We start from the raw sequence: 72,089 nt of genomic DNA on the forward strand, positions 1-72,089 counted from the left end.
TTGGCAAAACTAAAGCACCTTATGATGTTATACGGCATGAGGCAATTTGAAAAGGCTCATTAATCTCCAGGGAAAGAAAGGAAGGAATCTGAAAACACAAGATCCCAGTGAGATCCAAGGACTAAGTCTAAAATTATTCAGAATAGGCACCAGGTCAGCTTCCAGCAGAATGAATTTTCACTGAGTCCAGCCACCAAATGACATGGAATCAGGGAAATTGAAGCTGAAGCAGCTGTGTGGCAGGAGAAAATGTTCTTTTAGATCTGGATAGGCTGAGCCACTCAAAGGAGCCTCAAGGAAAACACTGCACAGGAACAACTGACGCACAGCAGGAGCTGACTGAAAGTGGTCCCCCTTTGCCTGCTGTGAGGGAATCATCCAGGGAGAAGAAGATGGGAATGAAACTGACTTGGGAAAAGTGTGAATGGGGGCCTGAGGATAAGAAAAATAGCTTAGAAGTATGTTAATAGGGAAACCTGAAGTTTGATTGTTCTGGTTTGGTTTCCATATATGTCCATACTGGAGGTTATTCAAGAGAAGCTTCAAAGACCGGTCTCAGGTTCACTGCTGAGAATAAAGCCACTGAGGAGTGATAATGCTCTTACAACAAAAGAGTTTAAAAAAAATAGGAACTTTTTTATCATGATTGTGCTGTCCAGATTCTCTATAGCTCTCCTAGCGCAGGGCAGTGGAGTTACTGCTCATTTATTTATGCTCTCATTCAGTTTAGAATTGGGGTTCTCTTCTTGAAAGCTTAAAAAGACATAGTTCAGCAAGTTTCCTTCTGTGGAGAACTTAGGACCACTGTTTGAGAGAAAAGCACTTGAGGTTGATGCATGTCAGTTGGAGTTCTTCTGTACTGAATTTGCACATTAAGTACTATACCTTGCTCTTGCCTGCTAAAACATGCCTTGTTTAAGAATTCTTCTGTGCATAAATAACAGAGTGGGATACAGTCCCCAGATTTATGCTGTGAGCAGGCCCTTCAGGCAGCTTGGGGAGCCAAGAATTGCTGGAGTGTGGATCTGCAAGCCACATCATCCTTTTCCAGTGGTATGTTCCTGCAGCAGTGGTTGGAAAGGTAGTCCCATGCCACTAGAAAATTCACCAAGCCAAATTTCCCACAGCTGGATTTTTCTAGTTTAAGCTTACTTTGGGTCCAGGGCTAATGTAAAGCAGATTAACATATGTAAGATATAAGCCCATAGGTCCTTCAGTAATCCTAAATCTCTCTACAAGAGCATTCTATTCCAAATGGTGAAATATTATTAATAATGAGGGGACAGATTTATGCTGCTTATTCATGTTAATGAAGTATTGCCCAAGAGTATGATCCTCACAAAGGTAAGGATGCATAATTGGACTTTAGATTGATAAATAACACTAATGATTGAACATTCAGTCTATGTCTATAGAATCTTAATCAGATATCCTGCATACAATCACTTCAATCTTTACTGACAGTTTTCAGGCAACTGTCTGCAGGTTTGTGGAGGTATCAATGAGATCAGACTTTGTCCACTTACATTTTTATACTCTGCTTGGCTGCATATAGCCAAGAAGGCTGACACCTACTAATGGAAAAGCCTTTGACAATGGTATGTCTCTTTTCACAAGAATATGAATAGCAGTCACAGATCAGGAACCCCGTTTTGATTCTCACTGTATATTTTTCTTTTCTCCTCAGTTCAGCCATACTCATTTCATTAGGTTGGGTCAGTTAGGTCAGGCAGCCTTATAATTATCTGCCAGAACCAAAGCTCTTGCTGAACTTTTAGTTCAGAATATTGTATCTTTGCCTGGACCTGGTGGGGTTATCCTCCATTTCACTTCAAAATTATGAGGACCAATTCTTATATGCTTGTGTATACTTTGTATACCTGCCAAGTCCTCTCCTTCCATTCCTTCAGGTAGTCTCAGAAGTGACTGATTATAAATGCTGATCTGACTCTCTAAGCTTTCAGCAGCACACCTGAGGTTCCCATTTTCTTTCATGGTGAACAGTTTTTCTTTCTTTCTTTGACTTTTTTGAGGAACTGATTCCAAAGATTTTATTCACAGTAGTTAACAGGTGTGAATTGGTGTTTGCTAGCATAAGTGTCGTGCTGGGTAGCCCTTTGTTCACTTCCTGCTGCTTCCCTGCTCTATTATGGCAAAACTTACTTTAATAGAAGTTTTTTTTTTAAATGGTTTGTACAGTGTGTATTTTTAAAGCATATTATGGAATAAAAGTGAATACCTATCAGAACAATGTGTTCCTATGAACCTCTAACAATTGGGCAGATCCCTTGATTTCAATGGACCTACTCCAGAACAAGGGACTTGTACCACCTGAGCAGGAGTGCTAGAATCTGGCCCTCAACAGATGCAGTTTTGTTTCCACCAGCATGTGCCAATTAAAATGATTCTGCTGTAATAAAATATCAGGAGACAGAAAAGAAACCACCGTGAACTAAGGCAATACTGAAGAGTTAAGCATCTTTTCAGCAGACACAGATCCCCTGCTCCACTGGTGATCAAGGGTAATAATGACATCCACTTTCCAAGGTAGTGCTGGGCTGCTGAGGGCTGATTCTGATGCCGGTGGATGGTGTGAGTTGTTGAGGGATATTCAAAGACCATGTTGGATGGGCGGCAGGAAGATCTGAAGCCACAGGAGATGTGGAGCAGAAATAATAGGAGGAGTGGTAAGAATGACACCGTTTCCAGAATGTCTGAATTAAGAAGGAAGGTAAGAGAGGTTGGGCTGCGTTTGAAATGTTTTGTCTGCTCAGTACAAAGTATTTGTACAGCGTTTCTGCTACTAGTGCCTGGAAAATGAAAGTGAACAACTGAAAAATTTAGTTCTATGATTCTTTAGGAGAATTGTTTTAGATAGCAAACAAACAAACAAACAAACAAATCTTTCCTCTGATTATTTTGCTTTTAAACAGGCATTTATAAACTGCTGAGTTAAGTCTCAATCTCTTTATACCTGTTTCATGCCTTTGTTACCTGACCAGTCAGGGACACTTCTGATTTCCATAATTTGAGCAGAGACTGAAACCTGTGGTCATACTTTAGGAAACTTCTTACCTAAGAAAACTTAGAGATAAGAATGTTTCTGCAGTTGGTTCGTATTTTGCCTGGTTCTCTTTACTGTGGCTAATGTTGCTTGTATAAATAAGAACAGCAATGCTTGCACTTGCTGACTCTGAATAATTACAATTCAATTTCTATAATGGTAACTGTGACACAATTTCAAGCCGGTTTTAGTGTTCTAGAATTTACAAGATATACTACTTTAATTATGACATTTGCCCCTCACAGCTCAGTTTTGTTCTCTGTTTTCCTGCTTGAGAGTTGTATTCAAGCTTTGCACTTTTTCATTCATCTTGATTTAAAAAATGGTTGGGATGGGAGAAATGCAACACCAGACAGTATAAGAAAAAAATACAGCATAAGCAAAGAAAGCATAGAAAAAATGAGGAAAATATTTTCTTTGAGTCTGACTGGTGTGAAAGCAAAATAATTTAGGAAGAGAAAATATCAAATAATTTGTGCTAATTGTGGAAATGGCAAGTGGGTTGATGTCATATTATATGTAAGACGTTGCGTCAAAAAATGTATCACTTCTACTACTTTACCTTTAGCTATTTCAAATGTTAGCTGAAATACCTAGAGCTTCTGAAACATTCACTTTGCATCACCAATGCACCAGGATATAGCACACACCAACTTTATGAACTCCTATGCTCTTCAGCCATGTTTCCTTCTCTCTCCCAAATTTCCTCCTCTGCTAAAGAACTCTCAGGCTTCTTGTTCTCCCATAAACTTTGTAACAAACCTTTCAAAATACCTGGTGCTGGCAGAGACAGGAATGACACCTTGGTTAGGAAAGGGAAGGTTTCCCCTTTGAAGGAGAAAGATCTTCAAAACAGAAGCTCTTTGTGAACGTGCAGAGGCTCATTCCCAGTAAATGGGAATCAAATATATATGACCCATTTTGTAAAGTTAGGCCTAGGAAATAATATACCAATTTAGTCAGTGATCAGTGAGATGAAAAGCCTGACAGAAAAGAATTATAAGACATGGCACAGATAGACAAAAATAGAGAAATATTATAATACTGCTAGAAATGTTTTTAACAAGAAAACAGTCTTTTGTTGAAAGGGAAACATTTTGCAGCAGAATCTTCCTGTTTTTTAAAGTAAGGCTTGTTTTTTATAAGTCTCTGAAGTCCAGTATGGATGCTTTAATTGCTGAGAGAGAAATATGGTCTTGCATTCCCTCCCCATGTGCAAACTCACACTTGAACATCTAGAACCATTTTGACTGGAAATAGATCTTTTGATACAAACCATTTTCTCAAAAATAGTCATATGATTGTTTTCAAATAGTTGGAAGAAAAATCAACATTTTGAAAGCTGATGCAAAGTAACTTGTGTCCTCCAGATAGCTCTATTCATGTATTCTTTAGCTGTCAGAAGCAGAGCGCAGTTCAGCAATTACCTACATTACATTCACATCTTCCTTTCTCTGTTAAATCATGCACACACATTTTCAATTTATTAGCACTGGATAAGCGGCCAACTATCTCTAGAAGCCTTGTAATGTGTAAATTACCCTAGCCAGTTCGAAGGTGGGCTGTGTGTCCATGAAAGTGAATTACTCACAGATCACAAAAGAAACCACCTTTTCAAAATTATTTCAGATGGTCTAATTATCTGCAAAATGTAGGATTGGTTTCGTGCTGTTGAAATTTGTTAATATCCACCAAAAATGCTTTTGGCATTTTTTGTATGCACAGCAGGAAAATCAGTATGGAACTGGAAATTGTTGTTAATAAAACTTGAAAAGAACAGCTTAAGGTCTTTGCTGAACTATAAATGGTTTAGGCCTCTCAAGCCTACATACCGTCTTAGGATGAGAGCATATGGAAAGGACACATGAAAAGGCAATTAAAGAAAAATTTGGGTTTAGGGTATTGATATTATTAATTAGAGGTGAATCTTGCTGATTAGAAAACTTGACACTCCAGAAATGGCAAAGCAAAGCAATCACTAACATGTCTGGAATTCATATTACCTGTCCAGGCAATTTTCTTTCTCCTTCTATAAGTGAACAGTATTGTTCATTTCAATAAGATATTAGATACAGACACTAGACACTCAATTCCCCCTTCTTCAGACAACTGGGATTTAAATATCCGTTCAGTGCAGTAAATGATACATCTATCATGAAACTCCTTTTTAACTCTATACCTACAGTTGCAGAGACATGGTTAATATATAATTAATAGGCATCTTACATTTTTATGAAGAGCAGAAATGTGTGCAGTTTTTTCCTTTTTTTAATTTGTGATACAGGCAATGGATGACTGGCATTGAATATATATGAAAATGATGGTGCTACATAAGAAAAAGAAAGCAAAAAATTTTACAGAGGGTTAGATCAAGGATGTTAAGGTTGGTGAAATACTGAAAATTAATATCTATTTCTGTCTTATATTAAGACTCAGTAGGTTTCTGTATCAACAAACAATGTTTACATGTTAGCCCCATATCTGTTTTTACTTATTTTTTTCTTGGATTGTATTTAGTACCACTGGTAGGTGTACGCTGGGAGTGGTTTGTGAAGAAGCGAGATCGGTTTGGGGGATTGTGACTTGAGTCTTGTGGGTTGGGACTGTGGTATTGAGTAGGTGTGCTAAGCCTAGCTTATGCTCTATTCCTCTTCAGAATCAGTACCAGGGGCGCAGCGGAGTCTGCTGGAGTTCCTGAAGGCATTTCCCAGAGCTCAATGTGGAAAGTATAAATGGAGCATTTAAGTAATGTAAGGTCTCAATAGGAAAGTGAAATTAAACATTTGAGTCTGCATCTAGTACTAAAGATATCAGGAGATTCTTCCCTTCCAGATTCACTTTTACAGAACTCAAATATGAGAAACTATTTTGGGCTGAAGTGTCGATAGAAGAGATTTTTGAACAAATATGATAAAATCAACAGGATCGAGCTGTCAGGGTCAGATGGTATTTTTCTAGGTGGAATTCAAACATGAAATTGTTAAAGTTTAGCTTTTATACCAGATGAGTTAATGAGAAGTATGAATACAATCTCTTTGAGAAGAAACAAAATTCTGTAGGAGTTTAATGAACAATGTGAATTAAGACTGGGTGACCAAGATACTATAGCTGGGTTTTCCAAAGGCCTTCCAGAGGGTCCCTCTCCCAAAAGGTCTTTAAGAAAATAAGTTCTTATGAAAAAAACAGAGAATGGTTTGGATTAATAACTGAATAAAAGATAGGCAAACGGCAGGAATAAAGTAACAATTTTCACAATGAAGGTAGATTGCTAATGGTATGACAGAGGTCTCTGTACTTGGACTTATGCAGTCTGTATATTCATAAATGACTTTTATTAAGGGAGTAGAATGATACAGAAGATGCCACTGCTTGCAACTGGTACAAAATTATTTGACCATCAGACTTATAGCTGATTGTGAAGGCTTGCAATAAGATTTCCAAGATGACTGAATGATAAAATGGTATAGGACATTCAGGGTGAGTTCCAGTTGCTGGAATATAGACCTGTATAATCCTTTTAGAGGCTCTAGGGTACTTGACACATCCACATGAGGCTGGCAGATCTGAGACAGGCAGACTGTCCTTGTCTATGAATTTAGATGCCTATGTTTGGGCAACTGAATCCCATCCTCAGTGTCTGCTAATGTACAGTAATATGCAAGGAGAAAAATAACCCTAAACCTATGCAAAGATGGCCTCCAAAATGTTCAGGTAAGAGGTCCTGGAGTCAGTGTGGATGAGTCTCTGTAACATCAGTAATGGTCAAAACTGCAAATCAATTGCTATTATAATTAGCAAAGGAATAGGAAAAAAGTCAGAATAATGACTATGCTCCTGTAGAAATCTGCTATAAGACCATGTCATGAATACTGTGTTTGGTTTTGATCACCCCACTTTCAAAAAAGGTGTAGGAGAACTAGGAAAGGATTATAGGAAAGACTGAAAAATGGAACTGCTTTTGTCTGAATTTAAGTAGATTAGGACTCTTCAGCCTGCAAAAGCCATGTCAGAAGGGAGATAAGACAGAAAACTGTAAAAACATGAGTAATATCAGAATGGTAACAGGGAATAATTATTCACTATTTCTCACAGTACAAGATGTAGGGCATCCAAAGAAAATGAATGTCTTTTAGGTTTAAAATGGAGAAAATGCTATCAGTTGTGGACCTCATTTCTACAGAAAGCTATGGAGACTAAAAGTATAAATGGGCTGAAAACGAGCAACAAGGCAGCGTCATGGAGTTTTGGTCCATCAGTGGTTCTTACACAAGATAACCTGGAGGCAATGCCCACTGCAGTTAGTTTCCAAGTCCGAGAACTGAAGGAAAAATCTTCATTCATGCAACTGTCTCTGCTTTTCTCTAGCCAGTCACCAATGCTGGAGCAAAGAAGCACAGTTTCAGAAAATTTAGTCTAACCATCATGACCAGTTCTGTGTTTCTATTATGAAATCCCTCACCTTGAACTTTAGTGCACTGGCTTCTCCATAGCTTAAGACTGTTGAATAAATATGCAGGGTCTCTTCTTCCACATATATGCAATTGAAATCTAAGAATAAATTTTAAAACATCAAAACTTGCTAAGAGAAACAAAAGAAACTCTCAGCAGACCCACAAAAAATTTATTGTCTCATATTTGCATGCTGAATCAACTTTGAATCAGAGCACATATTTAACATACCTTGTATTCATAGCTCTGACTGGAGAAACAGCCTGAAATCATCACTGAATTAGAGCTACTTCTGGAAGACAACAGCTTTTGAGCAGTGACAGAAACTTTACACAACCATTCAGGACGGCCGCTATGTGAGGGAAACTATGGCCGATGTAGGTGCACATACTGAATTCAAATACGCAGAAGGTAATCTAGACAGTAGGGATAACAGAAACACAGGGAAAATAATACTTCCCAAGACTAAAATCTTCATGGATTTTTATGGCCAGAGTTACTAGTGGTTTATTTTGTAACTCTTACTTTCACTTGGTGCCTGAAACCCTCTCACACAAAAACACGTGCCTTTCTGCTCTGCTCTGCAGCACTGTGCTTGCCCTGCTCAGAGGCCTCTGCAGCCTTTTTCATCCAGCCAAGGACAGCTGGAAGCTTGTTCTTACTCGCTAGAGGCTGCTCAAGGCAGTTGTCTTGAATTCAGCTACTTTCCAGGTCTCACTGGAGGAAGCATCTGTGCAATCTGGCTCATCGAGTGAGCTGTACAGGGCTCGTGTCAAGTCGAATGCCACTAGGAAGGCTTTATGAGAAATCATCTTTCTCTGACTCGTCTACTAGACGCTTCCTGCCATCTGAGATTGTTCTGAGCTTTTGCCTATCCAGGTAAATAGGTGACTGTTTGCAAAGGCGAGTGACATCAACTGACAGCCTTTAGTGCTGCAGATCTGGCTTAGTGTGCCACTGAGGACACACCGTACCAGTGTTCAAATTAAAAATCATGACAACTCGAGGTGATGTGACTGTTACAGCCAAAATCCTAATGTGAACCATAAGCAAGCAAGTAATAGAATAAAGTAGGCTCCTAATATTTGATATGACTATTTCCTAGGGCAATCTTGATTCATTTCTACTGTAAAAGCTGTTGATCTCTTTATTAATAAATGTCAGTGTTTTAAATTTGCAAACAATTGTGTGTGTGTGTGTGTGTATATATATGTATATATATACACACACACATATATATGTATACATATACATATGTATATATGTATATGTATATATTTATATGGACATGTAATTTTTTTCTTTATTTATTTTGCCTTGCCTGAGCTAGTGAAATATGAGTCAATGGTGTAATTGATGCACTTGTAATTGTATGTGAATCCCACAGCAATGAAACGGGATCTTCTTCCTTAATGAGAGCTTTGAGGGCACACTGGGAGGACTGCAGTGGCAGCCTTGCCTGCTGACAAGCCCTTTGCCATTTTTGACACTCAGTTTTGTTGGGTTTCTAGTTTTAAATCTCTATGAAAAGCTAGGAGCAAAGATAGACACAATATGGTAGCAATATGCAGCAATGGTGTCGTGAACGATAAATTAGTGATAGCTTAAAAAAAAAATGGTAATGTGGTAAACTGGTTTGGCATCACAAGGAGTGTGTAAGAGATTCTGCTGGGACAAGTGCTACAGAGCACCAAGGATGCACTTAGATAGGCAAAGCAGTCTTTGAGATACATGATAAAGTCTGTCTTTTTTTCAAATTTTTGCAGAAGACTTTTTTGCCCAGCCTAGACAACACTAAGCTGGGCACTAACAGGAAGGTCCAGGTATTTCTCAGTCCAGTAGTCAAGTGGTTTCTCTGTCAGGTGATTGCTAAACCAACAAGGTGACATGCCCCGAGCCAGGAGGGCTAACAGGCGGGACTCTCTGCCTTAGCAGATAAATTACTACCTTAGGCAGTATATAAGAAATAAGCAAAGCTTAACAAAGTATGGAGATAGGGGGAGGCCAGATTAGGAAAAAAAAAAGAAGACATATATCTTGGCATTCAGTAAGGATTGTGAAACACAGAATTGCCAAAAAAAAAAAAAAGTAAGAAAAAAGCAGGAGAATCACCGCACACTGAGGACAGAGTAGAAATTAAAGATAATCCAGGTATGACCCAAAAATAAAATGAAGACTTTGACTGTATTTTGAAGTCAGAAAAAAAATCAAAATGGGAAAATAGGATTAAGTGAAGCGTGGGTTTATCAAAAAAAAAAAAAATCATGCAGATAAACTTGCTATCTCATCCCCTTTATTTTAATGTCAACTCGATTTCTGAGGTAAAACAAATGCAGTAGATTCAACCTATCTGGTCTTCAGTAAAGCATTTGAATACATTACTACATGGGGAATTATTAGTTAAATTGGAAAAGATAAGGACAAGTATCAGCACTGTAAGATAAGTAAAGAACTGACTGAAAATGAGACAGGAGTGGGTTATGTTGAAAGGATTTGTCTCTCTCCCTGGAGGAAAGTTACAAGCAGAGTTCCTTTAGGATTGGTCTGGGGATTAATTTTATTTAATATTTTCCTTAATGACCTAGGCAGAAAAAGTAGGAGTGTACTAATTAATTTGCTGATGATACAAAACTGGGAGATGTCATGAATACAGAGGAGGATTGGAATATTATACAGGAAGAATTAAATGACCTTGAAGACTGGGTAATAGAAATGGGATGGAATTTAAGGTCATGCGCTGCAAGGTCACACGCTTAAGGACTAATGAAAAGTATCTGCTATGAACTGTAGGCTCTTCAGTGGGAAATGTCAGAGAGGAAAACCACCTAGTTGTAATGGTTGATCACGGAATTACTATGAAATACCAGTTCGCTTAGACCATGAAAAAGGAAAATGAAGTCTGAAGATATATTGGGTAAGACATTTTTAATGGAGCAAGGAAAGTAAGTATTTGTGCTATTAAATAAGGTGCTTGTCAGACATGACCTGAAATACCACAGCCAATTCTAAATCCCTGTGGTTGGGGTGCAAATGCTTTTTTTTTTTTTTTTTACACAGGTCCAAAGAGTGATTAGTGTGGTGACTAGGGGAGAGGATGGCCTGTCTGAAAAGAAGCTCAGCCCAGCAAAACAGAGGTTGTGAGGGGATGCGATTACTGTCCATAGATACACAAGGAGGTAAACCCCAGGGAGAAAAATAAAAAGCTCTTGAAATTAAGTAAGTGATAATTTTGACATGAGAACAAACAGGCATAAATTGGCTATGAATACATTTGGACCAGAAACTGGAAGAAGGTTTCTAAACACCAAAGCCATAAGAACAGGAGTGTGGGAGAAAACACAGAGCTAGACAGATTTTTTAAGTGGATTTCTGTGATGCGATTCATGTGGTGGCAGATGTTTGAACTTGATGACTCCTGGTCCCTTCCAGTTCTGTGCCCTATTTTTCAGGGAGTCTTGCTTCACCTTCCCTTTGCTTGGCTTATTGTATTTTCTTGTACATTGTTGGTTGTAACTGTAGATATTTTACATGAAAACCTCCTTGATATAGTACAGATATTACATAATATCTTTCTGTATATTACCTACTCCCTTTTCTCAGAGGCAAACAGCAACAACAACTAGATCTTGCAATGACCAGGATGATGGAATGAAACAGAAATGAAAGTGCTATATTTCTCTGCAGCAAATTTGTTATACTGCAGCAAAAAAAACTAAAGTCAGAATGTAGTGGAGAAAACAAATATTTTGAGTCACATTCAGTGCAAAAGCACATTCAGAAGTAAAAACAAGTTCACTGAAAGCTTTTGTTTCCTTTCTGCATACTTGTACAAATTGTACAATCCTTCAAATTTTTGGAAAAGCCTCCAGTACTTTCCAGATTTTAAACTTTTCACAGCACAGAGATGAAACAATTTTCATGATGACCCATTATGTTTATTATTATGTTCTTATATTCGTGTAGTTCCTTCTCAGACAAAAATTATACTTTCAGTAGCATTAGGGATTTTTTCCGTGAGGACTACAGATGCTAATCTTTAATTAAAAGCTAGTTAGTTTCTTAAAATATAAATATTCTCTTTTCTTAACAGGACCACAATTGTTAGGTTATAATTTCTCAGTTTTATGGCATTGCTATCAAGAAGAGCAATAATTGTCAGGGGGAGCGGGCCAAGGAAGTGCCCTGCTCTTTCTCTCTCTCTGTCTCTGTTGAATGGCATGGCTTAATCATAATGAATGGAAATAGTCCCAAGGATATGTACAGTATTTGTGCTGTAAAATCAAAACAGTCATATTGTGCCTTTAATGCTGTCTCAAATGGATACTCTCATTATTGCATTCTGAGAAATTCTCTGCCCTAGTATGTCTCAAATCTCATTCTAATCATTATAAATTCGCAATGTAGAGGTTGATAACCAGCAGCAGTGTACTCTGATATGAAGTAAATAACGACAACCCTGTGTTTCCCAGGAGAGGGACTGTCCTTTATGATACGCCAGTAATTTGAACAGAGTTCTTGCTATCTGATTGAGGAGTTATAACTATTTAAAGTTTGAGATTATTTCCAATGTCTACTGCATCTGACAAATATTGAATTACAATACTTACTCTGTGTAACCAACGGCTTATTCGTTTTTGTCATGTGCTGTTGTGTTGTGTTTCATCAACTTCAGAGACAATGATGCAAAATAATGCAATGTGACACCATGAAATACAATAAGATGTGACATAACACATTAGAAATTTAAAGAATGAAAAGCTTCAGTCAATTCAGGAAATAGGAACCCTGTCCAAATTTATTGTGACAAGTAAGAACAGTGCAAACACTAAACACTGTTTTCAAACCAGAGGGCACCATTGTTTTCTGACCACCCAAATTGCTTGCAGATACTGCCGTCATCTTTATTTTTAGTTTAATTTAGTAGGCACAGAGCTGGGAGCTTTTTCAGTTTGGGCTGTGTTTTTGTTGTTTTGGGGTTTTCCTCTCTCCTTTCCCCAGCCTGGCATTAGTATTTAAATATCTAAATTGGCATCTGAATGACTTGGAGTGATTGTCGGCAACTTTCCATTCCAAACAAACCCGTTCCTTGACATTTCAAAAAGAGGCATTGCTAACATGCTTCCAAGGATTTTGTAAAAATCCAATTCTGTGAACACAGGCTCAAAATGGATGAACAAAAAAGCATCTGTGTTAGCAGAAAAGAAGCATTTTCAGTTCATATCTAGGGTATGCTAATTGAAAATCTAGAATCAGGCTGCTTTCCTGTAGAGTACTAAAATGAATTGGAATATGAAACAACTCTCTTAAATCTGACTACTCCAGACTTTTCTTCCTCACATTTTCACTGTCATCTATTCATATCTGTCTGGTGATATTTAGGTCTGCATTAATGGATTAAAGTCCACATTGATCTCAGTTGGAAAATATGAGTTGCTGTTGCTGATCACCCTATGCTATTGCCAAAGCCTTCTCCTTTGCTAGTAAAGTCAGATTCTATTGAAGTCTATCCCAAATAGTCATCTGTATAAACAATGATATGTGATTCTAAACTTCAAGCACATTTTCTGACCAGCTGTACTAACCATTTTTATGTAAGTTTTATTTAAGGGCAGCACTACCATGCCGTGAAGTCAGACAATGAAGAGATTAAAACTATTTTTTTAAAGCCATTTTAGGGCCTGGATGGCTCATTTGATCGGACACTGGCCTTTCATCACAGGGAAAAGCAGCTCATATCTAGCCTCAACCATTGTGTTCAGAAGTAATCTTTATGGGATGCTTATAAAATGTTTATAATGAAATGAGTACAGGGATTCTCAGTTTATTTATCAGTACAGTGAAGAAGAACAGGGAGCTGTCAACTAGCATACATGCAGGTGAAAATTAAATCTTCTAAAAAGGATTTTAAAAAGTGCAAAGCTCATACAAGCATCTAGCTAAATGAATAATAGACAGGTGACTGCTAAAAACACATTTTCCCTTGCAAATCAAACATTAAATAGTACAGAAAATCCTTTTAAATCAGTAAGTGCTATAAAAATCTCTGTAGAGATTTTTTTTGGTGCACTAAAGGATAAAATCCTTTATTGAGATACATGGGGAAATAAAGGAATTAAATATATGTATTTATGTGCTCTTCCTGCCAGTTTAAAAAATAATAATGATTCTGGACCAGATCCGTAGCTGAATGACACATCTGATTAGCTCCAATAGGTGGTTTTTGTGATAAATAAAATAGCAATATATACTCTTGTTTTACAGAGCTGTCTAAATCTGTCATTAATTGCGTTCCATTTATTACATCAGCTGAGAGTATGGCTCAAAAAAAGATTTGCCTGATTTTTAACATGAATTGGGATCTAGATGGGTTCAGTCACAACAGAAGTAAAGTTCTGAAATGAACGTAAGGCTGTCTGAGCAGATTTCTAGACATCATTGCCCTCAGGTAGAATAAAACCTGATCCTGATGTGATTTAAAGCCAGCGTTTAAAGTATTTGGATAACCAGCCACAGTTCATTTAAAATCTGGCCTCTAAAAGTGTTACTGTCTGTTTAAAGAATTGCTCACAATCATATGATCACATGATACTGAGTTTTCAGTACAGCCAGGAAAACAATTCAGAGGAAAGCAGCCTTCCAAGTTTCCATATTTATGACTGTAGTCAAAGAACAAATTAATTTGTGTCTGGTTAGAATTCAGACAAGTTGGGGTTTTTTTTCCCTCTTTGTAGGTTCGATGAATATTAGGAAATTTGTGAGTTATTAACTCAGGATCAAAAACTGATAGGCTTTTCATGAATTATTTATAAGTTGACATATTAATAGGCTCCTTCAAAAAAAATGCAAGCAACACCTTGGTTTCATGTTTTATGTAACAGCCAAATTATCATCAGCCAATGAGATTCTGCATTTAGGGCTTTCCATCAGGTTTCAGAAAGGAGTGAAGAAGGCACATTATTGGCTTCCTGAATGGGAGCAGTGCAAAAGTCTAGAGCAAAAGCTAGAGCATTTGGATTTTAAGGATTTAACCTGTATCTGCTACACCTACTCTACTAGACACTCAAGCATAAGCTTGAGACTTCGAATTTTTACAATCTAACCTACTGTATGCCAACACAACAGGCAAAAAAGACAATCAGCAGGGTTTTGTGAATCATATGCAACTCAGTGAACATATATAATGCAGGTACATTACATAGAGAACATTTTTAACATAGGTACAGTTTGGGGTGGTAATGGAAGAAGGCTCCTATAGATTTCTGGGGCTGTGCGTGTCTCCCCACCGTATGACTCCGAGGCCTGCCGAGAAACGCCCCTTATGCCCATGCTCTGCTTGTTCTGCACAGTCCAGACCCAGGGAGGGACCCCGGGGTGGGTATTAGTAGAAGAGCCACGCACTTAATCACTACCCAGTGGCTTCAGAGCTGATACTTGCATTTACAGATGTCCTGGTAGCACTTCTCTTCTGCACAGGGCCTTGAAGCCCCATGTCCGGAGCCCGGTGAGGCAGCAGGGCTCTTTCCTCCCTAGCAATGGTTTGGCTTCAGACTGTGCCTTCCAAAGGGCAACTTGCAACTGGCATTGCCAACTGCTTATATTGTAAATAATGAGCTTGATACTGAGTAAAATTGTGGCATATTCTTTATTCTTGCAATTTCCAAGTGCAAGTTCCTCTGAAACGGCCTGCCAGTTGAATGAAAGTAAATGTTTTGGTGTCAGGGGGGCTATGCCCATTTATTCCTTGGTTTCTCTGCTACAGCTGCCAAGAAGAGAACAAATTGTAGTGGTGTGTTTTGTGATGTGGACATCTGCCCACTAAATCTGGATGAGCCCACCAACATGTTTCATGTAGGTCACCAGTCAGCCATCAGATGGTAATGACTTTCAGTCACTAAGGACCTGTCCAGATTTGAACCTGTGACCTAGAGGTGAAAGGTTCTGTATAACTCAGCTCTCCCCTGAGCCACCCAGTACCTCACCGGTTCACACTTTGATGAATTGAGTCAGAAAAGAAAAAAAACACACTGCAGACAATACAGATTTTATGAACCAGACTCTGGAGTCAATTTTTCCACTATGTTTTCTGCAGCTTCAGTGCCATCAGCACAAATATAAAGTCATGTATAACCAGTACAAAAATTATCTACTCCAACTTTGGGTAGAAGCCACTGAATTTTTTTTAAAATGTGTACCTCCTCACTGCTGGATTTTGGGGAAAAGCTGCCTTTCAATTTAAAAAGGGTAATGAGATGATATAGAGATAGCTGTTGCGTGGCAGGGAGGATCAGTTTCTTAACATTTGCCTGTGCTGGAATCAGAACCAGAGCGAAAAAGGTTTGTATGAAGAATTGTATGGCATTTTGAAACAAATAGTAAACTGAATGGCAAATGTTATTTTCACATACATCAATATAATTATGGATCAGTTAGTCTTTGAAAGTAGTGGAAATACTAGTGAAATAGCAGAAGATGATCCATTAGTATAAGCACTTTGTGTATGGGAGTTACTGCTATGCATTTTTAGTATCAGTTTCAACACATATAGTGGTTATAAAATAAGTTGCTAACATTTAAGGCAGCACTAATATTGCTAGTATTTAGAAATATGTTTTAAATTCAAATTCAAATGATGGCATAGGTTATTTTTTTCCATCCTTTCGTGAATTAAAGATTCCAAATATGGAATCAGATGTTAAGAAATAGAACTTCTTCCCTCTCAACTTGAACAGCTAGGAATTCTTAAAAAGCAATATGCAGCCACTCATTCTTTCGAGGTATCTGTGGTGTGTATAGCTTCAGGTCCCACACAGGCAAACAGCCTCTTGAACTCACACCTTCATTGACTGGAAAAAGGTTATATGCTTCTAAGGCTATAGTTTGCCATATCACAGATCAGTATGTGCAGTATGCCAGTTAAAGATATGTCTATTCAGCAGAAAAAAAGAAAAAAAAGAGAAATCCTAAATTCTAAAATGTGAAACCACCCACCCTCTTGCTTACTATTTTAAAATTCTCACTTATGGCTTAGTGTTGGGAACTGAAAGGCTGAACAGAAATATTTTTCAATCCATGTTGTGCTATTTCATGTAAAATAGCAAAGAGATTATTTTTTTTAAGTGATTAAGCTTTTTGCATTTCTATGTGGGTACTGTTCCTCGGAATACAAATGAAGGAAAAATAAAAATTGTATAATAACTGATCTTTGCCGTGGTGTCCAGATTAGAACCATGCTCTGCGCAGAAGTGATGGGCATGTAAGCCTTTTGTATCAGGAGATCTGTCTGGCACTCATCAGGCAGTGTTACTTGATCACAGCTGGATAAAAATGCACACCCAGGGCAAATCTGTAAACACCAGCTTAATCTGCATGGGAAAAGTTACTGTCATCTCCTCCGACAGAAAAAGCCTCCAGGACACATTCCAGCAGTAACAGTCACTTCAGTTTGTTACAAATGTTGTCAGATTTAGACACAAAACCATTATAGATGTCAAAAAGCTACAACTGAAAAAAATGTATTGCTTTTTAGGTATTTTATTTTAGGAAAACTAGAAAAGTCAGTAGTTTTATCACTATGACCAAAGGAGTGTGCATGTGTCCGGGGGGGGAAATCTCTATCATACACCACTAGCTAGCAAGCTATATTTTAGCCTGTACTTCACAATGCTCTAACATTGCTTCTTTTTTATCTCAGGACACCTTAAAGAGTTTTTTTTTTTTCTTTTGGGGAGGGGGCTGTCATTTGGCTAATATTTTGCAGAAATCTTCTTTGTGCATAAATTTAAAACAACTCTGTCTTTAGGACGTTCCAAAACCTACTTTTGGCTTCTTATACCTCTGTCAATGGCTGTATTTGCAATTGCAAGACTGGAATCCATTATGCTTGTAATAAGTCCTGGAAAACACCCTGGATCACTTCATCATCAGAATAGCTATAAACTAATGAAAAGAAAAGGGCTTTAATCAACTCTAGACAGTTTATCTAAAATAATGTGGTTACAGATTCATATCTTTCTTGTCCTTTTTAAGCAGATATTCACATTTCCTTCAGTGAGATTATGCATATGTGCAAAGAGAGCAGGGCTTGGGATTTGAGTCAGCTACCCAGGACTAGCAATGGGAAACTTTCGTTTAAATTTAATGTGAGCTGGACCAGACCCTTGAGTCTCCAAAGTGAGAATCCTAATGCCACAAATTCCCTCTCCAGCCTCATATCTACCCTTCTAACCTCCCATGCTCACACTCATGCATAACGGAGCTGCAGAATGGCTGGTTTTCTGCAATGTGTTAAATAGGAGGAAAGGGAACATTCAGAAGAAAACTAGGTATTTGGGGCTTTCTTCAACCCAAGATTAATGTCAAGAGATTTTTCTTAGCATTAGTGTCAGTGCTAGCCAGGAAAAATGATCCCATTAAAGGGCTCCTCATGAATAATTCATAAGGCCCAATTTAGTGTTAGTACTAAGGGTGAGAGATAAACAGGTGATAGAGTTTGTAGGGAAACCATTGTACTTGGCATGGTATTTTGGTGTTATTAATACTATTTTTTTAACGTCTGTATATGTGTGGGGAGGAAAAATAATATATTTTTTTAAAGTAATGTTACTATTCAACTTTGACGTGAGGATCCATGTGATCCTGTATCTCCAAATCATTAGTGATGAGCTATTCCCCCTTAAGCGCTTTAAAGTATAAAGCTCCATAGACATGCCAGAAATTTAGGGGCCATGTTTGGCAACAGGATTCCTTGCTTCTTTGCTGTTCTCTTCTCAGTCCATTGTGAGTATGGAAGAACAGTTACCGAATGTAGCAATTAAGATTTTTTTTCCCCTTCAAATTAAAAGTTACATTTTTGCAATAATTGCAGTAGTTGAATAATTTATGTCCATTTAAATGGAATAACAGCACTGATGTTTACTGAAAAACCTTTTGTGTTTAGTGTAAAAAGGTGAAAAAACACAGTGGTCTAGGAGAGGTGCGGGGAGGCCTGTGAGTACATGAATATTATTGAGCCTGTGACAATTGTCAGACTTCAAAAATACCATTGACTTCTTTAAATTATAGCATTAGTAGGTATATTCCAGCCAAACAGACTTTACAGGTGATGGAGAAAGGGCTGGCTGAGCCATATCAGCTGATCACACACGAAGCCCCTAATAAGGCTGTAAGGATCCTTTAATTTAGGCAATATGTCCTGCTGGTGATCATGCATTTAAAAAGATTTTAAAAAAAAAAAGAGAAGAGAAGAGATAGATACACCATAGCTAAAGGTGCCTGTAGAAGGCGACTGGGAGTCGTGCCTTTTCCCTGCTGCCCATCGTAAGGCCAGGCACAAGTCAAATCTGAGTGTATCCATGTTCTGCCACTGCTCTGCAAGCCTCTTTTTTTCTAATCATGGAGAAATGGCTACCAGCCACTCAGTGGTTTTGTTTTATACTGTATATTTTGCAGTTCTCACTTGTAGTTAGAAATACAAATAGAAAGAGAAGAATTTTAAATTCCTGGCAGCTCTGAACGTACAAAATGAGAGACAATTTACTACGGGTGTTTTTGCTGGGTCTGGCAATATGATCATTTCTATCTTATCATACCTATTTTTGCATCCAGCCGTAGGATATGATTCTGATTTGCACTAGTATAATTCCATTGCTACTTCCAAGTTGCAGGAAGGCTAGTGAGATCAGCACCAGGCCTCCTGCATTTATTCTGATAAATATTTACTGAAGATTGAATTCTACCAAAATGCCACCAAGATTTTACTCTAAACAAAAAATTATGTCTTTGGACTTGTGGCCTCTATTGCCAAGATCTGTGAGCTGTCACTCCCAGATGCTCATTCCCTTGCAGTGGCTACAGTCTGCATGGTTGAGCTGGTTTAATCCAAAACTAGGATATCTCCACCAGTGAGTGACTGGCCTAGAGGCATGAAGTGACAGGACAGTACTTCAAAATTAATTTACTTAAGTGGTGTTGCTGGTCTTTCTAGAGTGGTCACCTCTGTGGGACATTGGTTTTGTAAGCTAAATGCACATTTCTCAGTGTATAATAATCACTATTCCCTTAAGCCCCATAGGGCGACATAAATCCACTTTAAAAAAATTCTGTAGTGACATGTCTATGCATATGATAGTTCAAATTCCTATGGTAAAACATACCGTCAACTCCCCAAGTTTCTGTTCTTGAAAAAAAATACCAATATATCCAGGCTGTAATTAAAACGTTGTATTTTTATAGCTGTACTTCATGAATCTCTGCAGAAGTTAGGCAAGTAAAAAATATTCCCTGCTTTGAAATTTCTGTTTTATTCATAACTGTACAAAGTGCGTAAAATATGAGAGTGAAATGCAACCTAGTGATCCAGACATTGAGGAAAATAATGATACAATACACAGAGAATAGGTTTAAAGCATTAGGCTGAAAACGTATTAACATAATTTTACAATTTCACACCCCAATAAAGCAGTCTAAGGGGTTCAGCAGGCGATGACGTGCCTTTATTGCAACGCCAAGAGAAGGTTTTCTTTCCAGCTCCCCTCTTCAAGTCACCGGGGGATCCAGCTAACTGCTCCGCAGAAGTAAGGATAGAGATAAGGGATTCCTCCTTCTTCACTAGGCTTAAAAGATCAGATATCATTGGGGCCCAGACTTGGGTTTACTAATGGATCTGCTTTATGGATTTGTCGAGAAGCTAAAATTGTGCCAGCGACATGCAGTTATCCTTCTGCCTCAGGCTACTGTCAGTCCCTGCGGTGCTCCACCTTTGTCCTGGGGAAAGAGGGAGGAACAAGCATGGTCTGAAAGGCTGGTTGCTTCTTTCCTGCTGGTGAGAACAAGGTCTTGCAGGAAGGGAGTTGGGAAGACCCACTTTTGACCACCAGGATGGTCTAAGTGCCTCCCGCCTCCAAGGCATTGCAGGCTGCAGGAGAAACTATTTTCCTGCTTCTGTGGTGAAGCACTATCCCTGAGGGAGCAGAAGGGACGACATTCTGATGTACCAGCATTGGGGTATACCTTCCCCTCTGCTCAAAATACATGTGTGTAAAAATGCATTCACTTCTTTGGATAGTTGGTGGCTGTGTAAACTGTATCCTATATGTGTGTATATCCTCGTTTTTCAGGTATCAGGAACATACACTATTGCAAGTTTTCTGTGTTTTCTGTTGCATTTTTGAGGTGCTACATAAACACTATTCTACTGTAAAAATGCTTCTACCTTGGCTTATGCTTGGCACCAATTTGCATTGTAATATTACTGACACTGCCATTTAATTTGCCTAGTTGCCTATGGCCTAAGTGTAGGTAATTTACAAACCTTTAACAATGTTCAGCTTTCCTAAATGGTAGGGAGAACTGCAATTACACTTAAAATGCACTGGAGCTCTATGTGTCAGCAAAAAAGGACCTACAAAAGACATAATTACAATGTAATTGCTCACAAGTTCATGAAGTAAACATACATTATTAGAAGGCACTCATCTATTCAATTTAAGTGACATTACAGATATATTGCATAAATAGGAAGCCATTTTGTGACTAGTTAGTATAATAATAGGAGTTGAAATTAAAATGTGGTATATGTATTCCTAAGAGTACTTCAAGCCTTGGCATCAGCTATATAGTGACTTGCATTATACTCCATTTCCAGTTTTAAATGTTTGAATATTCTCTAAAGGTATATACCAATAAGTAATGGCATTATTAGGTACCCCCTAAAAAAAAAAAAAGTTCAAAATGTTTAGGCTGTTTAAGGCCATTTTTATATAAGGAAAATTACACAAGGAAGCAGGAAATGGTCAGAGAGAGTGGGGAAAATTTCCAGGATTTGCATTTGATAGGCAAAATTGTTCAAAACTTAGGCCAGATTCACTCTCTACTTCATTTGTGGTCATCTGAACATAACTATAACAAAAACAGTATTATTGCACTCCACACCCCATTCCCACCACCTGATAGAGTGTAATATCGCAGGGACACTGGACACCTGCTATTCAGGACTCGTATGTTCAGGTTGTGATCACCAAACAGCCAGCACCAGGGTCCTCCTGCTCCGCTTCGGTCAGCAGTCTTCCCACATGGCAGCAGTCACAGGCTCTGCGGTGTCTCTGAACTTCGGTCTTGCAGGACAAAATTGCATCCTGAACTGCTATCATATTTTAAAGATTCATGGTCATGTATCTTTTTAATAAATAGCGACTGAATAGGGGCATGTGGAATTAAATTTGGACACTTGAAATCGACAGTCTCTCTGGATCAAATTCTTTCCGAATCTACCTGCCCTGTGCCTGACAATTGATGGCAGGATAGGCTTTTGTGGGTATTTAAGGCAAATAATGAGCTTACACCCATGAAATCTCAGGAACACCAATACCTCACATGGATGACACCATATCCTCCCAAACCATGTGCGAATATGAGCATTTTCTCCTTTTTCCTGCTTTATAATGATGCATCTTCCCTATTCCCTGTCCCTAGATGAAATCGTTCAGTGCCTGAATAGCTGCTGGGCTCCCTTCCCTCACCAAGTGCCCCCCTGAGAGGAGTCAGGCTCCGTCTGCAAGGATGCAGAGCCAGAATGGTGAGTTTGGGGCCCATATCATTACTGAAAGCAAAGTTGCCCCCCTCAGATTAAGCTTGTGTTGTTAAGGTCCTAATTAGTGTAAAAAAACCCTTTATTTTTAAAGGTTTTTTTGCTTTATTCTTTACCTCTTGTTATGCTTTGTGCTTTCCCAGATAAAATCACAGTTCAGTTGGAAAGTCAGGCAAATATCTTAAGACTCCTGGAGCCAGCTATCTAATGCTTTACTTTTCTTGTATGACCTTACAAGCAGTCTGACATAGTGTAGGTCTAGAGTGGATTGTTTGCTTTTAATTTGCTCATAACAGCTTTCCCTGCCAACTTTCACAAACAATATGATATCATAGATTTTTACTTGGGATTCCACTCTGTTGAACACAGCTCGGATTTTTTTTCTTTTTTTAATCTCTTTTACTAGATAAATATGATAGTGGATTACAAACTTGTTAAGTATTTCCTTTTGGAGAACGTTGTCTGATACTCAATATTGTACCAGGGCTCAACCTAAATTGGTTTAATTGCTTGTATCTGCTGTGTAGTTAGATGAGATCAACTAGACAGACCTTTCCCATTGGTTAAAGGTCAAAAATAGCCTAAGGAAATGTTGTTTACAACGCATCATGTTGAGAAATATACTTTTCATAGAAGGTATGACCATATTTTCATTAGCAGTGATAAAAAGCTTAAACAGCTCTGCAGATATAATTACGGAGGATTATTTTTAATCACAAACCTGTTTTCAAGAAGCTGTAGAAGAATAAAATTCACCAGAGAATATATTCATTATTATTTTACAATAATTATAACTAGATTATATGAAGCATGGTTTTATTTCCCAGCATTTGAGTACATTTTAAAAACTCCAGTCACTTCAGAGTGAATAAGAGTCATATTCTGATGACATTTACATAGCTGTAAGCAACTTCGCTGGTGGCTGGCCCTATGTAAAATTTTAACGGAGTCCCTGATGGCTGAAATTATGACTAACATCATTGTTTTTTTCTCACTTTAATTATTGTTAGATGACAAGATGGAAACTAATCTGTTTATTTATACTTTTCAAATTATTTAATCCTTGCAAAAAGAATGAAATTATTAATAGATTTTTAAATGTTTTGTAATGCAGTTGTCTTCGTTTTGCAGAACTGAATAGCAAACAAAGGTTACACTCATCTTTACAATGAGTATGAGTCTATAAAAAGCTCAAGTTAAATAAAAAAAAAAATGTTTAAGAAATATAGAGTCTGTTCCAAACTAGAATAAACTGCTGTCCATTTTTTTGATGAAGGCTTGAATTTTATACTGATCTATAGTGATTCTATAGTGAATTTTATACTGATCTATAATAGATGCAGTGGTCACTGAAATGTTGATATCATCATATCTTCAGATATTGATTCAGACTGTTTACATATTTTAGAAAAAATTCTCAATGTTTCCTGCTAACTAATGTAAACTTATAAAGAATGCACAGGAGGCACTTTAGCATTAGCTTTTGTATTTTGTATGTATAGTTTCCTAGGAAAGATTTGTTTCCAAGATATTTTCTCCAGAAGAAATACACTACAGGGTTTTCACCTTTCTTTTATATTGGTGCTCTAAAGCTTGCTTGAAAGATGTTTACATGGACCTACCAAAACAATTAGTCATTCTCTTGAACCATTTAAGCTGGAAAAATGGCTTTTTCATTAAGCTTAAATGTTTCATGTTGACATTTTTAAAACAAAACAGTAATATTTTTTATTTCAGAAATCCTGTTCTTTAATAAGTGATTGCTTCATTAAGTTGATCTTATAGGAGAGTGAAAAAAAGCCTTGAGTGTCAAGTGTAACCATTATTTCTTTAAACTTAGGTGTTGTGTAAGCCAAAATTTTAAATCGTGTGTGTACATTAAGTGGAATTTATGGAAATGATGGAGGCTATTCACATGCTGTGATTCAGAGGACCGAGAATTAGAAGTTTTTGTTCCTTCCATAGTTGGGAGAAGAGACAGGCTTCTCCAGAGGGGGATTCAGCAAAGTTAAAGAGTTATAGGATTTCTCTACAGGAGAAAGACTGCTAGAATGGACCATGATATTTTTCAAACAGTATATGACCAGTAGAGTGAGAGTTATGTTTATAAAATATGGAAGAGATCAAGGTTTTTCTGCTAGCTATTAGTTATATGGTAGGTAGTATTAAACAAATGATAAAAGGTTGATAGATAATAACCTGTAAAGTCCAAATGCAAGTTCTGAAGTAAAAATAGATGCAAATTTTCCAAAACTATAGACATTGTTCCATGGTGTTACCATCCTCCCAACAGTCACATCTGTTCACACAAGTCATATCTGAGTAGAAGGAATAACATTTTCAGTTTTATACAGCTTGACATCTTCAGAAGACTAGACAGGGGAAGATCTGGTAATTTGGTAATTTACAGCATTAGATAATTAAAGCACTAAAGAGGAGGAAAAAAAACAACAAAATGATGATGAAGAGTGACTTTCAGACATTTGTGATGACACATTTGCCTCTTATGTGAAATTCCCTGAATTTTCATAAAAGATATGCACTGCAGCCTTGAAAACCTGATTTTATTACAGATCATTAGCATTACATCTGAGCTGTTCTTAGGAGAGCTCTCAACTCCAATGATCTCCAGCCAGCTACTTGACAAAATATCCTGACATGTTGACTTTTGAGGTTCTTTGGCAAATCGTGATTAACTAATTTTTGGATGCCTGTCCTGGTACTGGAAACTACCAATGTCCTGAGATGTAAAATCAAGGTTAATGGTAATACCAGGTAGCATACAATATTTGAATGTTTGGGATGATACCTTAAATTTACTATTTTGCTTAATCATTCTTTTTAAACCTTTTTAAATGACTAACTAACAAAAAATGTGCTGCATATTTTAAACAGCACTTAAATGGAATGAGTGAATCTTAAACGTTCAGCAGGTGGAGAGTATATGGCTAATATGGACAGCAGAGTCCATGTTTGTATTTTATATGACAAGAAGCAGTAACTTGGTAATTAAGTAAATATTGCAATAAGTATGGCTCTGACATCCACTTGAAGCTTATAACTCCCCAGGGAACAGATGCTTAATTTGTGGCCATGATAATAACAACCTAATGAACCTCCCATCTTACTGGATAGCTTAATAAACTTCAAAGAAAACAAAACAAGAATCTATGAGTAAAAGTACATCCTTAGCTTTTCATTAAACAAAATGAGCATGAGTCAAGGCCCAGCATGGCTTCCAAAGTTAAAGCTACCAACTACAAAGCAAATGTATGCAGAGAAATGTACAACAAAAGACATAGCTTTTAAACCTCCAGTTGAGTTTCCATAAATGTTGCTTACAAAAGCTACCATTCTCTATGTTAACAAAAAGTTGTGGATATGTTCTTCACTAAATCCTCTTTCCCCATATAATCCACCTTGTGCACTTTATCTCAAGTGTGTTTTATCTGATCTAATCCTGGGCTCATTCATTCTCAGATAGAAGCAACAGGATTATTTCACACTTAAACTAGGCCCAATCTTTCTGTGGGTCCGTAAGAGGACACCTGGGTAATGAGAAATTATCTATGGAACAAAAGATTAAGCAGGTGCTAAGAAAAAATAATTATTTCAAATACAGCATTTTTTTATGGAAAAGATAAAACATTTTTATTCAGAAAAATGTTCATAGGAGGCACTACATTTTAAAAGATGTGAGCTCATACAATATTTAGTATCAATATTACTTGGCACAAGTTACATCAGAGGAGACCAAATTCTGTTTTAGTCACACTAAGCAACATTGATTTCCTTGGAATTAATCGGGATTTTAATGGGTGTAAAGTGTGCAGTATGCAGGGTATATCAGAGCAGTGATTTTAACCAGCTGAAAGAAAACAGTTCATACCCTTTTTTCCCTGCTCTACCAGCCGTTAGCTTAGTATACCTTGAGTAAGGCGGAAAAGGGGAGGGAGGCTTTGTGGCTCAGTAAATTAGTTTCAATTTTTTTTTCTTCATTTGCAGTAGCTGGCAAGACAACTTGGTTAGAAATAAAATCAAAGCCACCATCCCCTGAAGTTGTGAGACATGGATTAGTATGAACCAACTTCAGTTTCCTTTTCTTGATTAGGCATAAATTAAAAAATTGTATATGTGTGCCTATGTCTACATCTATACCCATATCATCTACCTATGTATCTTCTTTGGCTCTTGCCTGGCTCAACATGAGACCTCAGGATCACCTCAGATATTGTCTCCTCTCCATTTCTAGGGTCCACCAGAATCTTGATGCTGGGTATGAAGGCAAAGCAGAGGATGCGCCCTTTTTTCTTTAATGAGGTTACCTTAGTGAAGGAGAATGAGTGTCAGGCACATCTATGGAAAAAAGAGGCATATCTCCCAGCAAGCAGGGTCACTGTGTAGACGTTTTTGCCTCTGTGTTCCTTTGATTCAATAGGCTAACAGGAAGAAAAGATATTTCACATGACTTAGTCTATATAACACATCCTCAGCTCAGTATTAGCTAGAAATTAAAGAGCCAAATATTTACAATTATAAAACCATGGATCATTTCCTGAGGGGAGATAAACTGGTTTAGCACGCCATTATTTTCTAATCATTGCCTCCTTCCTTTTTGCCATCAGCCTCCTTACAGACCAGCGTACAACAGCAGAGAATTTGTCCCTTAATTCCACGGATGCAGTGGGACCATGGACCGATGTCTTGACTGAGTGGTCATCCTCTGAGTTTTGTTCTCTCCAAAGAAATACTACAAAAGTGCAACATGTAAATAGTTTCACAGGACTCAAATGAATTTATTAATGAATTATTACACTAGAGATTGAAAACATTTACATATTAGAAGGAAAAAAAGAGCAGATGTGATCTAAATCCTCAAGCCTAGAGATATAGACTGATCTACTGCTTAACTGGCTAATGGGGAAGAAAGGTCCAGTAGGTTTTACAGCTGCACAGTATTGCAGGTTTTGTTCCTTTTTCCTTTGAAATCTCTCATGGTCCATATCTTGTTCTGGCATAAAGATGGATATGGAGTTTACATTGGGCTTTCATTTTAGGAAGAGAAGGGAAGTTCCCGGTTCCTTGAGTTTTCACAGTTTCACTGGATGTATGCAGGGAGGTGAGAGTGCTCAGCACCTTGTAAGCATCTATGGCCCAATAACAGAAAGCAAAACTACTAGATTCAGGAGTGTATTTATTTAAAGCGCTAGGAAAAGGTACTTCAGCTTTAATATTTTTAAATTCTTACCTAAGACATGATGCATGCTTTGCAGAAGCAATCACGCCTTAGCAATATGAAGCTTCAGTTTAGAATTGTATTATCAAGGATAAAATGTCTGGATACTGAGAACTGAAGTTAAAAGGTGTAAATCCCTTCTTTTTTGAATCATAGGCAAATACAACCATATTCAGTCTTAGGGCTTGTAAGTCACTTTTCAAATTGTCTCCTAAGTCAATCTGTATGAATAACTGTTATTTTAAATATATTTTCAGAGAGATCCAAAAGATTTAAACTAATTAATATATTAATAAGTAGATGGAAAAGATATATTGTGACTTAAAAGTTTGCTTGAGCCAGATCAAAATTTTGATCCTTTAAATACTTAAAAAACTTGAAATGAAGTAAATTCATAATATTTTTGTGCAAATAGTGAAAAGCTTCAGTTGGAAAGTGCTTTTTCTCCTGAACTTGTAGAGACATTTTTCTAAGTGAAATAATTCCAAAATTAATGAGTATTTTATAGAACAGGGTTTTTTTTTCAAGAAATCAAAATTTAAGCTAAAAAATCATTCTTTAGTCAATTTTAAAAAATTGCCAATAACATGTCCTAAGTCTACACATGTATAACTGAGAATGGTTGCCAATTTTTTTTTTTCTTCTGTGTGGAGCAGCAAATTTATGCACTATTTTATCTAACAAATGAATGGAGCATGTTTTCTCCCAGATATGCCTCTGGTAAGATCCTGTAGACTTAGAGAAAGACTAATACAAACATGTAGAAAGGCAAAATTAGAATCATGCTAACATTGTTGAATGGCAATATTAAACTAAGACTAATTTTTCCCCATTAGTATTTGGCAATGTAGAAACACTTCTTTTTTCTTTCAATAAGGCAAGCTTTGCTCATCATCTTGATCTTCCCCAGCTCCTCCCTGTCGGTGTGACAATTCCAACACATTGACCAAAAGGGTGAGGGGTGGGAAAACAGAGTAAATATGTAAACTTCCGAAGCTCCATAAAGTACTATTAATACCTTTTTTAGAAATGACTGAACATGGAGCAGCAATTCTCTGTCACCTGCAGGAATTCCTCTAACCAAAGATTCGTGCACATAGATTTAGTGAATTATCCCTCTCAATAGTGGGAGCAGTAATTTAGTACCTGCTGTTTACAGTCATTTAACCCAAGAGGTATTATCCAGGACATATACAGAAAAAAAGATCATTACACTTTTTTGAGTTGTCATCCAACAGCAATTAACAGAAATGCAAACAAAGTTAGGGCTGTCAAACAGGTAAGATGATATTTTTAATTCTTTTCAAGTATACCATTTTACTTTCGTTTCCAAATTTAAAACAGTATGCTGTTACTAAAAAATTAAATATCAGTAGACTTTGAAGACCTCAAAGTTTTCAGAAATATATTTTAAAGACAATTTTTTCCTTTACCAATCTCATGGTAAAACATATTTGTCAATATTAAGGATATGTATTAACCCTACTTATGGGGGAAGTCCTATTTGTTTATGATAAATTGTTACGTCAGATAAAGCTATTCTCTTGAATATATATTTATTATAATATATTATTATTATATTATTATAAACTGTTATATATTAATTTTATATACAAGATATGTGACTCTAAGGCTTTATGTACAAAAATAAACACTGAAATGACATAAAATTCAGGCAAAGTGGTTAACATTCTTGGTTTCTTTCATAGAGTTCCAAAAAATATAGTAATTGAGAAGGGAAAATTAGAAAACATTTTGCAGGAAAAAAGAAATCACCCTTAAGTACTCAAGCGTCAATATAAAAACCTGTTTGTCTGAGGGTAACAATTTGTGTATCAGTTGCTGTACTCTGATAACTGAATAACGCAGTAAAACAATGGGTGCTTCTCTTAGAACAATGCAACTATTTTAAAGCTGATAATCGTTTATAGTGTGGTTGGAAAAAGTGATTCAGAACCTTCATGACAAAAGATACTGCACTGATGTTGTCAGACTTAATTTTTGACCAGTTAAAAATGATTTGCACTTTCCTCTGCATAATGCCTCTCCGCCCACCCAAGCAGCCCTGCTTATTATTTGGGTTTGAAGTTTAAGAAATAAAAAAATAGCATGCAAATTGTCAAATGGGTAAATAAGACAGAATATGTGTGTGTGTGTGTGTATATATATGTATACACACACACACACACACATATACATATATGTGTATATATATGCATATGTGCTCTACCCCATGTATCTATATACCGTGCTGTTTGCTCTCCTGACCAACAGATAGTGGCAATTATCTCTATATATGTACATGTATGAGAAAGAGGGAACAGATGTCCACGATTATGTAAGTTATGGTAATTAACAGTACATAAATGAAACAAGTTTGTTTTTGTTGATGTGTCACTTGCACACTGCTCCTCTTGAGCATTGGGTTACATCCTGTACACGATCGCCTTATTGTCTACTGTCATAAAAATTCCAGTTTTGTTTCTGAGCAGTCACAGAATGGGACTTGCCAGCTGTCATGGAAAATGTATTCAGTTTCATTTCCACTTAATTTATCTAATCTTAATTCTATTATTATTTTATTATAATTATTTAAATGCTTTGGGCAACAATCTAAAGTAAAAACAAATAAACAGTAGGAGTTCCAGATAATTTGTAAGTGATCTGAAAGGTCTAATGGAAACATCATCTTTATTGTAGCTTTATTTTTTGAAAGGTTAATATTATAGAAGCTTCATCGTTGCTGCTATAGTTAACAGTCTGTCAGCACTGACATGTTAAATTCCTGTTTCGTGAGATTAATGGCTAAACTATAAAAACTCACTCTGGACAGAAAAAAAAAAGTTATGCAATAGTGTTTAGATGTTCAAAACCTTGTAACTACAGGCCTGATACCACCCTCATTTTCAGCACTACAAACTTGAAACTCAGAAGAGTATCTGAGACCATGATTAAGTCCATTTCTCTTCAGCTCTACACTTGCATCCTAAGGCACATGCTAACTTCCCTGGCCTTCAATGCAATCTGAGTGCAGACTTAGAGATGAACCTGTTTAAGTGTCGCATCGAACTGAGACGGAGTCAAGGACCGTAGTCTTGGGACCTCAGCCTGGAAGCTGTTCATTTCTCTTGTGCTTCTTCAGCAAAGACAGTCAGTAACTGCATTCAAATCGGTGCACAGCAATAGTCTGTCTCACATTCAAAGCGTTTGTTGTTTTTTTATGCTTAATCATAACCTTCAGCTTCCATTTAATCTCTGAATTCAGTCACATTTGATCTCCCAAATTTGGTCCACCCTGTCTACAGAGTCTGGGTACCCTTAGAGTCCTCACTGCTGCTCATTTTACTTCTCTGTCACCTTTGTAGCCTTGTCTTGATCCTCCATATATCGGTTAGGGTGGCTTGCAGAGTAATTCGGATTCTTGCTCTCTTTCTCATGCAACAAGCTAGTTACTTTTGTAGCATCAATCTCATTTTATGATCTTTTTTCTCTTTTTCCTTCTTCTTTTCTAATTCAGCATTTAGATAGTGTGATTCAAATATATACAAAGATGTCTCACTGTTTTTATGTGATTAAACCATTGGCAAAAGCTACAATCAAAAGCTGCAAAAGAGCTAATAAAAATATACACAATCAGCTCATCCAAAATTAAGAAACAAAGCCAATCCACAATTTTAACCCCATTCTAGAAGTTTCAGATAAAAAAAATTAAACTATTAAATTCAAATATTCCATTCATCACATAATCACATAGTGTTTAACGTCATCTAGTGTGTGAGAAGACTTTGATTTGAGTAAGAAATTGCTGTAAAATATCCTGGGCCTCATCTAACTATCACTGAAGCTGATGCAAGGCTCTCTGTTGAGCATAATGAAAGCTGGATCAGTCCCCCATAATCACCATATACATAGGAATGAATTGTAGAATTTGGAGAAAAGAGAATTCAAAAGGAAGTTTCTGAGTTACATCTCAGCTTTTAACTTTTGAGAATTCAAACTGTATTCAAATCATTTTAAAAAATTTGGGATTTTTAACCAGAGAAAAACAGCTGCAGATTGTGTTACTTCTCTAACACGGGTTTTTTCACCATGTGAGACAAACAGTTACAAGTTAGGAAAGGAAGGCAAAATTCCAGAGTGATGATTCCAAAAGTGGTTTATTTAGAAACTGAAACTTGACTTTGTTTTCTCGCAGAAACCAAACGTGTTCATTTGGTATTGACAAAGGGTGGGTTGTTTTTTCTTTTTATCTAAGTCTGATTGTGGAGTTAGAGAAAAATAATCTGTACTGAGTGCAAACAATGATCCAAACCCGTTGTTTGCTTGAAATGGCTGACCTTGCTAGAAAGATGTGGCCGCACAGATGATCGTGCCTCTAGAAGCCGTCAGGAAATCCTGGCAAGTGGCTCTGCGTCTGTGTGAACAGATGCGAGCCGCTTTGTCGGCGCTCTGATCCAGAAGCCATATCACGGTGATAGGCTAACAGTGCGCCTGAGGAAGTCCACTCTGGAAAGCCCGGCCCACGCGTCCTCCTATTGAAATGCCTTTGAGGGGAACCTATATTCTCTCTCTCCAAAGGGAATAGGGAAAGGCACAACGGGACAAAATTGGTGCCCCCTGTAGCGGCTCAGCCTACTGCCACAGGAGTCGCATTGCTGCGTTAGAAACGGGGAAGTCTGGTCGAGCACACCGGTCGGTGTCAGAGCTGGGCTGCTCATCACCCTGTCGGTGGAGCTGGACCTTGCATCTCCGGTCCCGTTTTTCTCACGATGGACACAGCGGTTTCTCCTCGGGTTGGCATGAAAAAGCTGTGAGACTGTGATACAGAAACTGCCTTGTAGCTTGCTATTAAGAAAGTTTAGCAAATTGCTGCTAAAATAAGAGATATGAAAGTGCCATCTGCATTTCAGTCACACGGGGCAAATCTCACAGGCCTTCCATAGTCAGAACACCCATGGAGTAAGCACGGCAGGAGCTGACCCGCAGGATAATAGGGATGCATATTGTATGAATTGGAAGTAACACCTGGCCTTTGTCTGGAAAATTACCATTTTTTTAGGCCAATCTTCAAAGCTAAACATTTCTTTAGGACTCTGGAGGCATTGAGGAGGCAGACAAAAGGAAGAGAGTCATGGAGAGACATGTAAAAGCTGTAGACCCAGCAGAAAAGGCAGGAGGCTATAGAAGAAGACCGGAAGAACAGGAGTAAAAGCCTCAGTATAAAATTCCAGTTCTTCCTGTATGGATCAGTTTTTCCAAGGGTGAAAGGAAAATGAATTTCCCAATACACTTAGGTGATTTCATTACACAATTACATGCTTGCCTAAACTTTAGCCACATACTGTTACCCATCCTTGCAAGTAATCAGTTTTTGGTCTATGTTTTACAACATATACTTAGTTTAAATACAAGATACATTCATACGTGTGCATGCAAATATACATAATCATCAAAATCTTTGCAGTATTTCTCATTCTAGATGTAGAGAATGCAGCATTTCTGAATAAATATACATACCATAGCGAAAGAATGCTTTATCTTTAGAAACATCCAACATGCATTCAGTACATATGTGTAATTAAGAGAAAATGCTGCTCTTCTGCATCAGAACTCAGGCTTCCAAACAGATGCACAACCGGTTACACTCAGGTGCAAAGGAGACAATCGAACAGCTTAACTGAAGGAGTTGTATGCAGAATATTTGGCAGTTGCATTCTCACAGATATCTGGCTCTATTCTGAGACTGATCCAGCATAACATATGAGTAGGTTGAAGTCAACAGAACTACTCAAATGCTTAAAATTTCACACATTCTCAAATGCTTGGTTTTCTGGATCAGGGTTTTGTGAATGATCGGGCCCACAGTTTCTTGGATTTTTCTTTGGGTGATCGGGTCATAGAAATGAGAATGCCATCTAGGGACTTAGCAGTCACAAACTGCAAGCTGATCATCAGCCTAACTGCATGTCATCCTTTCCTAAATCAGATTAGTCACAAATAATTATCAATTGTAGTTCTAAAATTCTGACGTAGTTTGAAATTATAAGAGTTTTTACGAAGCTTATCTTGGAGACCCAATAAAAAAAGCAGACGTGACAGCTCTTAATATATCTGGTGACACTGCCTAACAGCTATGAGAAAACATTGGGGAGAATTATATAAAATAGCTAAGATCTTTTCAAGAACAAGTCAGCTAGCTGACCAACAGCAACTGGAATCTGCTGTAATTGCCAGCAGCCACCCTTGATATTTTTGCACTGTTTTGTCTTTGCTAGCTTGCAGCTCTGTGCCAGCTGTTAGTATTTTAAATAAATTATGCAGGTTTGATTTGTACAGGCAGCAAAAAATCCAGCTCATCTGCTGGTGGCACCAGGTTTACCCAGCCTGAGCTTTTCTGTGCAGCCTGGTGTGAGCTGTAGAGGTTGTCAGTCTCCAGGTTGAACTGTCAGTCTCCAGGTTGAACCATCAGCCTCAGAAAACCTCTACAACCATCTCATGGGCTACGGGGAGATCCTGTCCCAGGAGAACACTCTCGTGCACAGCTGTTTACTCAAACTGTGTACAAGCACCAGTATATAACCCTGAGATAATATTCTTAAATTTCTTAAGCAAAGCAAGGAGACAAAGCCATAATCTGTTAGCATCTCAGTGTCATACCACATTTAATTAGGTGTCTACCTTAGTGCTCTATGTGCAATGCTGTACACACAACTAACTGCATGTTATAACTTTGGAGAAAGACTTGAGACACCAGATATATTCCTAGTATGTAACAGGTTTAGGTGTACAATATGTCTTGCCTGAACAAATAAATTCTGGTTTAAGTTTCTGTTCATCTGTCTCTTCCACCATCAGAACTGATTTTTCCCCATACGAATCTCTTGGTCCAAAATTAAAGGAGCAGACCTTTCTATTTCCTTCTCAAGCACCTGTTTCCTGTTTTGCAATCTAGGGTAAGGGGTACTCTAGTGAAAGAGTATTTTTTTTTCCAAGGGGAAAATCCCTTACTCCTAGAGCACAAATAAGGTTGTTTGTATTTGCCTCAAGTGCCAGAACTTAACATACCCTTATGCTCCAGTTATCCAGCTGACATTCTTTATTTATTAGATTTTTAGTACAGTATGTGGCATTATAATCAATGCATTATTGACAAAAGCACTCGGATCACACACCATTTATTTAATTTACAATGCTGACTCTTATTTAGTAAAGTTAATGCATGCACTGTGTTTCCCTGGCACATTCAGATATATTACTCAGAAAGGGCACATGGATCGCACAACAAACCACTATAATGTCTAAGTTATGTCACAAGCATTTCTGTAAACTGTTGATCATTAACCTATTCTCTGCTGTAAACCTAGCTTGCTACACATGTATTGGGCAGTTATTTGGGAAGTTTGGCCATAGTTATACAGCATTTTTAATGTCTGCTAAAGTCATAACACAAGAAGCATTTTATTATAACCTGCAGGCATCATAAATACTAAATCTCCAACATTTTTATAACCAGTTATATCAAAGGCAATCTGATTGTCACTCTTTTGCACATAGGATTCTCCCATTAGTAAGCAGTCTTATATTACAGGCATAAAACATTGTTAAGCATTTTAGCTCTGCCAGACTAGCTGCAGCTGTGTCACATTTGTGTTTCCTTATTTTATGTGTGCCAGTTATCTAGATTAAAGTTGGAATAGCATAGCACTCCACTAGATGACAGGCTTGGTTTAAAGCCAGACCACTTAGTGATGCTTATCAAACAATTTTCAGCTACATACAGTAGCATAATTCAAAAACCTGAGAAGACTCTAAATTATCAGGCATGTCATGAGAGACCATTTCTTTTTTTGATAGAAAACAGAACATTAAAATGGTCCCCTCACAAATGCATGGAGTCTCCCAAGTCAGAGACATCAGTGAAATCATCTGATTTAAATTTTTCTACTCAGTTTTGAATGGGTGTGTTGCGCTCCATGGCTTTGAACATACACTTATCTAGTTATCACCAGCCCAAGATGGAAAAACAGTCAGATCAGTCACCCATGATGCTTTCAAAGTCCTGCTTTCAAAAATATATTTTTCTGTTTCTTGTTCTTACTCTCATTTATTCTCTGTTTGCTTGGTTGTGGTTTCTAAGCTAAAGCTATTAGCTACTGCTTCACCTCTGGTGATGTGCTGCCCCAAAGCAGCTGTGGGTTGACTTGCACCCCAGTAGATATAAATCTACCTTGAACTTCCCATCCATTAGGGTGGGACAACGTGTGCTCCTAGATCCTCACGTGTATTTGTGGGAAGTCTGTGATTCCTGGGTCTGACACATCCTTGCCCTTGGTGAGCAGGAGCAGGAGCCCTCCTGTACTCTGTTGAGTGTCTGGACTGGTATCATGCTTGACCTTTTGTGTAGGCTGTTACATGAAGGAAAACCCAGCTGCACCACCCAATGCCCATATTTTGCAACTTGTTTGCAACTGTTTTTTGCAGTAGAAAAGCAAGCAAACTAAATTGTGTGGAAGGTAGACTGGAACCAGGTTCTGATCTTAGAGGTTTATCCATTGCTGCTGTGGAAAAAAAAGAAGGAATTAGCCATTGCAACTGCTTTATATACAGAGAAACAGGCCAATACAACACTGCCACCTCTGTGAGAGCTTGGGATGTATGTAATGACCAAAGCTGTGCTTACGGCTGATTCCTTGCACATTAAGGAACGAGTGTGTTAACTTCAGAGAGAGAGAGACAAGGCTCATTGCCTGGGCCTACTGAGGGAGAGGAAGAGGAACAGGGCTTCTCGCTTGAATTCTCCAACATGATTGAAAACAGAGAGCTTTGCCTTAGCAGCTCCATACCTCTGCATGCCTTTTTTTGGATGGTTCCTGAAAGCATATGTAAACACAGGCCTATACTAATAACTTTGCAATCCATAAATCTGAGAATTAGAAATCTCAAAGATATGAAGCTCTGAAGCATTTCATGAGATTTATCAGTTAGGGCGAAGAGAAGAAAATAAACTGGCTCCCCCATGGTAAAAGAAAAAGGGAAGCTGTGACATGACCCCTTACTAACTCTGGGAAGTGGCAGCTCTCTAGATTACCGGCTTGGAGATGCTGGTGCCCGCTCGGCGTGCCTGCCTTACAGAGCACCTGCCCAGCTAAGCTGTGAGAGCCGACAGAGAGAGGAGGCCCATGGAGGGGAGGACACTATGGTGGGGAGCTGTTGGAGAAAACTAGAAACCTGTCAGTAGAAAACCCCGCGTGACTGGTTTTCTTGTTTATTATAAACTGTGCTGTAAACACAGAAACAAACTATCAACAATAGCAGAAACACCTAGCATTTAGCAAAGGTCCATAAATGAATGGAGTTAAGAAATGAGAGGTAACCTGAGCACTGGTAGCAATAACCTAACAGCTGTAACCTTCCTTTAAGAGGCAGAGAAACAAAATGCAGTCTGCTGCTCGGAAAAGATTAAAAAGAGCTCACAGTATGATCTTTGCAAAGTCTTATTCATTCATTAGTCTCCTGTCTGAAAACTAAGAGAATGTACCTTTCTATCCTTTACACTTTATGTTGTGTGCATTTACATTTTAATCACTGTAAAAAAAAGTCTTGCACATTTCCTTTAGCAATATCTGTCAGTGTTTTAACAATGCAGGGCCTGATTCTTCACCTGCTGGAATCAATGGAAGTTTTCCCACTGATATCAGTGACAGCAGGATCGGGCCCCTAATTTTTAGAGGATTGAAGCCGTCCTTAGAACAGCATATGCTCTGCTCTCCACTTTCTTTGATGACTTCTAACATTCTTTTGATGTGGACTCCAAAAAAGACATTTTCATCTTTAGATATATGTGTTTTAAAAGATGAAAAACACCGAATAGCAGAGTAAGAACATTTTGTGTTTCAGGCCACAATCCTATTTAAACCAAAACTTGCTAATAAGTGTTGGATGAAGGAGAATAAAAGTAGAAGAATAAAAATGTTGGGCAAACAAAATGAGTAACAACTAAATAGACACTCTCCAAACTCATGGAAATACCATACTGTTTGAATCATCAGCGTATGCACACATGACATGCACTGTCACTTACACCTCTGGTGACTGTCTATGATTATGAGCAGGATATGCAAGCAGAGGTTTCTTTGTGAGCACCCTGCTTCTGCTTCTCTGCACTCTGCAGAAAGAGGCATTCAGACTAAAGGATAGGAGGGTAAATGCCATTTAAAAATACAGAAGCTCAGTGCACTGGCAGGGTAAGGGTGGAGGAATGGGTAGAGGCATGCTAGTGTTAGATTCACTCGCTCAGCATTACGATGAGATTAAACACTGATGAAGTCTGGATGAAAAAATAATTCCAGTGGCTAGAGAACTGCAGAAGATACTTGGCACTCCTGCAAGGTGCTGAACAGTCACAGCTCTGAGCAACTTGATGCAATATATTTGATGATGAAACAGCTGATGGAATATAATCGCGTTGTTTAATGTAGTATGCTGGAAAGAAGCTCCAATATCACAATGATATGTGTGATATAAAATCCAGAATAGAATAGACTAGGATAGAGTAGAACAGAACAGAATAGAATAAAATTTCCTTTCAGAGGTTGGGACTTTGACCTCAGCTCTGAATTGACTTGTTTTTTTTTCTATTTTTTTTCTATCATCTTAATCATAATGATTAATTATTATCAAATATTCTTAAGAGCTGTGACATCTGTTAAACGTAATTACTTTTTCTTACATGTGTAAATCAAGGTCCTTCCAAAAGAAAAAAAAGAGGCAGTTTATACTTAAATTAACTACTTTTATCTGCAATTTGCAAGTTAAGGTGTATGTAAAGCCTGTGGCTATACTAAAGGCTCAGTTGTGCCTCCTAGGCACAGTGTTAATTAAAGGGTGATGTGGATTTGTACCACTCTGAGGGGAACTCTGGAAGGGATTATACCTTAGAGAGACACAATGCCTCCAGTGCACCACAGCATGTAAGTAAAACGCACACGCTGTGCACCACCCGCACTGATGTTGCTCAGCATCTCTGTGGGCCCATCTCCTTCCCAACCTCCTCATCCCCGTGGCTAGGGTTGCACCTAGGGGGCACTCAGAAGATGCCGTCCCGGCGTACTGCGTGCCCAGGGAGAGCTGGCGCTGACATCCTTACCATCTGGGGTAACTGTTCAGAGGCGGGATACAACCTGACCAAGGATAAACAGAAATTGCCCAGTGTCATTCCCTAGATATATTTTCTCTTTTTATTCAATAACAGGTCTTTAAAAGCCTGACAGTGTGTATGATGCTTGACAGCTTCTAACATCTTACCTGAGCCCATCCTACACACAGCTTATTTTGAATAAATCTACATCCAGGGGCTGATTTTGTTCTCCTTGATATATTTCATCAGAGATCATTTTTCCCTGGGGTAGCTCTTTTGACACCAATGACGTTACATATGATTTACCCCTGTGCAAATAAGATCAGCATCAAACCCATAGACCTTTGTTTTAAAATATTGACAGTATTCAAAGGACATATTCCAATCTCTATGTAAATAATGCCTGTGATTAATTTAATGCACATTTAAGGGTTTTTCAAGGCCATATTACTCACTGGATTAAATGTACATTTTGGTAATATATTATTGTTATTGTACATCCAATAGATCTAATTCAGCCCAGGGTGATTTTTTATGACCAAGTAATAGACCACTGAAAATAGGATTTATTATAGAAATGCCAAGACACCCTTATTTATAGTATAATAGTACAAATTGCCACTATAATAAATACTCTTCAGTTATCAAATCATTAGTCTTTCTATGGCAACATTGACAAATGATTCCATGGGCAGTATGATATTACTAATGAAATGTATTAACTTTCAATTTTAAATTGGTTATTGGATCTGAAACAACTGTACATTATATGATGCAGTTCAAGTAGAACTTGTGACCCATATCTTGCATATCTGTATAACAAAATGTGACTCCCCATAGTGCTTTAGAAGATCCACAAATGCAACACAAAAATGGTATATGTCTCAGCCTGTGATCAAACACAGATCAGCAGATTCCATCCACTTATAGGGAACTGTTAACAAGGAACGTCTAAATGGAAAATGTAAAAATCATGCTGAATCTTTTTGATAAGTTATGGTCTTTATTAATCCCAGGAGAAAGCTAGTCAGTTATTAAGTCATCAAATAAAGAGAATAGAAGAATAGAATTAAATAATTGTGAAAATTCAACTGTTGAGCATCCTTTCCTTACCAGTAGGTATTTATTTTCTAAGAATCTGTTCACTGTTACTATATAAGAAACAACATTTAATTATGTATATTTGGTCTGCAAAAAGTGCAGAACCAAGGTCCTTTGTAGAGGTTTTACATTTGTATAAAGTAAAATTAAAAATAAGCAGGCAGAATTAAGAGAATGTTATAAAAGTAAGCTTTGCAAGAAATATTTATTTGAACAATTAGATTGGCAAGCTTAATAATATAAGAAATATACCCTTAGCAACTTTTAATACCTTAGATCTGTAGTACTTGGCAGATACATTTTTTATCCTCAATACAGTCCAATATTTCAGTACTAGAAACCAAAAAAAATTTAAACAATCTAATATTAGATTCAGAATGAATCTGTTGTCCAGTATTATTTAATTTCATTAATTTCATGCTTCAAAATCACTAGCAATTAATTCCAGATTTTCAGGTCTGCTTGTAATACACCAAAGCTTGATCGGTAATACTTGAAAATGTTCTGTTTGTCTTTCAGGTCAGTTGGATGATGTTTATTTTATTTAAGAGAAATTTAGCATATCTTTTCCAACATCCAGTTAAGTGTGGTCATTGTTGGTGCCAACCCACTATGCAGATTTTAAAGGGAGCAAAGTAGTTTAAACAGTTAACTGGAAAAAATAGTAACCAAAATGGGATGTAGTGAGGATTTTTCTATTTCTTTTTCTGGTTACACCCTCTCTGTCAAGATATATGCGGTGCAAGAAGCTTGGTAGCCATGATGGAGAAAACTGGAGTTTCCAGCTCTTGGCCTGCTCTCACTGCAACCTAGTGCCTGGCCTTACGAGTCACCTAGAGCAGCTTCTGGCTGATTGAACTTGCAACAGCTGGCTATTGCCCCCAAACCATATTATAGCATGGAAAAAATCATGCCAGGTCTCAAGAAATTCTCTTCCCCTGCCTGCCTGTCCACTCTCATCCACACCAACCTGGGCTCTTCCTGCACTTGAAGACTCAGCTTTATCCCAGATGGAGATTCAAGTGCTTTGGCACTTCTCCACCTGAAAAACATTTAGATACTAAACTATATAGCCAAATACCTATTTCTGCAGCCAATTTCACACTCATTTGGCCATCAGAGTATCTGTAATTTTATTAATTTACACTGACTGTGTGACACAGCTCTAGCTTGGGGGTTAAATGTTCATAGCAAAGCATCAGTTGTACTAGTTCATAGGCAGTAAAAGATGTGTCCATCTGTCTCTCTTAATTTTTCCCCTACTAGAAAGCATCCCTGTTTTTCCCAGCTACCACTGCATTTATTTATCAATAATCATCCATCTCATCAGACTTCACTTTAACCAGACTACAACAACTTAGAGTTCAGATCAGCAATCCTTTTCTGGTCAAAACTTTTGCCTAAAGGAAATCTCAGGTGGTTGATGGACTAGCAGTTGCTATGAAAATTAATAATCTAGATTTGTCCAGCGCACCTATAAAAGCCTCAAATGACCCTTAAATCCCCCTCTCTGTTGTCTATATAATAGAATTTATCATGAAGGCTGTGTTTTGAGATGAAACTTTTGATCTAGGGACAAAAAATAATTCATCACTGATTTTCCACCTGCAGTTACTTTTGGAGATGCAATTATATCCACTATCGCAAAGCCAGAGGCCAAGTGGAAAATCATTCTAAGAATCAGATGCTAAAAGGATCGTGGTGATGTAAAGGCCTCAAACAGCTGCCCATGCTCAGTTCACGCTTAATCCCAAGCCCATTGAAGTCACTGTGAATCTTTTCTTTGACGTCAATGGGCTTCAGATCAGGTCCTGAGCAATTTTTTGAAAACCTCAGACAAATCAAAACCATTTCCTTTGGAATGAGACTGTTCACACCCCTTGGTGAAGACTATTTCCTCTCCAAACACAGCTTTCATACCAGAGTCACGTCAGCTGTGATTCTATTTTTACCAAAGGTTGCATTTTTTAAAGCAGCAGGAAGCATATTTTTTACTTTTATTTCACCCATTAGCAGCTAGGCTGTTTTTGTTCAAACTTTCAAAAATATCCCCAACTGGGCAGGCCAAACCTACAACAAAAAATGGGGATCTTTTCAGAAAGTTATGACCATCTAAAAAACTTTTTTTTTTTAATGGAAGCTCCCTGCACACTTAACCATAACAGTCACAGCATTTCATGTGGTAGGGCATGCACCTTCCCAAGACACATCAGCCAGTAGAGTCCAGTAGACGATTTAATCTTAAATAACACATTACATTACAACTTTAACAGAACTAATATAACATTAACTCTTATATAGCACAGTGCTAAACACTGTATAAATTGTTCTGAAAATGCCTCCAAAATGCAAAAAAAAAAAAAAAAAATATATATATATATATATAAAAATAAGGTATAGACCTGAGGAAAGTAGATCTACCTGCCAGGTGCCATTTCTGTATAACAATTTCCTGAGAGTGATGGGGAGACTCTTACAGGGATGATTTTGCCTGTCAAAAGCAAAAGAGAGAAAAAAATCCTTCTCTAATCCTTGTGGTGACCAAAAGAAGCGTGACGTGTGCTGCTAGTTACCCCCTTCACTGAGGACTGTGAGTATGGCAAATGTGAGTTCACCACCTAGAAAGAACAAGGGCAAAAAGACCTGTTCAAAGTCATCAACTTCATGTGCAGAAGAGACCAACCAGTGTGTGCCGATTCGAATTTGTTCATCTGTGTATGTGGGTCTCCCATAAAGTTTTGCACTGGGATATCACTGGCTAATGGGCTGTGGAACTATCTGGGAGACGTTGTGTCCCTTGTTGAATGCTGTAGAAGTAGCCATTCCTCCACCTGCAAGAAATATCAGTCTTGCTGCTAAATGCACTCCTGCCAGGCCCCTGTGGGATTCTGTACATAGTGCAACCTCCTAGAACGGAGCATCCAAGACTCCACTTGGTTCCATATATCTCATGTACAGTTTTGTCCCTTCTATCCAATTACTTAATTCACCATTTCTGTATTGTTTCATTAATACAATAATTTTGCTAGACCTAACTGTTAAGACCAGCATGTGTCAGTTTAACAATGTCATCCCTTCAAGGCAGAAGGGAATAAAGTCTCTCAGCTTCTTGATCTGAAATGACACTTTCTGGTGACGGTGGGATCATCTTAATAAGGTCAGGTGAGTTACTATGGAAAAATTCATATGAGATGAACTCTGTTTTCCTTTTCTGCTTGAGTATGGGAATGGCAACCCCACCTCAGTGATGGCCATTCTCCTATTTAATTTGTGAATATAACTAACTTTGCTCTAGGAAACAGCACTTTCTAAATGTTGCTTCCTGCAGAATTTCCTAAGGATACTTCTTGCCAAGTTCACCGGTGTGTTTCTGTTGTATTGGACCTCTACCCCTTGTGAAAACATCTGTGTAAAACAGATGGATAAGGTGATCTTCATTTGTAATCTCCCACCCATCATTTTCTGAGTATTCTGAAAAGGAATAAGATGTACCTCTCAGGGGCCCCAGGTCTGTGATTCATTTTGATGCAGAAGCAAAAGCACATGTTTTGCAGAAGAAGAATGTAGATGCTGTGGTGCTTCTTAAGCACTTCTTAAGGTGCACAGTAGTCTCAAGCAGAAGCTGAGAAAGTGAGGTGAAGCCAGAAGATAATTCCCTGGAGCCTGCTCTAGGAGGAACGGTCCAAGTTATATGGTAGACAATCCTGGGATGAGATAAAGCAGAAGAAATGAATACAGAAAGGACAGCCTAAGAAACTTTTCCTACAATAAAAACAACACTTAAGAAGCCTGACTGAAAACCATTGTCAAGTACTGCTTTTGGACTGCATCACTTTCTTCTATAGTAATGAAAGACTTGTAGGAAAATTTATTGTCCTTAAAGGGCTTGTTCTATTCCTTTAAAGAGCCAGAAGAATGGACAGAGATGACTAGGCTGCCATAATACACGAAATTGCCTCCAAAGTATACACTACACCACACATGAAAAACAAGCAAACCAGGAAGTATAAAATAAGCCTTGAAGGCAGTGCAGGGGTCACAAGCTTTTTTGGAGTGAGGGTCTTAGCAGCTTCAGCTGATGTCAATTTAAAGAGACAAATGATTACACCACAAAGAGAAAAACAATGTGGCATTATTCCCTGAGGTATCAATATCTCATCAGACACATTTTTCTGAGTTTAAAAAAAAAAAAAAAGCCCAAAACAACCAAAAAGAAACCCCAGACCAAGAACTCTGCAGTTCCTCTGAGCATGAATTTAACCAACGGGTTGCCTTGCTTCATTAAGTATTTTTAACCCCAGCAGAAAACCTGACTCGTTTAAACAGCTAATTGGGACCTTCCTTGTATTATGTCAGTTCAGGAATCCTAAAGAAAAGGCTACAAACACACACAAAAAGAGAAGGAAAAAATAGTCAGTCAACCTGTGTGTTTAAGAATTTCCCTGGCAGATACTGGATTTCCAGTTCTAAGTCATTTCTTAAACAGCACTGGTGAACATCAAAGAGTACAGCATAGAGCATGCTGAGTCCCAGTTACACACCTCAAAAGTAAATGTTACCTCAATGGAAAGTCTTCAGAAATTCTAAATGAAATAAAGGCCAAGATGTGCAATTGTTCCCTGAAAAATGTAGACCCTTTCTTTACTGATAATGATTGCTTCATTAAAATACCTAGTTATTAATATACAAAACTACATCACTCAATGAAAAACTGTTTTAGAAATTTATTGTAGCACATATGGGTATTATTACTGTTTGCAAGATATCAGGGAAAGAAGTGTCAAATAATTAATTTCAGTGTATTTCTATTGTTTTTAACAAGCCATCTTTAGAGACAGGAAATCTTTTCTGAGCATGGCTCGTGTTTCAAAGAAGAAATAGAGTTAGTACAAATAATTGGTGTGTTGAAGTCAGAGGAGCACAAGAGTCGTTTTATTAAATAACGAAGTCTTTAAAAGCTGTGTAAACTCTCTGTAGCTAACTATGTGTTCAAAGAGATAGCCCTTTCACATCATTTAGCAAAAAATCATAGCAACAACAGTCTTTGATAGATTTTTTTTTTTCTCCCCACAATAATGTACAGATCTTTCTGTAATACCTTAATCCGATGCAAGGAAAAAAATAGTGATATAGCCGTAAAATGTATTCAAATAAGTACCAAATAAGGAAATAGGCATGATGAGTACTCTTTAATTTCCACTGTACATTCTCACTAACCTTCATGCCAGTGCTCACAAACATATTCGTGTCACATATGCTTGCCTTCTTGTGAGTACATCCAGCGAACTGGCGAAAGCAGGCAAATGAAAACACAGCAGTACCTTCTGTAGTCCACAGCACACCTAATGTCACTATTATGGAAAGACTTTTTCAGTAAAATTGATATGCTAACAAACTACTTAGTATAATACATATCAAATATGTAGAGGGGTGTGTGTATGTATGCTTTATTAAGCCTTTGCATTAAGTGGCCACCAAATAAGTGGGGGGGGTTACCCACTGCTATATAGATTATCACTTTTTTAACTCATGCTTCACTTGGTTCTCCCTCTGAGGTTACAGGTAGTTCTGTTTTTCTTCTAAGAAACAAACAAAAATAGGTTCTCCTTAAAGAACTGGATGTAAACCAGGGGACTGATAGGGTGTGTTAAACCTCTTTTTTTAGATTATTGTGATTATAGGCTGGATTGCATTGCAGCTGAAAACAGTTAGGTACAAGTAAGTCACCACTGAACCACACAGCAGATATACATGATAAATATTTTCACTGATAGCAGAAAGTCTAATTTCACAGGGCAAAATAGTTGAAATAAGACTTCATTGCAACATATAAAAAAATAATAATTCCCCACAGTTTCTGTCTTCATTTCTGCAACTTTATCAGAATTACAAAGTATTTTTAACTTGCTCTTCATTGCTCTCTAGTTCCCTTCCACTCGCTGCTTTTCTGTTATGGCAATTTTTTCTTGATTTTGTTTTCCATAGCATTTCTTTCTTTATTTCTCTCTTTCAACCCAGGACCATAATATCTTTCCTATTATAATGGCTTTATCTACTTTTTTATTTTGCTTTTCTTTTTCAATAATTCTGTTCACTGTCTGTATGAGAAACATAACTCAATAGTTTACCTTTGAAAGGAATGGGGAATCATACAAGTGAATCACTGAAGGGGGAGAATTTACATTTGATCCCATACTAAAAACAACAACTGATGTTAACTGTAAATAGCACAGTCTGAAACACCCATTAGGACCCTTGCTTTTAAATGAGGAGCTATGAGAAATGCCCTTTAATGAGAACAGCCATGTTACACTAACACCTATTTCTGTTGTGAAAATAGCAAAAAGTGATCCAGCTTTGCCCATGCTCACAGCTTCTTGCTGCCAGACCTGAGCTTTGGTGCTGCCTGCACTCAGTGCCAGAAGAGACAAACAGAGGAGTTAGCAGCTGAGATTGTAGAGAAAGAGCTCAGCAATAGTTGTGGGCCCTTCTAATGAAAATATTAAGATAAAAATGTTTTGGGGGTATTTCTACTCCATTAGGCAGTCTTTATGCCTGATGAGGACCCTTACACATCTCAAAGGCGGATCTGGTTGGTCAGGTACGGACAGAAGCGGGTTTGGGTAGAGGACTGGTCAGAGCTATACACCAGCTATCAAGGTAGTCAGGTATCAAAGCTATCAAGGCAGTCAGTTAGCAGCAACAGCACTGAAGCTAAGACAGAGAAATCACATGGTAGGGAGGCAATACACAATAAAATGTGAGGAGCTCTGAAGTGCATGTTACTCTCCTCTTTTTTTTTTTTCTTTTTTTTTTTTTGCCTGCTTTTGATCATTAGTAAAATAGTTCAGGACTGCCATTTAATTCTGAATCCAGATAAATGCCAGCAGTTCTTATATGTCTTAGAACACTTGTCTCAGTGTATGTGGGATATTCTAGGTGCAGACTTCTGCGGTTTTCTTTGCTACCATAAGGACGAATGGTTTGCTTTTTTTTTTCAGGATATCTTGGATTGTGGACCACAAGGGATCAGTCATTCCTTGTGGCTCAATATCACCTTCAGCATGATCCAAACCACAAATGTGAGACTTTAGTTATCCTTCCTTTGTTTCAACAGAATGGAACATTTTCATGATCTTTATGACTTTTATGACTGTTTATCAGCTGGAAAAAAATATATATATATTCTTAATTGGTAAGTGAACATCATGTATATTTTTAACTTTTTGTTTCTGTTTCAATTTTTGTAACACAGAGTTATTTCTTCTGTGATGCTATAAAGTCTCTGGCTGTTTTACAGTAAATCACTGGTTTCAGGACAGTTAGAAGTCATGAAAACTTGCCGATTTCAAGCTTGTACTAAAAAGGATTCTTCAGCTCACATTGGTGTGCTCAGACTTAATAGGATGGCCTTGTTCCTAGATGGTATCAGCATTTTTTGCTACTAGCAATTTTAAGAAATTTTCTATTAGTACAGTGGTACTAGACTAGTACAAACTACTTTTAGATTTCAGGTTACTTGGTTCAAACTGCAGTACGTGGGATTTTTCAGAAATGACAGTGCACTTAGCCCACTAAAAAAACTCATTTAATACTGTTTTATGAATCACTCTTGTTAAAAAAGAAGATTTTCAAGTTGTTATTTTATAGTCCTCTTATTTCTTATGACTGTCTTACCGTATCTTGCAACAAAACTACCAGGACAAAGTGAGGAACACCCTTGTATTTGGGATAGGCTCAGGGGATATACAAAATATTTCCGCATTATAATGCTAAAATGATTCCTTCAAATTATTGGCATGTACGGAGATCTCCAGATTTACATACTTTAGTTTCTGTGTGCCTAAACAAAGAATCCAGATCAGGACTTCCGTATCTCTGCCCAGGATTTCCCAGACACAAATATGTGTTCACATACCCTTAAAATATTTGAGGTATGCACAGTAAATCCATTGCTTTCAAAACATGTCAGACTTACATGTGAACGTGCAGAATAACTGGACACCACATGCTAAGCAGATATTATTCCTCCTGGAAAATACGGATATACTGTGAATGTCAGAACCACCCAGCAGTGCACACCAGCACTTCCCTGACCGCGTCCTGCAGGACAGTGAACCTGGTGCTTCCCAGCACAGTGCTCACATAAAACACACTCGTATAGGCAACCATATGCCTAGGAAAGAGTATGTCTCCTCAGTAACAAAATGTACAATATTTCTGGACAGAAAAGCAGCAACATGAAAAGCCCTGGACTGCTGGAAAACCGTGGCAACTCTAAATCACATGCATGTAGCTTTGCAGCAAGTCCTGTAGAAATTATGGAGTTGCACTGGTCAAAATGAGGTTAGATCTGACCCAGCCGCTTTTCCTCTCAAGAGAAGAGTTTGGTCTTTGGAACCGGGCGTTGCCATAAATCAACAAACAAAACCAGCAAAATGATAGAACATACAATAGAGTAAGAATCATGACAAGCTCATCAAGAAACCCATGAATGAATTAAGCCAATAGAAACAAGCAAAACAAAACTATCCAAAGCTATACACAATCAGTCTGGGGAAAGATAATATTACAACAGATGTTCAGCCTCTTATCCATTTTCAGCAATTCCAAATTTCAGGAGACAAACAGTGCTTTTGCAGTGTTAAAGTACATGTCCAATGGAAGGTGTTTAGGGAGTGTGTATGCACTTTAAAAAGCTAATTCATTTTGTGAGGCAAAAAAAAGAAAAGAAAAAAACCTTACAGAAGATGAAGGTCTTGGAATTATCTCTGTTTATTCATCTCCACATGCCAATGTTGCTGATGTTCTCCTTCTACCTGGAAGCACTGACGTGTACAGACAACCATGCACATCGAGCCCAGCAGCGGGCGACGGGGAAGCAGCTGAGCCAGGGAGGAGACAAATGCAGGGCAGATCTCAGGATAGCAGGGGAGAGTGTCAGGAACAGGGGTTTTGTGTCATAGGAAAGCTATTTTGTTCTTCCTGGAGACTTCTACCTTATATGCCAAAAATGGGAGGTTAGGCATACAAGTTTAATTGCTGTACTTCAGCCCCAAAATATTGATGTGCAATGCAAATTTCAGAAAACAATATCGCTCATTCATATTAGACAGCTTTAATAAAAGTGTGTATGAAGAGTGCGATATAACTTCCTTGTACTAATATACAGTATAAAGAAATAGCTTTAGAGCTCAGGACACAAATGGAGCTTTAGATTAGCTGTCAACAATGTCATATCCATGTTAATAATGCCCTATTCATGCCTGGGGCTGACAGTCTTTCTTATTTTTATTCACAAATTCCATTTAATAACAGCAATAAGTCACTCTAGACAGTGCATTTCTAAGGGATTTTTGCACTTCTCAGGTGGTTAAAGTCACTTGACCTTCGGCCCCATGTCTTAAAAACTCCCTAAGAGATGTGCTAAATTGCCCAGAAATACATTGCCTGTCATGTCTTGTTGCTTAATTAAGGGCCAAGCTAGATGGCCTATAAGGACTGCCCTTAAGTAATTACTAATTGATCTCCTACTCAAGGAAAATGAATAAATTCCATAGCAGCCGCACTGTCACATGGCATTTGCTCAAATTCATATTCCTCCAATAGAGAGTGAAAAGCCCATGGTGAACTGGTGGATTGAACACAGAAACATCTTTAGAGCAGCTAAGCCTCGCTCCCTGAGTTTGTGGTACCTTATTGGCTGCAGCCACGGCTCTCAGGCCTGGGTTGAGACAAAAAAATATTGCTTGAAAATCAAAGTTTCGAGAAGCTAAGAAATATTTAGGAATTCTTAAGGTTACAACTTTGTTACAACTACCTAACCAAGCAATCTCAGAGAGAGTAAAAAATCATCACCTGATGATAAAAGCATAAAAAATTATAGACTACCAAAATAGCCGCAGGAAACAAATTTCAGAGCTTTTTTCTTGAAGGAAGGAGGCAGGATTTAGACTGGAATAGGAGAAGTTCTTGCAAATGTTGTTACCCAAATTGTTTATCAGAATACATGAAACAGACCTCCTGGACTTGTTCCATTTTCTATCTAAAGCTCCAAACTATCCAAAAAGTGTTAACACTCTCTGTTTTTATAAGATGAGAGTGCTTTGGGCTGCATCAGAAATCTTAAATATAAGTATGAATGATGTGTTCAGGTATGAGAAATCTGAAAACTATGCTCTTAATAAATGTATGGATAACAACATTTATTAACTTCCTATTACTCTAAGCAAGATTATATGTATATATTTTCCTCTCCAAGCAGTGAATTGACTTCTCACCCTACTTCTAAATTAGTTGGCATACATCATAAAATTACACAAAGTAAAGAATGAACCATTCTCTGAAACATTTCCCTTGAACACACTGGGTGAAACCAGGATCCCACTGGAGTCAAAGATAACATTTCTCTTGACTTCAGTGATGCCAAGATTTTACTCTGGTGGACATGAATAACACAAAACTACACAAAATTCAGGAACCATTCTGATACATGGTAATACATGGGCCAGGAGGATAAGCCAAATTTTACAGTACATCGTATGAAAAACTGTACTGGTTCCGTGCTCCCAAATGATGCTTCGCACAGGGGTCCACCTACTCCACTGAAACCATGTTAAGGAAAGAGCAGCATTTTGCAGGGATGGCTGAGAAACAGAAAATCTGAATTCTGGGATGTCACTTTCCCTGCATAACTCTGAAGGTTACTAAAACCTACTCAGGTGTGTAGGTTCAGTATCAAGTCTTCTGCTGCTGTAGTACCGTCTTCAGGAAAATATCTTAGATACAGAGACTACCCTGATCTCTGCAGGGGCACTAACACAGGTGGCGTAACACTAGGAGCCATACTAAAATATATGTCTTGTTTACTGAGTCCTTAACTGCCATATTTTCTGTGCCTTTTAATATGTAAAAGGTTATGGAGTTGGTTCATGTGAAACTGTAAAAGGTTATGGATAACTTGGGGCCTGTCACACAAATACACGTTCTTGTCATTATGATTATGTAATTGATTGCTCTTATTTGATTCCAACATATTGTACATTTTTATCAATCTCTTGCTATTTTAATGAAATAAATGTGCTAACCAACAGACATTCCTTAAGCCTTGTGGTTTGAAACAGAGACAAATAGCAAGCTACGAAGAGTTCTGCTTGCCCCTTCCTGAATAAAACCAAAGGATTGAAAAACACATTCAAACTGGACAAAGGCCCATTTCAATCAATTTTCTGTGTACATCATGTAAAAATTACTTCTTGTCCTATTTTTACAATTGATATAATTCTGGGATAAGATGTTTGGTTAAACTGGCTACCAACAAGATGTGTAATCGTATGTAATGTAAGCTAACTTGTCACAATATAACATTTTTACAGCTACTCATGGGCAGCAATGAACTGTGCATTTCCAATATTTTTTCAGAACCTCTGAGCTCAGCTAGTGATATATTATGTTAACATCACAAAACTCAATATTCATGCATCATTTTGGGGTAGGAGGAAAGCTTACTCCTTTAAAAATAAGGACATAGTAATATTAATACTCCTGATTTCTGGACGTGCCTTGCAGTTTCTTACAGCTGAAAAGGGCCTTGCTGTCATCATGTTCTGCAAGGATTTTTGTGTTTTTTCTATAACATTTTTCTCCCTACACATGTGGGTTTTATATCCTCTTCATGTTGGTATAGCATGAAGTCTTATGTGGAATTTAGAGGATCTGAACTAAATGTAGCTAAAAGGAACTTTTGGATGAACTGCCTGGGATTTGTTCAGATCCGTTAAAGTAATGGGGAAAAGCACAAAAGGATAAAGAAAAGAAAGGCCTTAATCTTTGTTCCATGAGTGATAAAGCAGCATCACATGGGTGAAAATTGGCCTGACCTTCACCCACATGATGTTGCTTCTGCCTCAGCCACTCTTTCTTTGCTCTGATTAAGTGAAGATAGCCTCTTTCTCTGCAAGGAAAAGTCAAAGAACAAAAAGAAAAAAAATCGTGTCTTAACTATAAAAGGTTTATTTTTTTAATCACAGTTGGGCTCATACAAGCCAGTTTCTAATCTTATTTTTTTTAAGCTAAAAAAGTGCCTTTTTAGAATTTCTTTGGCTCGGTTTCTTTACCCTCCTCCCCCCCCGAACCTCAGGGCCTAGATCTTAACTTGCTTCCCTTGGATGTGCTTTGTTGCTCATCTTCACTTTTACATGATAGCTGTTTGACTTAAATGCGTTGTTCGCCAAAGGATTGCCCCTTGGGGAATGGAAAAACTGGAGGGAGGGAGAGGAAAGGCAGTACTCAGCTGGCTTAAATGGCATGTACAATATATCTATTGGCAGGGTATTGCCAGCGCTCTGAGGAAACTTTTAGTGCTGTTATATCTCAGGTTTTACCACTGGATGCCATACACCAGCTGATACATGGTTTTATGTATCAGGTTATCCATGTCCGTATAGACAAGAGAACTTTACTGTGACACTGCTGTCAAAAAACCTCTGTGACTAATATTTTCAACAGCATGATATCTAAAATTTGACAAGGATATAATAATTCATTCTTCAGATAGTCAACATACTCTGAGAGAAAGTAATGTCTTCAAAGGTTTCAAAAGATGCTCATTGAAATTAGTCTCTTTTTATGGATATTGTATAACCCATTTTTTGTTACACTATTACAACAGGACCAAAATGTATTTTTAATTAGATGTCGATCTACTAAAATCAGTTAAACCTAAGGTTAGGTATGTGCATGTATCTATGTACGTATGTATCTGTCTATCTGTTTGAAGAGCCAAGAAATCTGGCTGTGAGCCAGTGAATTATTGGCTAAGTCCACAGGCTAGGTTCAATTTCCACTGGTCATTTTTTCCCTCAGACTACTGAAACTAAGAATATATGGTACTACGCAACAAAATGGAATGTTAGTGCAATGTGTAATGTCTGCTGTTGTATCACACATCTGAGCTAGGGAATGAGGAAAGACTTCCCCAGTTTACCTACAGAAGACAGGCTTCAGAGAGCTTTTAGCTGGAAGCCCAGACACTCCGTACTATAAAATGGCAATTACTTAATAAGTTCACAGTAATTTCTGAAATTAAAATCATACATATGGTTACTAGTATGTGTTGTGTAAGTCCAGTGTGACTACTGCTGATTAATTAGTGTTGGGAACAACATACACCAATTCACTCTGTTAAAAAATTTTGTAGCAGCTATAATTTAAAAGAATACCAATTTAGAACATGCTTGAAATAAGACAGCTTCTAATTATGATATGTGAAATACACTAAAACCAACAACATCTCTTCCTCTTTGACAGTAGTATGCATTTTCAGAAGAATCAGCGTGATTTCTTTTCTGGCCTGGAGAGGCATTGTCTAGCTATACATCTCTGCATAAACAGAAGAATGGATTGATTATTTTTTAGTGATATAACTGAAAGTAATAAGCTCTAGTTTTGAGTGTGTATTAATACTGGTCACACCATCTAAGAATATGTTCCACTTTGTTTTCTCAAATAAATTCCACCATTGTGCCCACAGGGAGTACCACACAAAATGTTGTTGTCGTAAATATGTTCAGCAACAGCTAGAATCTGGACTCTGATTCAAAGCCCATTGAAGTCAATGAAAAGACTCCTATTGACTTCAGTGTGCTTTGGCTCCGGCACTTGATTCTTTATTTAGAGCTTCTAATGATTATTCAGTGGAAGAGGCAAATACGATGAGCTTTGGGTGCTGGACTCCTCTTGCAGTCCTTTTGTTTATAAAAAATATATATCTAAGGAAAGAATTTTTTAGGGTAAAAAATTATAATTCGTATAACAAATTTAAAATGCTTTGCTATTCAGTATGTATATACATTCACACACACACACATTTATGAACATATACTGTATTATATATTCATATACAACACATACAAATATACACTCACAGACACATCCCTTCCATGCACATAATTTGTATTATATGCATAATTTCCGATAAAAACCTCTAGGGTTTGATTCATTGGCCTGAACAGGAGTGTCCATCTGAGGCACCACGTGGTACCTGAGACATCCGTGTGGAACTGGCAACGGTGACAGAGGGTCTGTGAGAGACATATTTCCTTCTGGATTTTCAGTAGGAGGCCTGGTGGAGTACCTAGGCCTTGTCAGATGGCATTAGAGTCCTGCTTTTAGGCAACTGAAGGCAACCCTTAGTGTCAGTAGTTAATAATCAATAGTGGATTATCAAAGCTCTGTATATTTTCTCTGCAGTATTCTTAGAGAATTGTTTTTAAGCACATGACTTGACAAGCCAACTGGTTTTAATTTTGTGGCTTGAATGATTATTTTGTTAATAAGACGACAGCATTCATGATGGCATATAAAATATTGACGCAATAGGCTAAATTTAAAAAGATGGAACAGACCGAGAACCACATTAAAAAACCAAGAATGTGTTTTTACTTAAACCACTAAAAATACATTTAAAATACATTTTTGGCTGAATTGTCTGGCTCTCTCAAAGTTTGTCAGTACTACAGCTTTGCTTTCACATACCCATAAAAGCTCACATTAGGTAAACATGGTATCATCCTGACCAGTAAGGAAATAAGGAGGGGAGGTAGCTTGCTAACTTCACCTGCTAGTTAGCAGCTGTTGACAGTTCTAATCTGAAGCCTTTCTAGCTATCAGACAATAATGAGGATCTGTACCTTTGTTCATTTAAGAGTCTGAACCATCATATCTTACTGAAAATGCACGTTTCTACATATTAAATTGCTCTACATACGGCATGTTTTGTATGATTTTTTCAGTTCATGGCAGCTGCCTCAGACAAGCTTGAAAGGCTCTATTATGGTCTATTGGGTCAAAAATGGCCTTTTTTTTAAGTGCCGAAGTACTTAGTTACAGTGAATTGGTAACACAATATCCACACCATAATATGCATATTGTGCATGACAAAAGGCGAATAATTTGTAATCCCCATTTAAAATAAAAGCATAAATACCTACTGTGTTCAGCAGTTCTGAAATGCTCTACCAGTACATATTTAAAAGAAAATCAACATGTCTATGTGAAAGACCAAAATGCTCTGTGTTTTGTTTATGGAACTTACTGAACAAAGTAAGATTTATTGCTCTTTTTGGATTTTCATTTATTCCCACATCAGTGTTAATTCGTAATCACCATTGAAATGTAGCTTGGGAAATTCACAAGCAAAAATCTGCATCCAAATAATACTGGGAAGGAGGGAGGAGAATCAATATTAAGGCTACCATACATGTAACCCTCCAGTGCAAGGTAAGTTCAGATCGGAAAGATGTCTCATCCTTCTTAGGGGGCCCGTTTCTGATTCTGTCATTCGCACTAGGAGTCCCCTTCTCCTTGGAGAAAACAAGAACAAGCTGGAGAATAATGCATGGCTCCATGAGTGGCAGAAATTAGGTTAGGATCACTTTGCTTCACAAATTCAGTGTTCCTCACTTTTGATAACATTTTTCTTATATTCCTCTCATATATGATACTTATTATCTTTCAGTAACAGAAGGAAAATCCATTAGGCTGGGGTGAGCTTTGGCAAGGGCAGAGAAAACCTGTCCAATGTGGGTAATGCTAGTGACTGTTGTACTGTGTGACGCCTGTCCTCCCCATCCTTTGTACAGTCCTTATTTGCAAGAGATTGCCTTACTCTGTCTGCTGTTTCTCGCAGATTTTTTCTGATAACATATATAAATATCATCCTCCATTTTGTTATAATCATTTAGTGATCCACATATAATATATATTGTATGTAGACTTACTTTTATCTGCAAAGCCTGAAGATACTGTTCATTATGTTTTATGTGCCAGAATAGATCAAAATTATTCCCAGAAGGGTACATGTTTAAACTGGCACAGAAAAATGATTGACATCTACCATAAGTACTTTTGTCAAAGCTTTGGCATGTTATCGGTTTGAAAAACTCTTCTAAGGAACAGTGTCCACACTCACCAGATGTGCTTATCAAGAATATTGCAGATACTTGTAAAACTCTGCTGCAGTCTTAATGCCAACTGTGTAAAATACAAACCAGTTAGGCTACAAATTCTGCTAGAGAAATTTGGTTGGATAAAGAGCTGAGCCTGAAGGGTCAAAGAATGTAAATAATTCCAGGCAAGAGCCTACCCTCTTGGCTAGTTGCAAAAAATGGGGATTATTATCTCTGTGCTCAAACACTAAATTGCCTTGTATAAATTTGCAGCTTTATTACTGATAAAGGCAGAATTGGAAAACACTTAGGTTAAAATAAGGCTTTATATCTATATCTGAGAAAACTACAGTACTGAATATTCCTTTTTCTTTATCCTTTTATTCCCAAATACCCATTGCTGGCTTATAAATAGTATGGTTTTCAGAGGGTACAACAAGCGCTATAACAAAGTCTGTCATGAACACGTTTGAGAGAGGATTTGGGAAACCAAGAGCTTGGCAGAGTATTTTAACAAAACCCTTTTTCCTCCAGGTTTTGAAAGAAATGTTCTATACTTCACGATGCTTGCTAAATTCACCAGTGCATTGTAGGCAGGTAGGCTGGGTTCAAATCTGCTCTGACCACCCAAAGACAGCAAAGCAGGCAGAGGATATGTGTGAACTGGGGCCTTGGTCTAGGTTTCTCCTGTGACTGTTTCAGGTATCCAAAACAGGGAATTGTTTTACCCAACCACTCATCATGGCATTGATATTAATGCTTATTAATGCCTATTAATGAACCTCTAAGTCTCTGAATATTAAATACCAAGTAAATTAATTTAACTAATTAATATTACATATTTCATTAAGGGTGAATTCTTTTTTGGAGCTGTGCACCCATTGGGACTGATATGTGAGTAACAGAATATCAGATTTTTGGTTTTATTTGTCTTAGTTCCAAGAAGAAAATAATGCATATTTGTGAATTCAGGTAAGAGCTGTAACACAGTTAGTGGGTTGGGTTTCTTCTTCTTTTCTTTTGAGAATCTACAGTAAAACTCAGAAAAATTTGACCTAATTATTAACAATTTCTGGTCAAGCTCCTACCAATCATCCAAACACAGATTTTAGATCCTTGTTTGGATGCTCTTGAAAAGTGGCCCAAGAAAATAAATATGTTCTGTTTAGTGATACTTATTTGGAGCTATTGCTTCCACACTAACACAAATTACAATTAAGAGCATTTGTTATGGAGATTGTTCCCATTCCACCATTTAAATCCCAGTTAAAAAGGCTCCCTAGTCCTTCCCTGGACTTGGGGGAAGTCCCCTGTTGACACAGGATCAGGGTATGAACTCCACTCCTGTAAATGTCTAAAAGCATAGCTCATGCATTATACTAAGATATGCACTACACATGATTTCAGCTGATACTCCCATCTACTAGAACCGTTATTCCTTGGCTAGTATTTCCCTGCTTCTCCCTGCCACGGCAGAGACTCCCTCATGACCTGGCGGCTCACTGACAGCACTTCTTCCACTAGCTTCCTTTATTTCCGCTAGTTCTTTCTCAGAGTTACTGTACATTTATACAGAGTAACATTTTCTGAGTGGAACTGAAGAAAAAAACCCAAGAGCTTATTAGAATCTGTGTCAAAATTACAAACACAGAGGTTGGTATATATGCATGTTAATAATTTCTAGTTATGCCTGATGTTAATTTACAGAAGCAGTTTTACATTATTTTAATGGCATTCTCTACAAATAAGATTCAGTGATTTCTATTTGGTTTCAATGTCTTTTTAGGTTTTGCTTGTTTTAACACACATATTAATTTGCTTTATCAATAATAAGAAAAATTAATGGAGCTCTTATTAAGGTTAAAAGCACCTCAGAGAAGTCATTGTCTGTCAGCTTCTGTTTTATTACAATCATTGCAACAAAGTTGTATTACTATCACTGACAAAATAATAACTCCTTCTTCCTGGCAGGTTTCAGGTTGCTTTTCTGCTCTTGCTCCTGCAGCAGCACAGGAGCAATTGGAAACTGTCCTTCAGAGCTAATCCAAAGCACCTGCAGAGCAGCACAGAGATGGGAATGGCTCCACGGTCACCTCCCTGCTCCGCGTGTCTGGGGCGCCTTAACCCTTTCCCCACCACACCGTGGCTCATCCTTCCCTGGCATCAGATACTGCTGACCCTGCTTTCCTTGGCCCCCATTTCTTCCCGAGCGCAACTAGACTCCGCTCACTGGTCCAAAACAGTGCAATACATCTCACAATTTCTCCCTTAAGAGGTCTAATCCTTTGGATTTCATGAAGGCTCTTTTCCTGTTGACTTCAGCAGAAGTTGTATCTGAAGACAAATGGCAGGATAATATCCATTTGAAATATAAGTGGACAGCAGCATCAAATCAGATGGTTGTTGAAAAGGGACTGAAAGGAAAATGATGATGGGGCAAAACTATTCCTTCATACCAACACCTTCAACCTTTTTATTTCAGAGTGTTTGTTAAGTGATATAGAGGGTCTCTCTTTGGTTAGTGTAATTTAAAGATAATTCTTTGGAAAGGAGAAGGGATCCTTTCACAGCTGTATCAACAATATCTTCTCTCTTAAAAAAAAATAGCAGCTGACTTGACATGTCAAGCATCACATATTTGGCCATGAAAGCAAAATATAAGCCATGCTAGCCAATAGCACAGGCTTGGAACAATGCCACTGAAAAGTTGCTCTGTAAACTGATGCTACCTTATTTCTTAGATTCTAGGAGGGCTTGCTGAGATTTAATAGCAATGCAGAACTACCACATTCCTGGTAGATATTTCTTTTCTTGTTACATGAGATCCATGCACGAAGTGAAAAAGAGCAAATGAACATCAGGTTTACATCACCACTGATATGTGAATGATTGATCACCCATTAAATCACATACAGAGCTGGTAACAGCACACGGGGTAGCGTTAAAGTAAAATGTTTGATATTCTTTACTCTAATTAAACATGGAAAGAATATGATGCAATCTGTATTGTAAATGTTATTGCAAATTATAGACCTAAAGGAGAGGTGTTATGCCACCTTTATAGCCCCCAGTTCCTGGAGACTGTGACTTAGAGCTGCCTCAGGGCTGCCCTAAATTACACCATTTGGTGATGACTCCCAAAGGGCTGCTATGCATCCAGTGGTTGCTGGAGTGTAAAGTACTTTGGCTATGCCAGCAGCCCATCATTTCACAATGGAGGCTGAGAGCAGCTGGCATAGTGCTTCGAGGAAATCCCCAAGTAGTGGTTTAAGACATTTTTCTAGCACTTTTTTGTCATGAGAGTGATATAAAATAAAGGCCAGATTTCACAAACACACAGGGTTTTTCTTTTTATTTAAGCATCTGTAGTGGGTTGATGAACTTGGAGATGAAGGTTTCTACAGGATTTCGGAACAGGTACCAACCTAATGTTGCTTCAGCTTGGCAGTATTCCAGGTCTCTGTCCTCATCCCAATTCCCTGATCAGTAACATTGGCTGTTGCGGTGTAATACCACTGTCAAGTCATACTCCTGACTTACATCTTTGTAAGTGAAGGAGAATCCGATTCCCCCTTGTAAGTGCAAGTTCTTCAGTTCAGGCTCATATTCCACCCTTCCCTGGAGCTGCCTAAGGTACCAGCTGAGTTTACGTGTATAGAAGGCCTTTTGAGTACACTTACATCTAGCTCATCCCAAAGCTCAGACCATCCAGGTAAAGTGAGTGATTCACACACTGTTTTTATGTACAGTGTGCAGGTGGGCCAACCATTCTTACACAAATATCTCAAAAAGTCATCTGTGAAGTTATTCCTTAACATTGGCAGTTTTAGGGACTTGGTTTAGATATGATACTTGCTCACTTAAGAGCATCCTGAAGACAATAACTCCCTGCTAGCAGCCGAAACTCATGAGTTTCAAGCTCAGCTGATGCAGTCCAAAACTCAGCTGATGACTATGTTTTCAAAACTATGAGGCCACAATCCACCACTTACAATGTTACTAAAGTTCTATGAAACATAGAGAAAAATAAAGTCATTGATAGTAGAGCTGTACACAGCTAGGAAACATACAAAGCCTCTGAGCACGCACAGAAAGGGTTGGTGTCAGATAGATTTACTAGAGAGAGACAATTATCAATTCTGTCCGAAGATACCTTTAAAAAAAGTCAGTGAGTTGCAATAACATCAAGGAGAAGGATGAGTTCTGTGGATGGGTGAAATATTCATGGATGGAAATTCCTGAAGAACCCACTTTCAGTTCAAGCAGAGAAAGATCAGTGTGAACCAGCACCATCCTTAGGCACAGGACAAGGGCTGAAACTTCCTAAAAGGGAAGCAAAACATACTATCCCTCTCTCTTCAACCTAGTTCCTCCTTCAAGCTAGAGCTGGCTAGCAAGTCCCCATAGGGTGGGAGAGGGTCAAAAGGGGGATGGAGGAAAGAAGCTAACACTTTGTCAAGTCTGTTCCCTAACTAGACATCCACCTGAGCAAGAGGAAGGGTAACAGCCCAGCGCTTCTGTCCTCTTATTGCAGGGTTAGGATAGCTATGAGGAATCTACTTTAGTGCCCCATACATACTCACAGATAGACACATGAGGAATTCCCAAGAGAAGCAGAGGAAAGTGGATCGGAAAATCGTAGAATGAATCATAATAAAGTGGTCAGAAGGAGAGATCATCAGGTTCATTGTGCCGGGTCAGCTTTAGCTAAATAAATTCTGATAGCTGTCTGTCAATCTATTTTTTTAATTATTAAATTATTTTTAATAATTGTAACCTCTTTGTAATTCTATTAGCAACCTATTCCACTGCTTAGCTATCCTTCCCTTACCCTGGAATGACACAGTTAGGTGAGACCTAACATGAGCTAAATATTGGAGGCCTAGCACAACCTTACTATACTTCCTTCTTTCACAAAATCCTTTCTGGAGGTTTGAAAGAAACATGAGTAAAATTAAATGGCTTGTACCTTACATATCAAAGGATAAGGGCCAAAATCTCAGTTCACTTCAGTGGTGTAAACCTGGCATAACTCCTTGGAAAGCAATGGACTTACTTCAGATTTCCACTGAAGGTAGAGTTCAGTAACTGAGGACAGGAAACTGTTCTTGCAGTAATTTAAAACAACTGATTTTTGTCCTGTGTACTCTTTTCTTTTCTGCTCTGAAGGCAGAAAGATAGGGTTTGATAAATATGTAATTAAAGAGAGTTAAAGCAGAGACCGGGGTGAACAAATACCACTATTTTTGCCATAGTTCTTGAGGAAGTTAAGGTGAAGGTACAGAAAATCAGTTACAGTGGTGCACTTCACTTAGCATGGGAGTTCATGCAGTGCAAAGAGCTTAATGTGTGCAGCTGAGCTGCTGGCCTAATGGGCATCAGTTGTTATCTGTAGAAATGGTGTCTGCTAGAAGGAGCCTGGCTACTACCCACCTGTGATGGCTAGTGGGATTTTCGACATGCCAGTGACCTTTTCTTACTCATTTTGCTGAATTTTCATCCAATAAAAGCCATCATCTGCCTGGTCCACCCAACCTCAAATTGTGCAGTCTAAGCCCACTGGTAAGGGTATTGGGGGATGCAGGAGGGAGAAGAGAGGGAGTCTGCAGATATAAACCAGGGGCTGGGGAAGGAGGGGATCTGCTGAAAGACCTATGCACCCAAGCAGTCTGCACATTATTTGTTCATATTTTTATATATGCTTTTACACATACATACATACATATATATATATATATATATATAAAATGTAACTTTCTACTCAGCATTAGAGCATTCATTTCTCTCCCAAACAACCAAAAAGTGCTGTAAATATGCCAAAGGGCTAGCAAGGACCTTTGTGTGCCGTCCTACACTGCATACAAAATGGACCCGTGTTCCCACTGTGCCTCTCAGCTCTACACAGAAGTGACACACGTACGACAACATCCCCAGCAGGCAAATCTGCACGAGAACAACCCCACTAGCACACCATTAGCCACTTTAGATCTTGCCAGTTTTGCAGACTGATTCATAGTTAACATCCCCCATCACCTTCACGACCCTTTAGGACATCATGCATAGAAAAGTAAATCTTGTTCTCGCCAGAAGTAAGAACTTCTGGAGCTCTCCCCTGCCTGATAAGGCTTGCATGCGGGGAAAATGTCTCCCTACATTTTCTTGCCCACCACACATGCATATAAGGGCCAAGCAGAGTGTAAACTTATCTCTGTGGAGCCAGAGTGAATCTTACTGGACACAAGACTTATCTCTTGAAACAAACATATTCCTTCCAAAGAAACACTGTGAAAACTAGCATAATTCATCATTAGCTCACATTTTCTTAAGGAAAACAATTTTACACCTGATCTAAAAGGATCCAGTTTAATAAGAATCTTGATTATTAATTACATGCCTTATAAAGCTCCTGGCACACAAAGAAGCTATGGATAATTATAAGTAACTAAGCAGAGAAGTTCACACAGCAAAAACTTATTACCTATTATTGCTGTTCCCTGACCATTTGTGATGGTTGCATGCTGGGTATGTTTACAAAAAAGTCAGAATCTCCAGCAAGATATTAAATAAATGTGAATTTAACAGAAATGTTGCTGACTTTTTCTTCGTTGTACGGCAAGGCATTATTCTGTAAGGTTTAAGTAGGGATATCTGGGTGGAATAAAAGTCACAAATACCAAATGGTATTCCTCCATAGGGTTACAACAGAGGTACACGAACCTAATAGCTCTGTTCTTGTGCTGGCAGTGGGAGGATTTTCAGAATCCTGACAAGTTATTAAGGCTTTGATCAAACATGAAAAGGAATACAACTTGGTTCCAGACCATTTAGACCAAAGCATTGTTTACTTTTTTTGCTATTATTTTGCAAAATAGTGGGTTTCTTATCAAGTAGGACCAACTTCAATCTTAGTTAGGTCAACATTTGACATTCCAAATGCATGAGTGTTTTGCACAGAGACTATTTTTCAATGAAATTCAGCTCTGTTTTATAGATGGAAGTGTATTTTAAAGGTTGAAGTTTTACCAACAAATCTCAAACCAATTGCAATTTTAATGACGTGTTACCAAGTCAAATATCTACTGTAGGTTGAATCCCGACATAGGTGAGTAGGAGAGGATGAAGATTCAATGCAGTTCTCTTTCAGAGAAGAGCAAAATCCAGGAGGGAAATCTGGAGTCTCAGGGATTAGAGAGGTCCTCTTCCAAAAGCACTAGTATGTAAAACTCATTAGATAGGGTGTTTCTTCAGGGAAGGGAGGTCTATATTTGGAACCACTTTTTAGGGCCTTAAACTTAACTTTTATACATGGGCCAGATTCACAGATAAACCAGATGTGTCCTGGGTCCTCTCTAATCTAGAGAGCCACCCCAGTTTATACTGGCTGAGAATCTGACCTTGTGTCTTCATTGGCAGTGGAGTTTGCATGCATCTGTCCTCTTCCCTGTAGTTACCATTGATATCAGTGAAGTTTTAAAATGTGTTAGTATAGGTGTGTATCAGTGGGATCTGTTGGGGGAAGCATTTTGGGGGGAATGTAGGGACAACTGTTTACCAGTCTGAGTAAAGGAAAGATGCTGCTTATTTTCCCAAGAGTCCTCCGAAAGGCTACTTGGAAAGTTCAGTGATTTCTGACAAATTGTCAAAATCTTTGAGGTGGCTCTGACACTGTCAAAGCATTTTTCTCTCACCTCACACAATGCTTTTCAACTCCTATTTTAACAATCCTAACAATAAAAAATCATCGGATATTCTTTTGCTATTTTAAATGGCTATTGTTCCACTGTATTTAATCATTAAGGAACCAGGAGGGACACATTTCATTGAAAAATGTTCATTTGACCCTCTGTAAACAGCAACTTGAAGCATTTTAACAGGCTCTTCAAACTGTTTGGACAGAAATAAAGCAGCATCTGGTTTGAAGCACGCTTTCATATTGTATTGTTTATGTTGATAGCTTAAGTTCTTTGCTGTGCACTGTTATTTATGACAATTGAATGTAGAACATTTTTGATTCAACAGAGTGCTTTCGTTCTACAGCATGGGAATAAAGCAATCAAAGCTGAGGTGACTTGACTGATTTCATTTAGAAGGTGGATTCCAGTAGGCCTATTAGTGTTAAAGTAGGAGGGGGAAGGAAAGGATGGAGCAGGTAACTAAGGGATACAAATTAAAAAGGGTGAGAAATCTGGGAAAGAATCCTGCTGATGGTATGGACTATATGAGAATTTCCAGGAGTCACTAAAGCCATGGGAAGAAATTGCAGGAATCTGTCCAAACAAAAAGGCAAGAATTCTATACAGATGCTTCTTCCTTTTTTTTTTTTTTTGCTGGGGAACTTGCAAGAAAACATTGGTGCTTCAATCCCTGTGCATTTTAAATCAAGAAAAAGTACAAAAATAATACATGTTTTAAAAATATTTCCATTCTGTTTTCTATATTTTTTCAGAGATATAAATAGGCCAAACTGTGCTTGTTGTAAACCTAAAATTAGTCTAATGTCAAAGTAACCAGAAATACAATTTGTTCCAGGGTTAACTTCTGCAATGCAGCTTTACAGTGAAAAATGCATAACCAGAAAGAACCCCAAGTTGCACCAGTGGTAGCAGAGCTGCCCCATGGTTGAAGCAGTTCTGAAAAATGCTTATCAGAACAAATTACTTTAGCCAGACATTACCTACATATTAAATATATCTAAATATATTTAATAATATGTAGTTATAAAGTATATATTTCTATATATTAAATGTATAAATAAATACATTAATAGATCCTTTAATGTTAATATCAGGGAAAAAATGTAAAATTGTTTCAAGTGAAGTTTTTTATTTTTGAAAGTGTTGAAAGTGTCTTTTTGGTTAGACCTTATTGCAGGAAAATTAATCAGGTTTTGAGGAAATCTGGTTTCTAAATAGTCTGCAGAGGTTTTAAGGGAGAGAAACGTGTTTGAAAACTTTAATAGACATTACACATATCTAAAGCAGCTGAAGAACGCATTTATAATTATGATTCTTATTTTTGTGTTTAATTTATTCTGTCTCATGTTTCTAAGTATTTACTGCATAAGGTGTTGATTTTGAAGCCAGACCAGAGAGCTTAATTTGATTTCAGAGGTATTTCCCATATATCCTCCACTAGGACTGAGGTCCTATAACAGCAAGCAGGAGCTTGGCTAGCCCTAGTGATTGTTCCTGGACTATATATATTTATTTAAAGACTCTTAGAAGACTTCCCAGCTTCAGCCATGTTCAGCAATTCGATATTCAGCAATATTCTAGTCAAAGGACTGTAACAGAATTATATATTTCTTCCTGTTGTAACACTGTTATATATGGTAACATCTCAACTTGTTTGAGAGAGCTTTTTAGTTAGATTGAATCAAACACTGTATGCCTGCCTTCCTCCCCTGTTCTCTCCTTCAGAGTTCAGTGTTCTGCTATTTAGTTCCTCTCAGGCTGTTTCCCTTTCATTTGCCTTATTAGTAGGTAGGTCAGCAGCTGATGCCACCTACTGTGGGCATCTAAAGACTTTTCTTTAGTTTCCTTTTTTGCTAAAGCTTGAGAAGTTGCCACTTTCTTTAGTAGTGATACACAAAAGATATTAAAAAATCATTTAAATCTTTTCTGATTAGAAAAAACATATACTGAACCTTCCTTTAGAGTATGTATATACCTTCTTTTATAGGCATGTATAAACTCAGTAACTCATCCAAATACCTTAAACTAACAATGGTGACTAAAAATCCAAATGTGTTAGAGATACATGACGTATTAATTAACATCTTTCCATTTTCAGAGCTCTTTCCATCTATAATAGTTTGGGTTTTTTTCCTTTCCTGTACTCAGAACCCCCTGGAAGCTGGGGAAGGTCAGACCTTGGCTGCATTGTTAAGACACAGGGACAAATTGGCATCCATAGATAGACCTGCATTGCTTCCCTTGAACATTTTTCCAAGAATCTGAACGAAGGCAGAAGATGATATTGTACTTCTGGGTCATGCTTGGCCATAGAGGCATGTGCGTGCACGTGCATGCACATGTGTACACATCTCAGTAGGAGTGAATAAACTGCTGAAAGAAAAAGCAGTTACATTTTTATGTCCATATTTTACACATTTTTAAGAAGAGCTGGAACCAAATCTGTCCTCAGATGCTGGAATGATCAAGCAGGTCCTGCATGCATCTTCTTTTTTTCAATTTAATGTGGGTAAGAGTTTTCTGATATTCTACCATCCTTCTCCTGAACTCTCTGCTCTCCCGTTATGTCCTTTCATTCAATCATTTGCTTTGAGAATGGTCCCACTAATGGTCTTTTTCTATTTTACACCCTTTTCCCTACCAGCTACTATCTTGATCTTCTCTCTTGTAACATCCTCTCTGTTTAAATTTGAACCTCTCTTTCCCAGCTGGCTTTCTTTTTCTACTCTTGAGCACGCTACTGTATATTACATTCTGTGCAGATTATCCTTCTTGTCCTTTGAGTTATTGCCCCATATCTATCTCCCATATGTGGGCCATGTATTTCACAACTTATCTTCTAGGATAGTGTTTCTAATTACAAAGCCACAATTCACAACTGATCACCTTGGATCATCTAAAATCTGCTTTCCAGTCATTCTGTCTGCCAAGATGATCCTCCTCTAACCCAGTACCAACTTTATTAGCCATCTCCATTTTATTTTCTAATGTCTCTCTGATTTCTCTGCCCCAGTTTTCTACTTTTATTTTCCTTTCAGCTCACCAGTCCTTCACTAACTAACATCTTTTTCTGCCTTTTTTAATCAATGTACCTCCATGTTCCTTCATTTTCTCTTTCTGTGCAATGTTCTTGAGTCATGCAATTTGTTCATTGCTTCTGTTGTTGCCCTGTTTTATCTTTTCCTAAATCTACTTTCTACCAGCTGCTACTGCCCTGGTGCCTCTGTTGATATAGACATACCTACCCAGTATAATGGATAAGCTATGGCAGATTTAACAGTAACTATTCTAGGACACAAAACACACACTTGTTTCCTCTGCTGTTTAGTGGGAGTTTACTGGCTCCAAAGAGTTAATACAACTACATATGTATCCCTAAATTGGCATCTGCAGTTCGTAGTCAAGTTTCTAAGCTTAAATCACTGATGTAAATCCTGGGGTGGGAGGCCTCCAGATAGCAATTTCAAGGTATTTGTGAGAGTGAATGGCTCCTTGAACTGAATTTGCCAGTGCTGGCCCCACCCTTGTTCATTAAGCTGAATTCATAGAATGACTGTGGACATTCCCAGCCTGTACAGTTGTGTTTTCTCATCATTTTGTGCTGGTTCTCTTGCACTGTAAACCCTGGAGAACAGCTGGACCATTCAGTATAGTTGCCCTGTGGTGTGTGGCCCCTGAAAGTCCTTCGCATTTCATAATCATCTGCCCCGCACATCCAAAATATCTAGCCGAGCAACTACTCTGTTGCATGACCAAGCCACCTGCAGGAAGCACTAGTTTATGCAGCACATCCAGGTGCACAGCACAAAATAGTACTCAAATTCAAAACTATACTGGTAGGCCAAATTAATTCTGCATAGAAATTAGAAAGGGATGATGAATTCCCCTGTAATAAAACACAGATCAGTTCCTGTAATGGCTTGTTTACAGGGCACTGTTAACCTTGCTGCATATTTTCCTTCCCCTTCCTAAACGTAGCTGCATTCAAAATATATGGCTCCAGAACCAGTACAGTTGCTAGTAAACAGGGATATACAAAATTGCTCCCCTCTTGCAGATGGTTTTGGCTAATATATGTCCACAAGTGTGCAAGAAATTCCTGGCTATGTACATCTGAATATAAGCCTATATGTAAGCACATATGCAATCATCTCACTTGCAACATACCAAAATTAGATATCTTGTCCTGCCTAGAACCTTCCCCATTTTCTCTACCTTGTTTGCTCCCCGTTTCATGCCCCTCGGATGTTTTAAGCATCTTATATCAAAATATTCTTCCTTGATCATCTCTTCAGATAGCATATACAGGAGCTTTCTTGTGTTTTTGAAAGTTTCAAGTGGCTCCATTCTTTTTAAACAGTGTCTGGTCTCCCAATTATTCACAAACACAAAAATTCAGCTTTGTTATTCCCTTACATACCAATCTAACTTTTCTGTTTGGTATGGAACCAAGAATGAAAACTCTCCAGCTAGTGAGTTAACCTTGACATGTAGATTTCTTCTCCATGAAGTCTTTGCTTTTGGGAGTGTAGCTGTAGAACTTTTTTCCTCATGCTCCGCATTTCATATGAATCTTGTTCAATTTTAAATTTCTAAAATAATTATGTTCAATTTATAAAATGGGCAAAGAGTCACATTTTCAAATGCATTTATGCAATAAGATTATACAATTCTGAATTTCCACAAGGCACTTATTTTGGCTTTTGGAAGCCCTGTCTTCTGGCTTCCAGCAAACTTCTTAAGTGTCTACATCATTGCTGATAACTGAAACATAGGATCTAAAATCCTGAGTTGGAAAAATTTTCTTGAAAATTTCTGAGCCCTGTCAGCCACCTTATCATTTTCAATGTGGTATTGATGCCAATAAGTGGCCAATAGTACTTGTGAACATAGACAAGGGGTTATACTGAAATACAGGGAATAAAAATGTTGTGCATCTGATTCACTATGAAAAGTTGATTCACTGAAAAAAGGAATTTAACTGGTAATACACAGTTCTCTTTTGGCTCATTAACATAAGCATTAAGGACCACTATCCCATTCCTACCAGTATAACTATAATTTGGACTGTAGGTGTTTGGATTTCTTGGTTTTAGAATCTTGACAGCTGTTGTTGCCAGACTCTGCCTTCTTACATTGCCTTTGGCTGTGGAAAAAATAACAACCACAGCATGTTTAATTTTACTGTCTTATAAACATAAGGAAGAAAATCACTTAAAATTACTTCTGGATTTTCATTAATAAGCTTAATAATCTCTTAAGAAGTCTTTGGCAAAGCAACCAATAAGAACTAAGGGATTACAAGCTTTAGATTTTAATGAGAATTGGTTGTTTGTGGTATTTCTTATTCTGCCACAATCCATCGTCAAAAGAATGCGTATTAAGATTTCTGTGCCTAGAATCACAAAATCAAAGTATCGTATTTGCATTACTCATGTGAGCTTTGAATTGGACTAGTCAGATGAACGGTGCTAAATGTGCACATTTGATTTTGTTGGCCATTTTCCCCTTTGTTTATAGGCAGCACAGATTTTTAGGAAGGAATTCAGTGGCCAGCTGCCCAAATTAAAGAATAGCGAAAAGATCAAAGTAGTGCATATTGCTACTGTGGTAGTTATTAGCATTTGTGATACCTTATTCTCATGACAGAACAGAAAGTGGCATAACATCAATCTTGTTTTGTTACAAAAAATAATAAAAAGGGGAATTGGTACAAGTACAGCTGTTTTCATTATAATCTCAAGAAAGTAATGTCAGAGTCCTCTTCAGGGGCTGTAATGAAAGGACCTTTGAAGAGCTAGTGTATTCTTCTGTTAGTCACAAAGGTACTGTACGCAGTAATTCCTTTTCTTAAGAAATGGCTGTTCCGTTAGACCAACAGGAACTGATCACGAGGGTCCCACTATTGCTGAGATGGGGTCATGTAGAGTGGAAATATGAGCTCTATAACCCTTGACCCCTTTCCCTCTTTATTTCGATTCCTTTAACAATGCATGGTTGGCAGACAAAAACAATGGAAAGTTCCAATCTCTTTTGTTTGGCTTGGGAAAAACTCAAGCCAGCTCAGTTTTGTTTTTACCTAAAAGTATGTCTGGGTTTCAATTAAAAGGAGCTACTTTAAGTATGCTAGTCTGTGAAACTTTGAAAAAAGCCATTGTTGCCCATCCATGATCTAAGCAACAATGAGATACAGATTCTCACAGTGTGTCACAGTAAAACTACATCTCATTTCTAACTGTAGAGGCTAGGAAAGGATGGGGTGCTCGCAAGCTGGATTTTTGAAAAAATACATACTCATTCCTATCTAATTATTAAACTATTACTTTTAAAACAGGACATAATATATTAGAAATCCTATGTCATGGAAATCCTGGCAAAAGGGAGAACCACAAATATCGCAAGCACTGGTGCAACTTGGGAGCTTAGCAGATGATACCATCCCCCAGTGTCCTTTACAGAAATGTTACGTGCTTTATTGAAGGGGAAGTTTAATTTTCTGAGAATTCAAAAGTACTTGATTCAAGACTCATGAAGAATTAAAAGCTGAATTTATATTACAAATTAAGATTAATGGCACCTATTTCTGATCTGCTCAGATTCTCATGCACACATGCACTGATTTCACAGCTCTGGACTCATTCAGAGGTAAAATTCTAACTTCACATCTTCTCTAATTTAAGGTTTTGTAAAATATAAATAATAATTTCTATCTTTTAACATCAGTGTACAACAACTCAGTGTCTTCTTGACCGTATACATAAGTACGTGAAGCAGTGATTTCCCTTGCAAACATCTACTCATTGTATCACTCATGTGATAAAGAACTGGTCCCTTCTATCTCACTGTGAATCTTTGAGTTTGAAAGAACCTTACATGACACAGCAAAATTCAGCTGTCAGTAGCTACCAGTATAAAATTTACAGTAAAAACATTGTAAATCATCTGGAGAGAACTATATTAGCTCACACAAATTTCTGCGGCACAGAATCATATGGCGGGTATTACTGAATAAAGGGAAGATACAGTTGAAATTGTTATCCCATTGAAACATTCATAATTTTTGTAAGGTCAGCAGTTTATCTTTGCTCCATTTTGGTATTTACCAGTTACAGCCTTGGGTTGTTCCTCAGACGTATGACCTATGTAAGCAGATCCCTTCCCACATACAGGTTTCCTGCCAGAGAAAACACTGGAAGACCCTTCACATGAGAAGCTTAGGATAAGGGTTCTGTTTTAGATACAGTACAAGTAACTGAACTACCAAGCCTAAAGAAGAGATGACATTAGAAAACCTAACAGTTGCAGGATGTATAATTACAGCTCTTGCTGGACCACAAGTGAACCATACTGAAAAGTTCACCAATCTTAGTTTTAATTTTACATTTCCAGCAAACCTCTCTGCCAAGGTACTCAGGCCTCACTCACTAAGGACAGCTGCATAAAAAGACTTCCCTCCAAATTTTAGATGATAACCAGTTCTTTTTTTCAGATGATGCGCTTGTAGAAAAACACACTTTTTTCTTGTGTTGTCATTTAACCCTAAAACAAACAATTCTTATAGAGCCTGAAAAACATTTGCAGTTTGAAGAATTCCTCACTTTTTGATTGCAAGGTCACGGTGTACTTGTCAGGGGGCCCATGTTACACTGATAGACAGGTATTTGCAAGAGGCAACTCTGATGAGAAAGTCAAAAAAAAGGAAAGCCTCAGAGTGAATTATGAAAGTATTTCTCTCCTCACTACCATCTCTTTTACACTTTTGTTACTAAAGAATTAGGAATACATATACTTAAAGAGAAACAGTTACAACATGGATTTCTAAGCTTGGTTTTGCAAGGAGTTGTCTCAGTGTCAAGACCAGCCATAAGGATGTTATAGCTGGACCTGAATTAGATCAAAGGGCTTCCTGGAGGTCTTGCTGTATAGAAAAAGCAGATAATTGGTCATTCATTGCCAACCGTTTGACCAGCTGCAGGAAGGAAAGAAATGTTCTTATTTAAAATAGAGATAACTGAAAAAGATGGTAGGACAGTCCACCTTCTCTGTGGAAGCTGAAGAGAAACACTTGTTACCTTTCCCCCATGAAATCTATGTACAGAAGCAAAAGGTACCAGAAGAAGGGAAATTTCCACAGGCAGATGCATAGTTCATGTCCAGATGGATACCATCTAGGAATTAAATTCCTTTATAATGTGCAATTCTAAAGACTATCTTATTTTTGACACCCAGATCAAAGCCCATACATTCATGTCCTGCCTCTTGAAACAGAAGGGTTTATTTCTTTCATGATTTAAAGAGACTATGAACAAAATTTTGCTTCTAGATGTGTGCACTAACTTCCACTTGCTTTCATGAAAACTGTGGGTATGCCTCTCCAGGCAGAATTTAGCCTGGTGTATGGTTTTGATTCACCCTGTCTTCCTTTAATGTTCAAAATCTTAAAGATTATTTGGATATGATACATGAAAGGGAAGACAATATGTGAAAAAGGACAGAGAACAATTATTCTCTGTTTCAAGGGTGAACTGCCTTAAGTGAGCAGAAATCAGTCACAGGAGGCTGCTTGCTTCACTTATTTTTCTAACTGCTCTAGGCAAATAAAGATTAAGCCATTCTTTTATCAGGCAGGCCCTCTCCCCAGTATAAAGACATAATCAATCTAAACCGAAGGCAACTAAGAGATGTAGAGAGGTTTTTGGGGCAGGTTCTCCTGCTGTATAATGACATAAACAAGTAGGGTTAATTTTAGTTTAGATTTTACTTCAGTATATAACAGAAATAAAGGTTAAAGATAGACACCTGAAATGAGTGTTTCAAGGTTTTATAAAAATTTGCAGAACAGTTAGTAAAGAAGTGTTGTATGTGATCTGTATAATT

This window comes from Apteryx mantelli, chromosome 9, assembly GCF_036417845.1.
Source record: "Apteryx mantelli isolate bAptMan1 chromosome 9, bAptMan1.hap1, whole genome shotgun sequence".
Classification (NCBI taxonomy): domain Eukaryota; kingdom Metazoa; phylum Chordata; class Aves; order Apterygiformes; family Apterygidae; genus Apteryx; species Apteryx mantelli.